Here is a 58,126-nt window from a genome sequence, read left to right on the forward strand (position 1 = left end):
ACATTATCAAACAACCAATCAAATCACAAGGATATATCCAGGTGTCATATAATCGGGTTTAATACAATACCATTTAACATCTTATACTGTTTGGGTCCAAAGTATCCGGCTGGATGCGCCACTGAAGAATTTGTTTTGTTTAAAAAGTGTGAGTGCTGCAGTAAGTGGGATTGATTCTTTTTTTTTTCTAAAAGGTGATATTGACTAATAGGGAATAATTTTTATTCTCAAAGTTGATTTAGCAGTTTTGATCTGTGAGGAAATGATTTCAAGAAAGTTGTGTACAGTTTCTACAGTGCTACAGCATGTGACAAAAGCCTGTTACACAATGTGTGTCACAGTCATGAAATGAATAGTGCATCCAAAAAAAATCGCCCCTTTTTCCAGGGTTCTTTTTTTTAGATATTAATGTAAAGCTACTTGATCATTTTCCAGAGCTCTTTCCACTTTCTAGAGCTATAGCTCTTAGACCTACATGTAGATTGCAAACCCCCCCACAAAAAATATGTTGAAGCATGAGATTTAAAAGCCGAAACCACAACAGGGCTCAATTTTAGCGGGAGCCCGGTGGCAAATGTCTCCCTAAAACCTCTGCAGTCTCTTTAGAAAGTAATTGAAATAGCCCGGCTGGCATTTTGTAGTACCAGCCACCAAAAATGCAATTTCTTACCAGCACACAAAACCATGCTTTAATCTATCTAAAAGTCTAAAACATGTACAAAATCATAACAAGCCTTCAAAATAGCGAAAATAGTGACAGTTTCAAGTTGCTCAGCTGCGTCTTTTTTCCACACACATGGTATGGAAAAAAATGAATCAGGTCAGTGTAACGGCAGATTTGGGGAGATCGGCAGATATCGTTCTAAATGGCCGATATCCGCCGGGTTTGACGCAGCATGATGTTTGCAGATTTTGTTCTATTGACTGTACATGTAATATTGATGGGGGGGGGAGATTTTTGTTCGCTTTTAATGAATTTTTATTCAGGGGCGGATCCATACAGCTTTTGACAAAGGGCTCGATGGGGGTGAGGATTAATAGAAGAAATAATGTCTCGATATTTCATCGCTTACAGCTGAATATTTTGTTTAAGAATAGCTCCAATTATCGTTTTTTTCATCATGCCATCTTTTGAGAAGCCGCTGCTGCTCTTTTTTCTTGAGAAGACCACCTTACGGGGCCGACCTTGTGATTATCTGGCGTCTCCACAAGAACTTCTTTTTCCAACGTAATGCAAACTTCTCTGATTAGTCTGAGTCTGACTCATCATCAGGTTAAAGGCAGAACTTTGAGGCTTTCCTCAAGGCTTTAGTAGATGTAGGCCGAGTATTAGACCTAGTAGAATTTGAAAGGTAGCTCTCAATGAGAGCCACCTCTTCGAACTTCATAATGAATAAATCTAGGAGGCCTAAGTTAGATGATATTACATGTAGCTAGTAGTGCTGGTGGACCTTGAAAGAATTGTAGATTCTCCTACATGTACTTTACTCTAGTCTGGATGATCTCTCTTCACCACTGGTCAAGCTCAACAATTAATCAACCAAACATTCTTATGCACACGACATTGCACACACAACCGAATTACAAAGAGTTGACACATGTTACGATGTGCACATCGGTGAGCCTTTGCACATGCACAGTCAGTGGTCACTCGTAATTTGGTTGATATACAACAGCAGCACTTCAATCACTCATAACAGTTACTTATCTCAAGCACACAACAAGCACATCAAACGGTATCTAAGAACATTTCCAGTAGCAGACAACAGATGCCCAGCATACATCCTGTTCATTCAGACTTCTCTCTAACTGGAGGGGTGTGAGAGTTCAGCTTTTAAGTTGATTTAAGATATTTTGGGGTTTTTATTTTCAGCTTAATTTCAGTTTATTTGAGCTTAAAGAGAAATTCCAGTAGTTGCAGTAAACACTGATTTCATTAGAAAGTCTGTAAAACCAGGCTTAATTGTCAGTATATAATCGAGGATGGAGATCTGGTACAGTTACATAAACTGAACTTTGTGAAATCTTGAAATCTACGCTGAAAAACGTTCACACTGAAGATCACCAACACAGATAGGCACACGTGGGACAGTGTATTATTATTGCTAGAATAAAGACCCGACGGAAGTGACCGAATCCGCGCTTATTTTGCTTATTTCTCAGCAATTACACAGTTTCTCCCAGAATCCTTTGGCACATATTTTTTATTCATACAAACAGACACTTGGGTGGTCATTATATTAGATTCTGTAAAAAGTCATTTTGAGATCGTTACCAAAACTGGAATTTATCTTTAATTTAGCTTATTTTAGTTTTCCTGTGTACGAAACCTTGGGAGCTCTTCCTGTTTCAGCTTTTTCCAACACTCTTCAGCTTTTTTTTAGATCTTTTTATTTGTGACCATTCACACCCCTGTAACTGACATTCTAGCATGGTAAAGTCGAGGGTTAATGGCAGGGATGCTTGATCGAAATATACAAACACTCTATATAGTACTGAGACTACAACTCCATGATTCGCATCAACGATCACTGCTCACTACTCGATCCAATCAAGACATTCATGCAACTTGACCAGGTCTCGTTAATTTCTTAGTTTTGGAAACTAAACAGTAGAATTATACCCCATTTAAAACATTTATTAAGATAATCAACAATGAATAACTCTGGTAAATTCCTAAATAGTAAAAGTGGCATTTCCATCAAATATTATATATACAGTATTGACATATTTAAAACTAAGTCCTAGGTTACATGGCGGATGTCTTTATACAATTACTCCAATGTTCGCCGAACATCAATAATCCTACAAGTGACAAGAAATTTCTGCTCGGTTTGTCACTCTTTTAATAAACTTCTCTTAATTTCTACAAAATAGAGTGTATGATTTAATGCTCGTTAAAAGTGTGAACTTCAGAAATATTTCTATCTAACTTCATCATCATTTCCATAACCTTTGCTGTGAGTAGGCCTGTTTTATCTTCTCTACGGTCTTCCAAACAACATTCCAAATTGGTATAAAGGTGTTATTGTGGTGGGGCCGAAACACCAAACAGTCATATACACACATACACTATACACCGGGAATTGTTTGGAAAGGAATTCCATTGCTTCGTTTATTGAGTATTTGCAAACTTCGTTCAACTCTGAGTTTTCAAAGATCCCGCGACTGACTCGGAGACAAACTTTGATTACAAGTTACAATAATCATTATCATCAGATACAATTACAGTAATTACTCTTATTTTTAATTATTACAAGAAAAGGGCCGCCCCGCGTTACGGGGGAGGGGGGGTTCCGTGTACAAAAACGTAAAAGTTATAATATGGCTGTGATTTTTGTCTCACCTGCGAAGCAAAGTGAGACTATAGGCGCCGCTTTTCCGACGGCGGCGTCAACATCAAATCTTAACCTGAGGTTAAGTTTTTGAAATGTCATCATAACTTAGAAAATATATGGACCTAGTTCATGAAACTTGAACATAAGGTTAATCAAGTATCACTGAACATCCTGCATGAGTTTCATGTCACATGACCAAGGTCAAAGGTCATTTAGGGTCAATGAACTTTGGCCGAATTGGGGATATCTGTTGAATTCCCATCATAACTTTGAAAGTTTATGGATCTGATTCATGAAACTTGGACATAATAGTAATCAAGCATCACTGAAAATTTTGTGCAAGTTTCAGGTCTCATGATTAAGGTCAAAGGTCATTTAGGGTCAATGAACTTTGGCCGAATCGGGGGTATCTGTTGAATTACCATCATAACTTTGAAAGTTTATTGGTCTAGTTCATTAAACTTGGACATTAGAGTAATCAAGTATCACTAAACATCCTGTGCGCGTTTCAGGTCACATGACCAAGGTCAAAGGTCAATGAACTTTGGCCGACTTGGGTGTATCTGTTGAATTACCATCATAACTTTGAAAGTTTATGGATCTGATTCATGAAACTTGTACATAAGAGTAATCAAGTATCACTGAACATTCTGTTCGAGTTTCAGGTCACATGATCAAGGTCAAAGGTCATGTAAGGTCAATGAACTTTGGCCATGTTGGGGTTTTTTGTTGAATAACCATCATATCTCTGTAAGTTTATTGGTCTAGTTCATAAAAAGTGGACATAAGAATAACCATGTATCACTGAACATCTTGTGCGAGTTAGAGTAGTATTCAAAGTCAGCACTGCTGCTATATTGAACCGCGTGATGCAGGTGAGACGGCCAGAGGCATTCCACTTGTTTGTATGGTCAGCCCCCCCCACCTTTGGCTCAAATTTAAAATCCGTTCCGCTGCCCTGCCAAAGAGAAGATTTGTTATTTCGTCTGTCAATGTCATACATCTATTATTTATTTAATTCCATTTCTTCATTTATTGTGTATTGTCAGTCTTTGTTCCACTCGGAGTTTTCAATGATCCTGCGCCTAATAAATGAATTCCCAAGAATGACACAAGATTTACTGACTCGGTGACAAACTAGGATTGCAAGCTATATCATTATTCATCAGTTACAATTACTGACTCACTATTATTATTTTCATCATTATTATTACAAGAGAGATGTATCATTTCGGTTGTCAATGTCGTACATGTATTATTTTTTAAATTCCATTTCTTCGCACTTTGTTGTTTAGGCAGACGTCGTTCCCCTCGGAGTTTTCAACGATCTGCGCGTAATAAATGAATTCCCGAGAATGACAATATTTTACTCACTGGGAGACAATCTTTGATTACAAGCTATATCATTATCATCAGTTATAATTACAGTAATACATACAAGACATGGACTGACTCGGTGACAAATTAGGATTGAAAGCTATATCATAACCATCTGTTACAAATATCCTCGTGTATTGGCAATTTTGTCACCAAATGTATAATTTCTGCACATTTCACATGTAAAAAGGCGTAATAATAATTCTTAAAAAAATAATGTTCGCTCGCTTAGCTCACTCGAAATTTAAAAACTGTGAAGTTGCTATTTGGGCAATTATTATTAGCCTCCCATTGAAAAACTTGTGCCTATACGTCCATGCCTACTACCACCACTTTACGAAATATGCCAGGTACGCCACTGATGTAAACCCAAAATGCACATACCATGAATGCCTGAGTAGTCGTGGTCACTATCATTTTAACTTGGAAACAAAATGAAAGTATTGACAATTGGTTGCCTCGCTCTTGTACAAAACAAATATGGCGCCCCCATGTGAAAGATGATGATGCCCCTGGTCCAAAAAAAAACACACAAAAAAGTCATACATCAATTTTAGCGCCTCCTCACCGAGTAGGATTTTCCCATCCCCCCTGCCTCAATGTGAAACAAAATTGGCAACCTCCCTGGCCCCCCTCCTGTGTAAAACAAATTTGGTGCCCTCGGTCAAACATTGAATAGGCGCCCCAAAGGTCGAATCTCGAACGTCGCAGCCCTCCCCTCTCCCCTCCGAGTTTCATGGAAATTAGCGCACCCTAAGTCTGAGGTTGATTTGGCACCCCCCATCGAATATAACTTTTTTTAATTTCAAATTATTTTTCTTTTCAAATCAAATCAAAAATTAAAGTTTTAATTTGTGTTAATTTATTTTCAAATTTATTTGTGATTATTTTTTTTATTTAACTTTAATTAGATTACTATTTTTTTAAGTAATATTTAATTATTTTTAAAATAAATTTTACTTCATTTCAAATAACTTTTTTTATTTTCATTTTAATTCAATTTAAGAATTTAACTTTCATTGTTTTTTTATTTTTTAAAATTAATTTCTAATTATATTTCAAACTAATTTCAATTTCAAATTGTTTTCATTATTTTCTTTTTAAATCAATTTGAGAATTTAAGTGTTAATTTTTTAAATTCATTTTTAATTATTTTTTATTAATTTTGATTAAAAAAATCTGAAAATCTAAAATTTCTAAATCTTTGATTCCTGTTAAAGTTAAACCCCTAAATCTTAAATTTTTCTAGATTAGAGGGGGATGTTATTGCAAGTAGACCATATAGCGTTCAGAAATAAAAAGCAGTTTAGAAAAAGAAGGGGGGAATGAGACACCGGATGAGAGATAATCATTGTTACTTTCTTGATGCATTGGTGGCTCTGAAAAGAGCCTTTGGGTGGCTAGAGCTTGAAGCTCAGTAGCCGGTTGCCGCTCCCTCTGCCTGAATCACGGCAGGTACAACCGTGCGGAGGTGGTCGATATACCTATTGCACAGCTGCTTGTTCATCCGTGTTCTCCAGAATTCCCTAATGGTCTGGCGAAGTTCCTGTACCGTTGTGGGTCTTTTCTTCTTATGAATCCATCTTTTCATCTGGTTCCATACGAGCTCGATAGGATTCAGATCAGGACTTTCTGCTGGAGTTCGCCACCAATTGATACCCAACTGCCTAAAACACTCCTGCGCCTTCTTTCATGTATGCTTGGGATCATTGTCCTGCATAAATTGATGATCTTCGGGAACTTTCTATCCAAAAAAGGCTTCAGGCTTTCGGTGACAATATTCTTCATGTAGAAGCCAGCTTTCATGATACCCTTGAACATTACAAGGGGTGTTTGGCCTCAACGAGAAATGCCTGCCCACACGTGCACTTTTGCAGGATGCTTGGGACGTGGCTTCAAATTCCTTTTCTTTCCTACCTTTCTGAAGGCAAGGACAGGATTCTGGGCTAATTGGACGGAACATTCGTCCGTGAAGATCACGTTGCTGAACTTGTCTTTCTTTCGCAAAAGCTCCCGACAGTGGTGGAGGCGCTTCTCTTTATTCGCAGCATGAATCATTTGGCTTTTCTTTGGTCTGCAGCTAACCCATCCCAGACTGCGCCGAAACCTCTTGATAGTAGACAGAGAAACCATCTTCAACCCCTTCTCCCGCAAGACCTCTGCTATATCGGGTGACGTGGTCTCGTCGTTCTTCATGTATAGCTCATTGATAATCGTACGGAAAGGGTCTAGCTTGCTCCCTCTCGGATTTTGACGCTTTGGCGTGATTTGGCCAGTCTCACAGTATGATTTTATGAACAGGGAAAGCGAATGACGGCTCACAGTGATGTCATCTTGTATAAGCGCCTTCCGAATTTCCGTTACACCCTTTCCACCAGTTGACATCTTGGTTACTCTTTCTCTTGTGGATATAGACATTCGTGTCATCATGAGATAATAACGTGACGAATTCGCGACAGACACAGAACTGGGTGAATGAAATATGTCGCGCCCCTCTTATGGACGAATTGCGGACGCAGGGGAAATTGAGACGTTGATCTTCGCGCGCGTTTCGTATTATGTGTACAAAGCATGAATTTTGTGCTTGTCATATTTTTATTATTATTAATTAGATATGATGTTGATCCTTGAATGAAAATGAAAATCTTCCACAATCTTGATTTTAGCTTAGTAAAACTAGATTAGGTACGCAAACTGAATTGTTAATTACTTACCGGCAGATCCAATTGCATAATTAGATGTACCTTTAACTTTTAAAGCAAAGACACTAAATAAGTTTTGAAGACTGTGCACTCTATCTGGCGCTTTATGGGAAGAGCGCCCGACATTGACAGAGTTTAGTAAACATGCGCTTATCGCTATTTTGTCCACTGATCTTGGGTTTTGTATAAAACACACGGGGGTGGTAGAGGGGTGAAGAATGGAGCCATTTTTACCTTTTCAAGATTAGAAATGAGTATGTATCTTATATGTTTCTTAGAAAGTGGAGGTGTAATTATCCCCATGCGCCGACCCTGTGTCCTCTTCTTCTTCCCTTGTCGTTTTCCCATAATACGTTCTATTAATTAACAATATGCCAAATAATTATGAGCGAGGAAACTTACTCAACGCTGTTAGGCGCCCTTCTCCGATCTCTCTACCAAACTTAACCCTGTTCGGTCGCTTCGCTCCCTCGCCATTTATCACACACTGTCACTTATGCCACATTCAAGATCTTGCCCTTCCAATACTTAGGGCCTACATTGATTTTACTATTTCATTGAATACTTTTTCGTGGGTGGACGCGACCTCTATACATGCACCATTGCTGATATTACTACTACTACTACTACTACTACTACTACTACTACTACTACATTACTACTACTACTACCACTACTACTACTACTATATTACTACTACTACTACTACTGCTGCTTCTCCATAGTATATAAACATGTATTCAAAATCAATTTTGTCTCGGGGGGGAAAACTATGGCGAACATGAGCAAAGGAAAGTCAGACAAACTGGGGCATGGGGAACGAATCCATTTAATGATTCCAGACGAGTAATGTAATATGACATCGGTCAAATTAATTGTTCTTCTTCAGCATACTACTACTATACTGCTAGGTATAATGGCCTTCCAATAATGTCTAGTTTTCGAAATCAAGCAAAACTTAAACATTATTTTCATCCAGTTTTTCATATATACGATTTTGAAAAAAATTTCAGTGTTATGATATAGTTGGATTTTTCTCTTTTTTTAAAAATAAACTTTGTTTGGGTGGATTGGTGATTGAAAAATTATAGATTCTGTCTTGAAAAGTGAGGGGGGGAGGCATTGTCCAGACCATACCCCTTTCCGTAAATGAGGAAGGGGGGTGGGTTTTAAATATCCCCAATTCCCCCCCCCCCCCAGGAGAATGTCGTCAGAACTAAACTGACTATACCGTATAGGACGACGCTATTATCATCATAACATGTGGGATTCCATTGTTAAAACATAATTGTCTGAATTGTCAAATCCGTAAAAATTGAAATATTGTAAAATTGAAAAAGGGTAATGTGACAACATCGACTCTATCATTTGCATAGGAAGAGTTTAGTTGAAAAAAGGGTTAGATCCACTTTTTACCATGTCGAGAAAAACCATGTTTTTTATTCTCACTTACTGCAATACTCTTATAAACGAATTTGTCATGATGTACTACCCTATCATGTCAACATGAAATTGTGTATAAAAGAAATCTACCTGTCTTCAGTTATTATGAAAGGGACCATTGAAATAATCACCGGCCGTGTGCCTCTCGCTCTTACATGTTGAATGCGGTTAGCTCATGACTACCTGCGCTCGTTACACATTTTCCCGCGACGTAGTGTCAAGTTTACCGTGAGCGGCACTGTAGTTCTCGCCATCTGAAGGACAGAGATTGACACATGCGACATCTGGCCATCGTAAATCAGCATTACAGGCTCCCCATCTGTCCTCTCGTTGATTTATGGTAGGAAATGTTCCTTCATGAACTTGAGGAATAACTCTTGAGTTATTCCAACCTGATTTGCTGACTTCTACCAATGTTCTTGGCAGTCTGTTTTCTCGCAGGTTCTTGGCCTTTTTCCCTTTGAAAACGAGGAATGGTGAAAGACAATCGCCTGCAGCATTTTTGCATGGGATTAGTGTCATCAATGCTGACCTTGGTGACTGGCCGATGGCATGATTTCCACATCACGATCTTGACTGGTCGGTGTTTGCTATTGAATCCAACTTCCTCAATGTCGAAAATCCGGCTTGGTTTTTCTTGAAGGTTGTACTTCTTGAGGATTCTCTCCAGCTCCATGTAGTAGTCCCTTACAATCTGTGGCTTTGATGACTTCGCTGAAGACATAGAGAGACCCTGTGATTCAACAAGTCGGATGGTTTGCCACCTTTCAAGAAACCCTTTGAACCAATTGACAGTCAGCTGGCGTTTGTGTTCAGGGTGATGTTTCAGCCTCTTCAGATTGTTCGCTAAATCACTAGAAAGGAAAAGGGAGTGTAAGCTGTGTAAATCATTTCATACAAAAAATAGCAAACAAAATTTATAATCATAATAATGACTTTTTCAAAATAATGAAAGGGCTAGTGTTAGAATCAAACGGGGACATCCCGATAGACCGCGGGTCCGATAGACCGCGGGTCCGATAGTCCGCGGGTCCGATAGACCGCGGGTCCGATAGTCCGCGGGTCCGATAGTCCGTGGGTCCGATAGACCGCGGGTCCGATAGTCCGCAGTGCTTGTATAATTATGATCAGATATATCAAATGTCATCGAGAGGTCCAAAGGTCAAATGATACGAGACCATGGGGATCTATCAGGTGCGGGTTCATGGGGGGCGAGGGGGAACTGCCTCACCCCCCCCCCCCCCCCCCCGATCAAAAAAAGGGGGAGAGGCCGCGGGGAAAAGGAGAGAATAAAAAGAGAGAGGAAGATGGGAAAAGAAGATAATAGAAAAGAGAGTAAGAGGGGGAAAGGAAAGAGAAAGAAAAAGGGAGAAGAACAGGGGGAAAGAAGAGAAAAAAGAGAGGAGGGGAAAAGGAAGAGAAGAAAAGAAAGCTAGGAGAAAGGAAAAGGAGGAAAAAGAAGAAGAAAAAAAAGAGGAAGGAAGAGAAGAATATTTAAATAGAGAGGAAGATGGGAATAAAAATAAGGAGAGATAGAGGAAGAGAAGAAAAGAAGAGAATGAAAAGAGAGAGAGTGGAAGGGGGAGGGAGAGAAGAAAAAAAATAAAAGAGAAAAAGGGGAAATGAAAAAAAAGAAAGAGGGATAAGTAATGGAGGAAAGAGGAAAAAAGAGGAAGAGGGAAAAGAAAGAAAGGAAAAGAATTAGAAAAAATAGGAAGAGAATAATATTAAAAAGAGAGAAAGATGGGAAGAAAGATAAGAAAAAGAGAGATGGAAATGAATGTCGAATGTCCCATTGGGGGATTTGAAATCTCATCTTTTTAGGTTGGAATATCACAAATTTTCAGTTTAATCGTTGAAATATGTATCGTCTTAATGACTAACTTTTCGACCAGTCCATAATATTTAACATTTCTGCTCGCGCTTCGCGCTCGTGGTAATTATCTAGTTACATACGCGTCCTGCTCAGGTTCACAAACATTGCCCAGAATGTTAAATTTTCAGGACAATATACATGAAATTTAATTTTTAGCTTGCATATGGCTTATGAGATTATAACACATTTATGTTGCTTATAAAGTAAATCTAGAAAATGACTGTTAGGACATGGGCGTTTGCCCCCCCCCCCCAACAAAAAAGAGAGAATCAAGGCTGAGAAAAAATAGAGAGAAAAGGAAAGGGATTAGGATGAAATATACTATTATTTTCCAAATATTATGTCAAAATCTATCACAACCTTGTATATTTGGAATAAAAGTGTCAACATATTTGCTTGCCCGCTTCGCTCACTGCCAACTTCTTATTAATTTTATGCGATACGCCATATCGAGCCCCCTCGAAATTGTTACGGCACTTGGACAAATCAACTTTGAGCGGCTGATCGGGGAAAATATGGGTGAAAAAATGGCCCCTCCCCCTATTGGCGGAAGCTGGGTCCGCCCCTGACTTAGGCTTTCAGGATAAAATACAGGAAAATTAAAAAAAAAAATCAGATCGCGCTTCGCGTTCTCATTATTTATTTAGGCCTTGTGAGATACCTCAATGTGTTTTTCAAGAATAAAATCTCAGATTTTCTTCAACGTCTACCCCCCCCACCCACATTTCATTTATTTTTTTATCTTGGTGCCCTCGGCCCTCCCTTCTGCACCCATGCTGAATAAATACGCCACTGATGAGGATAAGTAGTCGAGATTGCATATTTCCTAGAGGTTATCATTAATAATATTGAAGGGTATACTAAAACAACAGTACAGAAACTACAGCTCCCGTTCACAATATTCTAGTAGGGCCTACTCTGATGAGAAGTTAAACCAAATTGAAACCACCCAAAATCACTAGTGCTTCGCGCTCCCATCATGGGCGGAAATCCCTGGGGGGACAGGGGGGACGTGTCCCACCTACTCAAAATAGTAGGGGGGACACAATATCAAATGTCCCCCTACTATTTTGGTCTTTGATAATCATAGAAATACATCGTTCTAAATCGAAATAAAACATGTATTTTGGGACAAGATGACCTTACTTTGGCGATGATAACCTTTTCTTTTTTGTTTGTCATATTTTCCCGCCCCTTGTCCCCATAGGCGGATCCAGGGGGCCGAGCTCCCCCCCCCCTCTTGGCGGAGCAAAAAAAAAAGAAAAAAAGGAAAGAAAGAAGGAAAAAAGGAGGAAAAAGAGAGGAGAAAAGGAAGAGAAGGACGACGAAGGCATGAAATAAGATGAGGGGAAGACTTGGAAAATAAAAAGAATCTTTCGTGCAACTATATAGAACTTTCGCTCGCGCTTCGCGCTCACATTGCCTATTAGGTGATTTACATATCTTGTTCAATATGGAGTTCGAATATCAAGTTTGGAAGTCAATATACAACACATATTTCACCTCGGAAATCGAACTTTCATTATGTTGTGTAATTTACAAATTGGTTTTTAAAAAGTGCTCTGTAAAAGTGTCAATTTTATGGTTTGAATGTTAACATTTGCTGCTTGCGCTACGCGCTCGCAAATTTTGATTTATCAGGTACCTATATTTTCGTGTATTCCATAAAGTTTTCAAAATATCCCTAGCTAGAGCGCTGCACGCTCGCATTTTGATTGGCGAGTTATATAAATGTTTCAATATTGTTTATACAACAAACTACTTAAAATCCCCTTTTCATGACAGTTTATCAAAAATTATAGCTCGCGACTTGCGCTCGCATTAATGGTTAAAAATATATAAACTGATGCATCCTATTCATAATCACAAAAGTGAAATGTTTTATGCCATGATATCAGATTTCGCGCCCTCATAGGCATTAATAAATATGATATAAATTCAATAATTAAATTGTCCCTTTGTTTCATCTCACGCTTAGCAAGATGAATAGGAAGATAGTCATCATTTTCATATGATGGCATGTCGTAAGGATGTCCCGGTCCTATGTCAAAACTCAAAGTAATAATAATATCAGCTCTTTTTTAAGTGCAATCCATATCCACCTTACAATTTTTCTACAAAGTGCTAGAAATATAAAGCTGAAATTGACTCTTTTTTTCAGATCGGACTATCAAAGTTTCATGATTTTCATGATTAAAGTTGTATTTAGAATGCCTAGATTCTAGGTCTAAATATGAAACACGCTCGCGCATGTTTATTCAGATACCCAACTTGTTCTCTAATTTAAATCATTATCCAGTTTCAGATCACAATATCAAAACTTTTCTGCTCGCATTTTGTGCTCGCATTATTAAAGTAGGAAGACCCCATATTACTCATCCTTTTGATGATTTACAAAACATTAACAGAGTGGCCCACTTTTAGGTCTAAATCTCGAAATTTTTTTCTGCTCGCGCTTCGCGCTCGCATCAATCGTTAAATTACATAGCTATCCTGTTCATGATTACAAAAACTGATTGAAATTTTCCATTCTTTCTTTAAAAAAGTTCAAAAATGTTCAGCTCGCGCTTCGCGCTCGCATTTTTTGATTGTTGAAATATGTGACGCCTTCATGGCTAAGTGCAAGCAGTCCTTAACAGGTACCAGTTTAAAACGTATAATTTTTTTTGCTCGCGCTTTGCGCTCGCATTATTAATACTCATATTTTTTTAGGATTTACAAATTATGAATAGAGTGTCTCGTTCAGTAAATATTATAGGACTAAATCTAGAAATTTTCCGCTCGCGCTTCGCGCTTGCTTTGTTTACTCATATACCTATTCTGCTTCAGTTAAAAAAACTGCTTAGAATTTCCTTTCTTTGGGTGAAAATTTCAAAAAGATTCAGCTCGCGCTTCGCGCTCGCATTATTTGATTGTTAAATGCTACTTTAACATGTATCTTTTTCATCAGTTCATTTCCCCTCGCGCTTTGCGTTCGTAGTAATTATTAAGTTGCATACATGTCTTTTTCAGGATAACAAACATTGCCCAGAATCAGTTCAAATTTTAGGAAAAAATACATAAAATTTCCCCCAAATCTAGCTCGCGCTTCATATAAATGAGGATTATGATATTATGTATTAATTTATAAGAATAAAGCCAAGAAGTGAATAATGAGGACTAGCCCTTCAAAGAAACAAACAAAAATTATCTTCGAGCTGCCGATCGGGGAAAATATGGCTGAAACAAATTTCCGCCCACCCCCCCCTATTAGCGAAGGCTGGAACCGCCCCTGTGTCCTCCCTACCTTTTGGTATTTATGTATTCATGGATTTTTTTTCAAGAACACATTAAAAAGTGGTCTTTATTTTTTTTAATGTGATTATAAGATAATAATTTAAGTTAGCCTGGCCGGGAGGGAGTGGGCGCCATTTTCGAAAAGTACACATGGGCGCCAAACATCAGGTCAAATTTGCTCCCCCTCCCTCCCCTTGAAATCCTGAAATCCCAATTAGGGCAATCACCCCCTGACAACTCCTTCAAGGAAAATATTATCCCCATATTTTTTACCGTCGGGGACTGTTAACCCCCCCCCCACCCCCCGGAAAATTACCATAGATTATTATGAAAATAATAATTGTGAAAATGCCTTAACTCCGAGGCTCCGTATGGCGTCTAGAGGGCATATTTCCGGGGGGGTGTAACAGTCCCCGACGATAAAAATATGGAGATAATATTTTCCTTGAAGTAGATGTCAGGGGGCGATTGTCCTGTGGGTCATCGTTATAGAACCCCATGGACTCGTATCAATGGCCTTTTGACCTCTTGAAGACATGGATTTCACTATATTGTCCTGATCATAATTTTACACACACCGCGGACTATCGGACCCGCGGACTATCGGACCCGCGGTCTATCGGGCCCGCGGTCTAACGGACCCGCGGTCTATCGGGCCCGCGGTCTATCGGACCCGCGGTCTATCGGGCTGTAACAGAATCAAACTCAGTCTCTCTGTGAAAGTCCATAACCTCGATCAGCCATTAAATTAAGATGCGATGCGACCTCCTCTTCTGTGAAAGAAAGCACTGGACGAATTCCTGACTTGGAACATTTGTATTTCTTGTGGACTCTGTCATATGGTGTTGTCTTGGGGATACCATATGTTTTTGAGGCTGAATGAAGAGAAGCTCCTTCCACAAGAATGAGTGCAGTCTCCATATTGATCTCAAGAGTATTTTGCATCGACCATGTAAACTGGGACATATCCTTGGGAATTCCTAAATGAAAATTGAAATAAAGATATATGCAAAACATCAGAAAGGCAAATATATTCTATATTGGTAGGGAGAAGTAAGACTGGAATATAGTATCGATTTTCTTTTCCCTTTCTTAACTTCATTCTCTTTTGATTTCCTAAGACACTGCCCCTGTATTTATCAATGATCTTTCCACCCGTTCCAAATGTACATCCATTTGAAGGAATTATTTCAAATCAGTAATTCCTTCAAGTTTCAAACTGACCTTTTTTTCATTTCAATCATGCTGTTATCCATCTCTTCTTTCAATTTCTACATGTAGATCTATCTGGGATACAGTTTACTGAATTCATTTTGATTTCATCAAATAATAATGTATGAAACTAACTACGAACGACTTAAAGCAATGAACTAATTCTGAACACACTTCCTTGTTATCTTTTCGAACTTTCTTCGGAGCAAACAACTGATTCAGTCAAATGCTTCACATAGACAAAGAAGTCACACACCGTATCACTCCCTCTCTGATGGTAATGTTCCAGATCAAACTGAACGTTCTCGAGGTCTCTGAAAATAACGGTAATTTCTCTTTAAAACAAAAATATTTTCAATAAGGCATTTTTCAATAAAATAGTAACTTTTTATTTAAATGTGTAGAATTACTAATATGTTTTTTGCCTCATCTTGTGAAAATTCTGTCCTGTCTTAGTTGTGTGAAAGGATGAAGAACATTCTATGGGTAGTCCCATTCAGTACAATATTTGGAACAAACTTTGGCTACTGTAGCTGTCATATGAGGTAACCAAGTGCAATCACATAAGTGTAGGCAATCATGAGCCCACAGGAAATTAGTCTTTTATCCACACCATGATCTTCTGAAAGCCCCCTTGTAAAAGCAAAGGAGTCTGATAGATTTCCAAATTTATTTAAGTTCGATAAATCAATATTTAGAACAAACTTCGGCGACTGCAGCTGTCAGACGAGGTCAACCCAGGAAACACCTGCTTCCTTTGCCAACCTCTCAAATGCATTGTTGAAAGCAGGGACTAAAGATCTGAGACCATCCAGTTGAGGAAAGATGAAGATTGCCACCACTTGTCGTCATATATTAGAATCTTCTCTTTGATAATTTCACCTTCACGCTTTAACCTTGCACTTTCTTACTTGCATCATTGACATTTCCACGCAGAAATCTCTGGAAATCACGCACATAGACATTTTCTGTTCCCAAGTCTCCTCGTACTACACGGGGGCACCTTCCAAGCTCAGCTACCTATATAGTAACCACCGATCAGCTCTGGATTTGAAGATGTATGGTATGCATTTATCCAAATGATTTTCCTAGAATATTCATCTATACAGCCATTGAAACATATCCCATATCGTTTCAGTTTGTCATAACCGTTCACATGCCATAAATAGTTTGGTCCCTTTGAAGAGTACACCTGCCTTCTCAGCCTTCGTCTCCTCCGATCAGTACCTTCTGGGTCCAACAATTGAAGTATTATTCTTACATCTTCCTTCTTACATTTCAGTTTATTTACTGAAAATTTTATGAACATCCACCTGTAACCATGAAGGCTTCCTGATCCGCGAAGTTGCATTTGGATGAAATCTATAACTTCAGTAATATGCCTGTAATAGATATTTTCAAAATTAATTTGAAATAAGTTATTCAAATTCAATTACAATATTTGGAACAAATTTTGGCTACTGTAGCTGTCAGACGAGGTAACCCAGTGCAATCACTCAAGTGTAGGCCATCAACCACAACCTGAGATCAAGCTCTGGGAACCTGTCTGTGATGTCAGCCCAGGAGACACCTGCTTCCCTTGTCGACCTCTCAGATACATTGTTGAAAGCAAGGACTAAAGATCCGAGACCATCCAGTTGAGGAAGGATGAAGATTGCCACCACTTGTTGTGGAAATAAAGAGTATACTAGAATCTTCTCTTTGATAATTTCACCTTCACGCTTCAACCTTGCACTTTCTCACTTTTCCCAATGTTCCAGATCATCATTATATCTACAATTTCACTTCATCATCATTTTATCTAGCCCACTTGTAAAAGCAAATGCGTGTAATAGATATTTTCAAAACTAATTTGAAATAAGTTATTAGAATTTGATTACAATACTTGGAACAAATTTCGGCAACTGTAGCTGTCAGATGAGATATCCCAGTTCAAGTCAGTGTAGGAGGCTGATAGATTTCAAAATTTTCAATACGATTACAATATTTGGAACAAACTTCGGCTGCGGCAGCTGTCGTATGAGGTAACTAAGTGCAATCACTTAAGTGTAGGCCATCATGAGCTCACAAGAAATCAGTCTTCTCCACACCATGATCTTCTGAAAGCCCCCTTGTAAAAGCAAAGGAGTCTGATAGATTTCAAAATTAATTTTAAGTAACTTTATTTAAGTTCGATAAATCAATATTTAGAACAAACTTGGGCGACTGCAGCTGTCAGATGAGGTAACCCAGTGCAATCACTCAAGTGTAGGGCCATCGTGCGTCCACAACCTGAGATCATTTCTTTCTACCTCCATGCTCCATAGCTGTTCCTAACTCCTGGATTTTCATGCCAAGTATTTGTGACAAAGATGCAATGTGTTTCCTCAACCGTGTACCCTTGATGTTTTCAGGTTTCTTGAGGTTAGCTTGGTCTGCAAGGATCCACACTGCATCACATCCCCTGTAAGGAGTAGTAGCCTTATCTGACAATCTTGCAAACACATATGGTCTTCCCTTTCTCTCTTTTCTCAAGATTGTACTGGACAAGCATGTCCAAACTTTCTTTTGGATTCTTTGTGAGCAGGATGGGGACTGGTCTACCATGCTTTCCTCTAATCATTAGTAGGTCAGAATTCTATAATGCTGCTTTTTCAGTCAGAGATTTTGCAATCTCATCCTGTATTGCTCACTTAGAGCTCATTTGTTTCATGTACTCATCAATCTCTATGGAATCAACCTCTGAAGGTCTCCATTTATTGTAGAATATTACTTGTGTGAATGTCACGATTGCAAGTTCCTTGAATTTATCTTGTGTCATATTATCCTCTTATGTTTGATTTGATCCTGCATTCTTCCTTGTTAAGAAGCTTGTTGAACTTCACGCAATCCTCAGAGGAAGGATCTTAAGTGTTGACCTTAGCCTTGTCTCGTTGTCTAAGAGCAGTGGCTGTTATCTTGATGTGCCACTGGCTTTCGCAAAGTTTCGGGAAATTGTGAATTTCATTGGCCTTTTCTTGCTCATTTCTCTTCAAGTACTTGTCTCTTACGACAAATGCGAGATCTCTCAAGACTATTCCACTTTGTAGTGCATTGGAGTATGAACCATGAACTTCCTTTTCACTGTCGTACCCAGCTACACTCTGAGGGTTTGGATATTTCGGTTGCCATGCCGACAGTGTTATCGCCACTCCTTTGTATTCTAGGATACACTTGCCTGTGAAGATTTTTTCCATTGCAAATACTCCATAACCTACAGTGCAAATGGTGACAGTTGTTACAGGTATATTAAACAGATTAACAGATTATCAAGAATCATGCTAATGACCTCTCCTCCCCCATGACCCCCATGGGATATGTTATTATTAATCTACTTCCCAACGAAAAGGTACATTTGTGTGATTTTCATTAACACTGGCCCACTCACCCCCCCTGTCTTTTAGAAAATCCTTGATCGTCCACCCTTGTATCCCTCATTACGTATTCTTTCACCTTTTCCTAATTCTTGATCACATTATTTCGTCAAATGGGAAATGGGGAGATCAAAGGGGAAATACACTGAACGAGATGCTGTTTCCCAAATTGCCTTTATAAGGTGCCTGAAAAATATGCAGCAATGTAAAAAATGAAATGTTGCAAAATTTGTTTCCAATAGCAAATTTCCAATTGTTTCGAGGATGGATCGAGTGCATTCACAGTCACCTGCATGGTAAGAAATGGAGACTCTAGTTTTAAAACACAATGCATTTTGCAACATTTCACTTCTGACTTTTCTCTACGTTCAGGATAACTGCCAGAGACCTAGGAACTATATTTTCAGAGGGGGTGCTGAAATCTCTCCTCAAAGGGGAGGGGGGGACACAATTGAGTTTTCCATATTTTTTTTTCAACATCCTCTTTAAGCAGAGAGTTAAAATCTTCAGCATTAAAACTTAATCTTCTTGCATGGAGACATGGTGTCTTTTCATTGCCCTTGATGCCTCATCAATTTTTTTTTATGGCATGGGCCCACTGGGTGGCGTGCTGCTGTCGTGGGATATTCGTATACGCGAAGAAAGCATCTCTCATTTGGGCGACCCGGGTCGGATCTAGCGCCATTTTCCCCCTCCTCCCCATTACATTGCACATTATCCTCTCCTCTTCCGTGAAGAAGTGGGAGGCTAGAAGCCTCGCCACCCTTCCATTATCCTTAGCCTTAAAGGCCCTATCTCACCAACAAAGACGTCGCCGCGACAGTCTCCAACTTATCAGTCGCTGCAGTCGTGGAGACGTCTCGGAGACAAAAATGGCTTGCGCTCTCACCAAGGAGACGTCTCGATGGAACGTTTGAAAGATCATACACCTGACTTGGAGTAGGAGGAGGTATATCAGCACGCGTTCAGTCGCATGGTTTCTGAAGTGGGTCAAACAGTGAAGAAGTGTCGCGGAGACGTCTCCGCAATGTATTATAATTTTTTTTTGGTCTCCAGCAGGTCTTCGCGATGTCTCTGAGACGTCTCTGAGACATCGCGGCGACGTCTCAGCAGTCGCGGATATCATTAGTCTCCGAGACCTCGCAGCAACTGATGGAGACTTCTCGGAGACGTCGCGGAGACTAGAAAATAAATGACATCTGCCAACATAAGACTGTGTCCAAGCTTTTTCATGAGAGGTGTCTCGAAGGTTTGCTCATTCTTTATAACCTGATACGGTTTTTACACATGCAATAACTTCATCAAAATTTGATGGGTCCACCATATCATCTGAGCTCTTGAAGACGGATGCATTCTTCTGCTGACATTTACTGAACAGCCGAGCAAGTTCTCTGAGTTTCGGGGAGATGTAATTCTTTTTCTTTTGATAACCTGTTTGATCTATAACATGTTCGCCATATTTGCACTGTAGCTTGCCATTTCTGATGATTTGGGTTATATTGTCTGCTGACATTCCATTCATCACAGCTGTTCAGAGATTTCACTGGATAAGGGCAGCAGACAAACACCTTCCTTTTGATGTCTTTTATGTCTTGAAGTGCTTGCTTCATTGTTTTTTGTTCACTTTTTCTTATGTCTCCAGATATTGGCTCTCTTAAAGAAGCCCATGCATGAACTGCAAGGCAGGTATTCTGCTGGATTTTTGTTTGTATTTGATGATGGTCTTTTATACACTAACAGCTCTCCTTGTCCTTTTTTCATTACCTCACAGTTGTATGCATAATCACTCTTACGGATCTCCTCAAAGATGGCTTTTTTGCTTTCCTTGACTGCGAAAACATTGGTTGAATAAGTGCTTTCTTTACCAATGGTTAATTGCTATGGTGAGTTTCCAGATGTTTTGGTTTTTTGCTTTCCAGTCGTTTACAAAAAACAGGCCCTGAGATCTAGGCCGCTGTTGCCAGAGACCAAGATTCATAATGTTGACGCTTATCAAACCTGCTGCATCTTTGATAATTAATCACAACAACATGTATTGAGTTGATCTCTATTTTTGCAATTGTGAAGTTTACAGAGACAAATAAATAGATGAAGTGTATAATATATGTCATGTATTGATAACATACGCATTAGTTGTGCTGGCATGCCAACATCTATGGTAGGGTTGCTGGTGATTTTAGTGCTAGTCTCAAGCTAGTCTTAGGAAAAAAAAAGGTGGGTGCAAAGATCAGATGATTTGAGACCAAGAGTTAAAAACTGATCTAGAGATCGATGGTCGTAATTAAGACCAGTCTCATAAAGCCCTATAACACTGGAAAAATTATCAAATCTCAAATAATTCGTTATTTTGTACAGGTCAGAACACGACAGGCAGAGATGCCAACACTAAACATCTGTTAAATGGAAGATTGAGACCACTTTTATTTATACAAATATTAGATTCTAAATCGATGTGCATGCAGCCTACATCACCAAAGTACAAATTCCTTGCGGCCAGAGGTCATTTCTAGGTCTTAAAAGTTCTCTGGTGCTATGTTAGGCTCTTTTTTAAAAACACATCCTGATATAACGACTCTAATTGAAGCCGATGATCGAATCTGATTCATATTTATTTTCGTCAAGTGGTAGGGCCGGACAATAAAAGATAAACACATGCAGATTACCAGCAGATCCTGAATCCAATGCTATGAGCATCTTAGCCACTTTGGCTAGCTCTATAGTATTGTCTGTCAGTCTGTAGAATTCTCTGTGGACGTTTACGGAATGACCCATATGGTCTGCCAGCCAGTCTAGTGCGTTGTCCTTTCGGTTCAATATCTGGCTTACTGTGCCAGTATATTATCTCATTCTTGTTGACCTGACTAACTTGGGTTTCTCTAAGTCTGCTTGGACAGCAAGCACACGTAAGCTATCTGAAGCTTGCACAAATGTTTTGCATCCTGGGCGTGCAAAGAAGTAAGGATTACTATCACCCACAATTATGCTTTTCACACTGCATTTCCTTAACCCCATACTATCCTTAACCCCTGCCTATCCTTTACCCCATACTATCATTTTTCTCGATTCACACTGTCTTTCTTAACCCCATACTATCTTTTCTTCGATTCACACTTTCTTAACCCCATACTATTTGCTCAGCCGTACTTAACGCCTTAACCCCGGACTATTACACAGCTCATGAGCCTTAATGATTTTACCAGACAGAGCGCAATTAATGTGCAATTTCGACTTCAGTGATTGGCTAATGCTTAGCCCCGTTTCATTTCACACTGCATCTCTTAACACCGCAATTGTGGTAGCACCACAATAAGCCCGCTAACCCAGCTTTTTTGCAGGGCCAGAAAGTACCGTACTATTTACCGTGCTAGCCCACTTTGATAAAACATACTGTGAAAACAAAGTAGGCTAAGCTTAACCCAGGGAAATTGGTGGGGCTAAGACCCCCTTAGCCCCACCAATTTCCTGGGGTTAAGGAAAAAATGTGCAGTGTGAAAAGCATAAATGAAATCTCTGTGGTTCACAAGCAGATCCATTCTTTCATCACACTCTGGTGGTATTAACACTGGAACCCTCTTCCCTCTTGTGAAGATAACTGTAAGGTTCTGTGTTAAGTGCTGCTCTAAAGGGGAGAGGTTTTTCTCTTTCATTGTCAATTCCCTAATCCTCTGTGTGTATGATTTCAAAAAAAAACCCCAAAACAAGTCCACCCAAGCTAGCCTAGCAGCCCTTCGACTTGGTACTTGATGTGATTTCCTGCTCCGTGTGATTTTTGGGAGCGCGGCATGCAGCGAGAATACGGCAAGAATATGTTTATTTGGTGTGCTAGATTTTGCATATGCTTACAAATGTCTTATGGGTCATCTTTGAAGAACCCCACAGGATAAGTCAAATGAGGTCGTTTAAAGATATTTTTGTTATGGGGTCCATGATTTCTACCCCACAGGCTTTTGCTAAAACTTAGCAATTCCCCACATGACTGCTGGCGCAAGAGCACCCTCACACACATATATATATGTAAAATAATCACAAATAAAACAGTAAAATAGAAATAGTCTGCTTCAGCATATGGAATAAAATTCAGAGAATGCCATAGAAATAAAATCCTAGATTTTAAAATTAGCATAATTTTATAGCTCTCAATAATGAAAGGTAAAATCACACTCTTCTTCAGTACCCATGATGTGACAATTTTTTTCTTCCAAAATCCGTTTCTGAAACAGTCATACAAAACACGTCTGTTCATGGGCATACCGATTGTGAAACTCAACCTTCAAAGGGCCTTTCCGCCAACAGTCGAAATTTAGCAGTAAAACGTACAGCTCGAGTAAAATAGATAAATTCTGCTTCGGCATATAGAATAAAATAATCACAATTGGTTAGGTAAATGCTGTGGAAGTAAAATTGTATATTATATATAATAGTAAGTTCATATCTTCATGAGATAATATCAGTCAACATAGGTGTTTGAATTAGATTCCACCTTTCTCAAATAACATTAAGAATTTATGCAATTTGATGGATAAACATGACAAGCTCAAAGGCATAAACCCATACACCAGTACACTAAAAGCATGATGGCAGCAGTTTTCATTAAGCGACTGGCGTGCGTCTATGCGTTATGAGGCCGCGAGCGGTCGATTTTGCTATAAACTGGCCAACTTTCAATGCACCGAGAGGACGTGATTTCAAGGGCTCGCGCGGAATATCGGTGCATTTTTATTTGGTAAAAAGGGAAATTTCTACCTGGAATTATAGCTTTCCTGGATGATTTTCCAACATCTAACCTTTGTAAGTGGTCTTAGGGGGTGCTGTAAGAAAATATTTGCGATCTCATGTAAGGCTTTAAAACTCCTGATATGATATTCCTCACTTAAAAGTCTGCCTTCATGATGCCCATGAATGTCACTTATGATGTTGGAGCACGACGAGAAATGCCGGCCCACACATTGGCTGGATTACCTTGCATGAAACGATGATGACCGTTGGGAAACCACCTATCCAGGAAAGGCTCTAAAACTCCTGATACGATATTCCTCACTTTGAACAAAATCAGGGACTAAGCCTAGTGTAATCTGTTGCAAGGCAAACAGTTTCATTTTGTAAATAAAGATATATACAGCCAAACATTTCAACACATGTAACAAGACCTTTTCACTCAGTAATTTATATGAAATTGCTAAAATATACATGAAGTTCTTAGAATTTGCCTCCTAGAGAGATTCACCGATCTTACCTTCCTCCTCTACCACGTCTGTGGAAAACTCTGATTTGTTCACTTCACTTGCATCATTATCAGAACCGCACAGGCACTTTTTAAACAATTTTCAAAATGCATTGAGTAAGAAATCCTCATCTTCTGAAAATTATACACTTTGGAAACGTTTTCTGAGCATAATACCCCTTAGGCACATTCTGCATGATGAGGGGGGGGGGGGGGGGGTAATGATGCATGACAATCTGTTATTGGTTCACTGGCTGTAAAAGTTAAATGTTTTGTTTTTGGTCATGATGGGTCATGGAGTTGAGAATATTTACGGACAATACAAAAGTACAGAGGCCCTGAGTCAAGACCAGTTTGCTAGAGTTAATAAGTGATATATTTAAAGTCTATCGTGCTTATTTTGACACTATTTGTTGCTTGTCTACATCAATTGCAGGTACATGTAAATCTGATACCTCAAGACAGTGTCTTTCTGTTTGAATGTGAGGCGCAGAAATTACCACACAACCAAAATAAGCTGTATTGGCCCAAACAACAGTGGCAAATATTTGAGGATGATTGGATGTGGACTACCTTTCACCTTTCTCCAAGTCAGATGCTTTCAAATGTTTAACATCATTCAACTGATAAGGCAATCTTTGAATTTGCACAAACAATTTTTGCAGTTCGGTACATCAAATGTGCATTAAGACATCTACATGCTTGTAAAGTATCTGGACTTTTTCTCTAATAATTATTCAATCGATTTTAAATGCATGAAAAGAGGTATGATTGTACATGTCATCCCATTTTGAACGAAAAATTGATTTAAGCCATAAAATCCTGCATCTTGATATTTCTCTGGGGCACAAAGATCTCAATTCCAACACTGGGTAAAATTTGATATCTTCGTCAGATCCCACTTGCACATCATTCAAGCTTTTTGAAGTACATTTGAGAGTTTAAATACCTGCAGTGTTGAGTCTGGTAGGCGGTAATACTTCCGGTATGTTCTGATGTCATGTCCAAGAAAGCCTGCGAGAATGTCCAGCTCTTTGCCTTCCAGGTTCATTATTTGAGAGACAGTGGCTATGTGTTTCTGGAGTCTGGTAGCTTGAAGAAATTAAGGGTTTTTCTCTTCACACCTTGCTGAATGATCTCGAAGAGTGTGTTCCATGCAAATGACCAGAACCTCCTGGCGTACCAAACAGTTGTCGTGGTCTAAGCCTGCCTCTTTTCTACATTCAGTCAGAGCTTCAAGAGCTGCCTTCATTTTGGTGGTGAAGAGAACGACCACTGTGCAGGAGCATTTACCAATTATTTCAACCCTCCACAATGCTTTACACAGTGCCTTCTCAACTCTAGACAGTGCCACATCTACTACACATGTCTCCCCACTGGCGCATTTGTTGTAATCATTCAATGTCATTCTTGATACCTCGGCAGGTCGTTTTCGGTTGAAGACTATTACTTGAGACAACAGGACTTCAGCTAATTTCATCCATTCTTGCTGTATTCCAGACCCAGACTTCAATAGCTCTTTGTGCTTTGTCTTTGCCTGGTTTTGAATGTATCAAGATACCTTCACCACATCTTCTGTCAACAGGAGTAATTTGGGGTTGTTGCGTTTGGCTTCTTCAAGGGTCCTCAGAGTGTGGTGGCTCACCTCCCCCTCCCAGGGCAAACTATTCAATGTAGCAACTGCTCTGCATTTCTTTTTAACCTCTTCATCCCTAGGCATTAGAGCTTCCCCTCGAAGTATCTCAGTGCATGCCTTTAAACTGTCCAAACTTTAGAGCTAGGCTTGGAGTTGTGTAGATGTGACTGTCTGCACTGAATCCTGCAGCTTGTCTTGCAGCCTGAACAGTGCTATGGAATTTCTTTGGTCATGTAAGGTCTTCCATTCGAGTGTTTGGCTGCTCTGTGAGAATTGAATAATCCAACAATGTCTGTGCCACTTCACATATCCGCTGCCTAGTTATATACCCCTTCTGGTCTATGGTGTGATCATGTTTCAAAGTCAGCTTTTCACCATACAATTTCAATATCCTGTCGGACCTGACCACCGTAGCTATGTTGTCATCCTTCATGTTGGCTAAAATTTCATGTGCTCTCTTGGCTACTCATACCTATGAAAAAGGAGAGTAACAGAGTAATAGAGGCGATTCTCACTTTGGTCCATCCAAAAGATGGAGAATGAGAAGCGGTGATAAGTAAGCACAGTGGATTAAGCACTTTTGCTGCCACTAGCAACCAGGAATCGTTTATTACCACCCCCTCCCCAATGTTATTTAAAAAAGTATTTGTGGTAAGTGTCCTTTAAGTGCCCTCCCCCCTTTTGAATTTGCTGCGCCGCCCCAACCCCCATCGATATGCAAATTGCTGCTGAAATCCATCGACTCCAATCTCTCTCTTTCTCTACTATGACTACTACTACTCTTTTTTGGATAATTTTTGCCTCCCTTTCCATTTCCTTCTCCCACTCTCACTTTCTACACCTATTTTATCCCATTATATGCCCCTTCCCACTTTATTTCCCCTCTCAGCCCCTTTTCTGTTTCCCATTCTTTGGTACCCCCGCCCTTTGCACTCTCTTTCATACATCAATTGAATTCTATTCTTCACATTATTCATTATCTATTTAAATATCTCCAATATGCTTCAATTTTGTCCTTTATCTCATTCACAGACCTTGTATGAACTTTCATGTCACATATAATACTTCTAGAGATTTAAAAAAAACAAAAACGCCGAGATGTATTATTAGATTTAGATCCATGTGGGGAGACATAACCATACAACATGAGTCAATGAAAGAAGCATTAACGGTTCAAGATTCGGGGGTTCAAAATATTTAATACGGATATACATGTACACGTTATGAAATAAAATATCTGATAATATTACATCAAATAGGAGGATATCCCTGGAGACTTGGCCTATCTTGCACTGCATGCACTTCACAAAGTTTGGCCAAGTGGCCAGATATTAAATCCATGAATCGAGGGATATTGGCGTTGTCGCTCAGGTGGCGTCCACCTCTGGCCCAGAGAATAGGTTGGTTGGTTGTGAAGAGGTGGTTGACGTCCAGCCAGCCTACTCCCTCCTCCAGGGCTATCAAAAAAAAAATCATTGAAGATTGGTTGGTAGATGTTCAGGGCATTTAAATGCGGCGGTATGCCTACAGCTATGACCTGGACGTGGGAGAGAGAGAGGGGGGGGGGGGGGGGGGGTGAGTCATTACTTGTATACCATCTGCAAAATCTAATGAAAATATTCCCTCATCTATGAATGCAGCCTATATCAAGGGCAGTGGGGGGGGGGTCTTCAGCCCCCACTTTTATTCAAAACCATGTACAACAACCTAAAAATTACCATAGCCCCCACTTTTTTCAAAACCGTGTACAAAAACGTAAAAATTACCATATGATTGTGATTTTTTGCATGGTCAGCCCCCCCCCACTTAGAAAACCGTTCCGCGGCCCCTGTGTATAATATTCCCAAAATCAGCATCATATCAATAACAATCATATTTTACTCTCCTGCTAATCAAACTAAAAGCAAACAGCATAACAAGAACAATTATTCAGGAGTAGAATATATATCAAGAGGTATATTTTTTAGATAACAAAACGATATGGCAAATATTGTTATGTTTTCATCAACTCTTCCGCACATTATAGATTGACGTAACACTTGACCTATATTTGAACCTTCACACTTTATCACAATGAATAGAATTTCCGCAAATGTACTAATACATGTGATAATGTACTCACATGGCAGGCATACTTGCTCCGTTAAAGCAGCTGGTGGAACTGGATTTTTGCCTCTCTGAGGGCTCCCTGCCAATTTTTGGCCCTTATGTTGTTGGTGCCCACCTGGAGGACGATGAAGTGTGGTCGCTTAGGATAGATGTACTGACGTATCTCCTCCAAGTGAGCACAGGTTGCCCCTAGGGTGCAGTTTACGATGCCATTATAAAACGGCCATTTGTGTGAGTAGTTGCCCTGAACAATTGCCCTCATTTGAGAGTCTCCAAATATTACAACCAGCTGAAAAAAAGAACTAACAATAATACATGATTATGGCATCTATAAAATATATGTTATTGTTGTGATTCTGTTACATGAATAAAATATATGTGATTACACTAACCCTTCCCGTCAATGCTCTACATCGTCTCAACGTATTAATTCTTTGTATTATTATTTTTTGCATGAGAGCCTGTGGGAATCTTTTCTCATTAAGAGATTCTTGCCTAAATAATAAATCCCAAATGTCTAACCAAATCAGAAATTTATAAACTTGTGTAACCATATTGTACCTTCCTATTTTTGTCCACACCATTGGACCAAACTTCATGTGTCTTTCCGCTACTGCCCTTCTTGAACCTCTCCGCCGTTGCCCTCTGGCCTGTGCCTTTCAACATTTTTATTTCTTTATGACGTATGTCAAAGCACGCTAGGCGTGTATTACTGTTCATGTTTTTGCTTAGTAGAATTCAAAGTCTTGGTTGGTCGGAATGGACGAATGCTGATTGGTCCAAACTGTCAATTTCAGGGGCCGCAGAAGCAGGGGAGAGGGATTGGGGGCTTCAGCCCCCCCTTCTTTTTTCCAAAATGTAAAAATGACCATATGATTGTGATTCATTTCTTTCCACATAACACCTGTTTGAATTAAAAAGAAAATACTGCGACAAGATATGAAGAGTATAAATGATATAGATATAAAATCATTTCAATTCAGATGACAGCATCACACAATTATATTACATGTAAATATCCCCAATCATGTAAACAAAGACAAACTACAAGTAACTACATCATCATGGGGGTAGTTCTGTTACAATTGCAAAAACCTAGCATTGTGAAAGCTTGAAATCATAATCACACAGATGAGCACATGTTGGACAATCCATTATTGTTGCCTGGAAAATACATTTAAGTCAAATCTAACTATTATATTGCCAATTGCTCAGCAATTGCACAATTTCTTCTAGAATCATGCCACTTTTCTTTTATACATAAATACTCTTGGGTGGTCATTTGTATGAATTCACTTGAATTGTTACAACTGTATTTCTCTAGATAAAACAAGAGAGTTGAGTACAATAAGCATCGATTACTAAAAATTACATACAACAAATTTTGATGCAAAGAGATTCTGATGAACACCTGATAATCCATGATTTATAATAATTTTAGCAAACAAATATAGAAATAGAATAACCTACTACAATGCACAACATTACTGTTTGATCATGTTGATGAGTTTTATTAATAAATCCACTTTTTTATATATCAACATTGATTGATTGATTGATTTTATTTGGCAAGTCACCATAACATATATACAGTAGCATTAAAACAACAGGCTTGCACAGGATGACCCACGAAAGCTCGAAAGCTTATTTCCAGTGGGGTCCTAAATTAAGATAATAAAATGGTTCAATTATACTATTTACATATTAAAAATGAAGGAAAAAATCAGAATTTAGTATTACCAATAAATAATATATATAGACAATAAATTAGATATATACAAGAATATAACGAAGAAGAGGAAGAAAAGAAGGAGAAGGAAGAGGAGCAACAGAAGAATAATGGGGACGAGGAGTAGAAGGAGACGGAAGAAACTGATAACGAAGGAAAATAAATAAGGAGAAGAACAACAGCAAAAACGTTGACGACAATAACACGAAGAGGAGAATAGGAAGAGATAAAAGAAATAGAAATAGAAGAAAGAACATATCGAAGCTTCAATCACACTATGTAAAATACATAATAATACCTGGTAGAGAAGAGAAAAGACCTAGGTCAGTATTCAGGCTTAATCAACCGTATAACATATCATTTGCATCTTCTTTTTGACTCTCAAGTGAAAGATATTCTTTCAATTTCCTCTTAAAATGCAAAAAGTTTCCTATTTCCTTTATATAATTGGGAAGGGAATTCCAATGTTTTATAGCATTGTAATAAAAGGAGTTACCAATACTCCTTATCCTTTCTGGTAAGCAAAAGTTGAAATGGCTGTTTCTTGTATTATAGTTATGTATTTCGGTAACGAGATTAAAGTTTGATCCAATGTAATGGTTCGATCTATTGTGATAGATTTTATGCATGTGGTACAAAATAAGCTGCTTTGATCTTTTGTTGACTTCAAGAAAACCTGCTCCAGTGAGTTCGGTATAGCCAACATGGGTTCTGGGACCAGAACAGTTAATGAATCTAACAATTTTATTCTGTATAATTTTCAACTTCTTTTTATCGAGTTCGCTTATGCCACTATACCAAGCAGGGTTAGCATAGTCAAATAAACTCTGAATAAGTGCAAAACAGAGAATACGCCTTGCTTTTTGATCCATACAACTTTGATACCTGTACAAAAATTTCAAACGGGCATTCGCCTTTTTTACGATTGATTCTACTAAAGATGAAAATGAAAGGGAGCTAGTCAACTCAATGCCTAAATACTTTACAGATTCTTTCCTCTGAATTATCTTATTATTGTATGATACTTCAAATTCAAATGAAGTTTTATGATTACTTTTAGAACAAAACAGAATGCTTTCGGTTTTGCCTAAGTGTAACGATAATCTATTATCAGTCATCCAATCGACACATGTAGACAGCTGTTCGCTAAGTTTTTCCACAACAAATTTTGGGTTGGAATTTGAACAAAGTAGTACGCTATCATCTGCATACAATAATAATTTACAGCCAGCTTTTATACAAATAGACATGTCATTGATATAAGTTGAAAATAGGATTGGGCCTAAAATACTTCCCTGTGGAACTCCACACGTTATAGGCATAATTTTGGAACGAATATCGCGAATAGCCACTACTTGATGTCGATTCGACAAGTAGGATTTGAACCATGCTACAGTAGCCTGGTTAAAACCCAATATTTGTAATTTTTTCAATAAGATGCCGTGATTAACTGTATCAAATGCTTTTTGAAGATCTAGAAGTACCATCCCAACGAATTGTCCCTTAGAAATATTTGTTCTCAGATAATCAGTCAAGTGAATAAGGCATGTCTCGGTCGAATAGTCATGTCGAAAACCTGACTGATATTCGTAAATCATATCAGTTTCTTTAAAATATTTTTCGATCTGAACACATACTGCCTTTTCAAGAATTTTGGATACTATGCTTAAAACACTGATAGGTCTATAGTTTTCAACAGCAGTTTTATCTTTCTTCTTATGAATAGGAGTTACTTTTGCAATTTTCATATCCTCTGGGAGAGTGCTAGTAAAGATAGATAGATTTATCAAGAAATTTAATGGTTTGTACAAACTCTTTGCTCCTTCTTTTAGAAATTTAGCAGGTACCAAATCTAAACCAGTGCTTTTTGATACATTTAATTTACGCAACTCATTAAAAATGAATTGATCACTAACAGGTAATAATTCAAATTTATCTTGGCTTATATTTTTTTTCATAAAATTCACGAATCTTTTCACTGTCTGCACTAAAAATGTCTTTGCAAGATGGAAGTTTATCTACCAACGTAGCTGCGACATTTGTAAAATAGGAATTGAATTCATTGGAAATAGTTATCTTATCATGACATAATTCTCCATCAATTGAAACGACTAATTCTTGGTCCTTTCCATTTTTCTTTTTTAATCCCAAACTTTTTAGATTCTGCCAAAGTCTTTTAGAATCATTTTTATTTTCTTCTATTTTATTTTGTAGGTACTCTAATTTGGCCTTTTTCACCTCTCTTTGAACCATATTTCTTAATTTCTTGTATCTTTAGGAAAGCGTGTCATAATCCTGATCGCTTAGATTTTTCATTTTTCTATAAGCCACATTTCTTTCTCGAATAAGAGAAATAATATCTTTAGTCATCCAGTTTTCTGATCTCTGTTTAATTCTAATCCGTTTTTGAGGCGCTATCATATTCAACGTTGAAATAAAAGTATTTTGAAAAATTGACCAAGCCTTATTTACGTCAGTGCATTGGGTTAAAACTGACCAATCAACGGCAGACAATTTAAGATTGAAAGATTCTTCGCTATATTTTTTCAACGATCTAATATCAGTGGTTCTGTGAACACCTATAGCCAACCTAATTTTCTTTCGTGTACAGAAAGTAAAAGAATGGTCACTTATACCAAGATCAATAACACCACTTTGACTTATTTTTTGTTCGTTATTACAAATCACATGGTCCAATAAAGAAGAACATGTGTGTGTGACACGGGTTGCATCTTTGATGAGTTGGCTAAATCCATGAAGACTCAATAAGTCAGTATATTTTTTTGCCAGTGGAGATTTCTGAAATAGACAAACACTCATATCGCCTACAAGTATAATTTCATCATCTTTCTTTAATGTATCGAGAATATTTGACATCTTCTCAATAAATTGATTGCTTTTCGGAGGCCTATAAATGACGCCAGCAATAATTGGTTTTGATCTTGGTAGAAGCAAATTAATCCACAGTGATTCAGAATCACTTGTACTTAAAACATCTATGATATTGAATGCAATATCATTTCTGACATAAAAACATACACCACCCCCAGAGCCTAATAATCTATCATTGCGTATTACTTTGTATCCATCTATATTGACAGTGATGTAACTTTTCCGGAAATTGCCGGATTTCCGGTATTTTCATGAAATCTCAACTTTTCCGGTTTTCCCTCCCTCGAAAGTTGCCGGAAAACCCGGCCCCTTCGAAATTTCACGATCGGCACGTTCTAAAAAAAGACGATCGATCGCCATTGTGTTTTGTACATGTGCTTTGCTTGCCACGTGAATCGCGACATCTCGGCTACTGAGAAATTCGCTCTGATTACGTTACGGTCAGTATACAGTGTATACTGACCGTAATTACACGCTCGCTGTCTGAAATTCTGATGGTCGAGCTGTCGCGAGTTGGCTTGAATGCGGAAGTGAACCCTGGATCGCAATTTCCACACACAAACGTAAACACATGCACATGTGCCGCACATATTTTGTTTGCCAACCTCTCGTTCGGACTGTGATTTAACTCGGAATTAACAGCTTAAACATTGCTTGGATAATTTTGTTATTGAAGTGATCAGATCAGCATTACATTTTTTTACGGTGCTTAATATTTTTTGTGCAAGAATTCGCGAATTTGTTTGAATTGTAACTTGCAATTTGACAGTACTTTTAAATTCGTTCTCGCTTGAAAATGGATGGTACCGTACATCGTGTAAATCAAAAAAGGACATCGTTCGCGACGCGGGTTAATTAAACGTTGCTTGGCTTTGGAGCCTTGGTCGGACTGTTTTATATTGAAGTGATCAGATCAGGATTACGTGTAAGTTTCGTTTATGATGCTGAATATTTCATTTTTTGTGCAGAAATTCGCGAATTCCTGTGGCCCCAAATGTGCAATAATGCTCTGGCTTCGGGGGGCATCGCCCCCCGACCCCCACCGGGGCGTTGCCCCTAGACCCCACCAGGGGCCCTTAAGCGGGCCCCTGGACCCCCGGCCGTAAGGCGCGACAGCTTCGCTCGCTCCACTCGCTCCGCTTCGCATTTTCAGGTTTTTATACAAAACTCCAGTTACATCCCTGTATTGATTTCTTCATCGTTCACCGAGTCATTTAGCCATGTTTCTGTGAAAGCAATGACTGCAAGATTCTTTCTCTTAAAAAGAATTCGAAGTTCTGAAATTTTTGGTAGAATAGATCTAACATTTAGATGTACAAAGTGAAGACCTTTTACAGCAAATATGTTTTCGAAATCTTGATAAAGTAAACTTGAATCCTTCGAGTTTTTTTGTTGTAAATTTGGCTCTGGAATGTTTTCGGGTACCCAAATTTCTTTCTCACAGTTTACAATAGAATTATTGTAGTCATCAAATAAAGATTCACAGAAAGATGGTAAAAAACAGGTTGAACAAAACCATTCTTAATCTGGGCTCAAATATAGATTTGAATATATTTCCAAGCTTATTTCTTGACAGTGAATATGATACCATCTTTTACAAGTGGAACAAAGAAGGCCGCACTGATTTGATTTTACTGGTTTTTCACAGTTTCCACATGGAAACTTAAATTTTGGGCCTGGGTTTGATTCAATATCACCCGACAATAATAAGAGAAGGAAAACAAAGATTTTGGTCACTTCCATATTCATTAATTCTATGGAAGGGATCCATTTGTTTTGAAAATAATAAAAGTACAAATTGGGACATATTCTGAAGTTAATTTTTTCATAACAAGTCGTTTTGCGGGTAAAGTCGTGCATAAACACAGAACTCACCAGGTCAATCAATGTGTTATATAAATAAAAATTTCCCATTTCCATCTTTGCCATCATAGTATCATATTCTTCTATCAATCTAATAGGTATCTATGGAGATACATGTCTTTAACCATTTAGTAATGATCTCACTAACAGTAAATAGTCCTGCCACTCTCTTGTCGAAGTCCTCGATCTGGTTGTCTCACCATGCCTTCTAACATTTCCGTGTACGTTGGTCGTAGGAGTAGCTACGTCAGCATAGGACCTTCCATCAAAGAAGTTTGGACGTCGATGCTTCTGGTTTGGTAAGACACGGCGGATGTTTGCTGCGAAGATACCCTGGCCACCTTTGTTAAGGTGGACCCCATCACGACCTAGGTGCTGCTCGCCGATGTTGTCATTGATGACGAACCCCCATGAGTTTCGCCTCGCAGTATCCCTCAAGGTGGAGTTGACGAAGTCGATCCTCCTCTCTTGGTACCGCGACTCCCATCATCTGTGGATGATGCCAGATAGGATGACCTTCAGCCCCTTTCTAGCAGCAATATTTCCTACTTCCACGATCTTGTTGTGTAGATAGTTGGGGCCATCATTGGTGTTGTTTGTACCGACATGCACAATAACAGTACCTCCTCGAACGATGTCGGCACACTCGTTAGACATACATGTCAGAATGTCTTTGGACCTGGCACCCGGAACGGAACGACATCTCACTTTCATTTTGCTTGCCAGGCGATGACCATCAATGTTCTTCAACATCGAATCTCCCAACAGAAGCACGTCGTGCGCCTTACGTCTCTGGCGTTGGTTGACCCCGACCTGTCTCCACTCACTGGCGGAATCCGACGATTCTTCTCCGTTCGCTTCTCCCTCCACTCCAAGAATCTCGAATCGGTTGCTAGTTGGAATGTTGGATACAAATTCTCTTGAATTCACAGTTGGAAATTGAATGTTTAATGATGATTGTAGGATGCTCGAGTCTCCTTCGGCAGATGTTGTCTGCTGTACAAATGCATCGTGTATGTGATGAATGCTATGACAGTCTTCCACAACGATGGTGGAGGTTGAGGCGTCACAGACGTCTTTCTGTGCTTCCAGTCGCTTAAGTCTGTTGTCGATGTTTTTGACAGTGTCCAAGATTTCGAGTAGAATAGGCCTAACCGATTGATCATCACAAGTAACATTCTCTCGCTTACTAGTAACCGACTCCTCTCTTCCATTACCAGCGATTGTGGCCTTTTCTGCGTCCATTGCTCTTTTTAGTCGAGAGATGAGCGTTGCCTTCACCCCGCTTTTCTCCAGTCCTAACTTACTGAGTTCTGCTCAGAGTTCTTTAACCCTGAATTGTTCAATGTTTACTAGTGTTGCCATTATTTTGATTGTGACGAAATAAAGAGAAATAACGTTAAAAAGACGCGATATGACGTAATCAAATGTCTGTACAGAATGGCGCAATGTTGGAAATTTCACGGCGCACAGTAAGAAAAGTCTCTGCGTAGGCCTTGGGTTGAAACTGTTTCCATGGCAACTTGTTTTGTTTTTGCGCGTCTGATAACAAAATCCACTGATTTTCGTTAGAAAAAGTTGAAGATTTTTTCGAATTTCGTCAATTACTCCAAGGATAATTTGTTTAAGAATATATAACAAGCACCTTCCTAGTCAGCACGCTGTCCGCTATCCGGTGATGTAAACTTTATTGGCAGAGATATGATATTTCCCGAAATAATTGTCCAAAAGTAGGAGCAACCAAAAACACGTCTGCTTCCTCCAAATGTCAAGTCAAATGAACATATCTGTTTCATGCGGTAAATGATTGGATTAATCAGATGGGGTATAATTATAATTTCATTAATCATTACTTCCATTCATGTCTGAGTCTGAATGATGATCACAAAATACATAATAAATTGAAGTCACAAATGTCATTTATTACTCACCTAGGGTCAAAGACAGTTGATACATGAAACATGCGAAGAATCACTTGTTCATTCAATTCCCTCTCATCTTCGTCCTCTCCTGGTGTTGGTGATGCTACCCAATCCATTCTTGTTCTCCATTTCTCACGAAGGTCATCGAGGAGTGAGCCTACATTTACAGCATGATTGGGAGAAGCACTGAGTTGACTGAGTTGTTTGCTGAAGCCCTTGATGAGAGGGATGTAATCAGCGAGTGAACTGTCATCTGATGAAACCATCAGCGTGGCCTCCTTTGATGGCTGCAAGGCATCGATGACTCCATTCAGCAGGTCGAAAACTTGGGACCAATGGGAGAATACTCTTGGCCGTTGAAAGTCTTGAAATCCTATCATGATCCTATCATTTGCTAGAGATTCGGCGGCATCTCGATATTTTAAGACAGACTTAACCATATCGAGAGTCGAATTCCACCTTGTATCAACATCCTTTACCAGTGGTCTATGTGGTTGGTCAGGATAATGGAGATTGAGCAGCTCCTCGAATCTCCTCTTGACAGGATGAGAGTTTTTCACCTTGCTTACGAGAGTACGGACTGCTTTGAGACTGTCCTTTACCGCTTGCTGATCAAGACTATTCCTTGTAGTTAAGTTCAAACAATGTGCAGCACAGGGTACCCAACCCAAACTAAAGTCTCCATCCGCTGCATCAATTAAACACCTCTTAATGTTTGCCCCGTTGTCACTGACGGAGAAAAGAAGCTTCTTACGTGGGGGGAGCCACTCCGCCATTACTTCGTTCAGATGTTCCTGGATGTTGACAGCAGTTGTGGCCTCAGGAAATTCCTTCAAACTCACAAGAGCTTGACGTCTGATGAACTGTAGTGAATAAAAACAAGAGGATGATTAGAATTATGATAGCATTTAAATAAACGCGAAAATCAATTCTCAACAAAGCAAAAAATCCTAATTAGTAATTAATTTTACTTTGATAGATTAAACAATTATAATGTTAATATGACAAATTTCATGGATTTTTAAACAGGTGAATAGCAACGAATATCAATTAGTCATAAGTAGATAAGCCCTATATTGATAAGTCTTTCTAAAATATCTTCATGATAATGTAATAATTATGTATATAAAAAATTATATTCTCACCTGGTTGTTAACTTGGTTAGTCCAGTGAAATGTCACGCACATATATTCCCTGTTTTGATGCGATCTCCACATGTCAGTTGTTAAGCTGACCCCACACATGGCCGTTGCCAATTCCTCTTTGAGGCCACTAACGACATCTCGATAAAGTTCAGGGATAACAGTGTCCGAAAAAAATGTTCTAGATGGAACTTTGTACCTGGAATCCATCGTATTGCCATCATCATGCCCACGGCCCGAGTTATAGCCTTCGCATGCTCACTTTGAGGAGGATATGAGGCCCTCCGTTCTGCTGTTTCAAGAAGCGTTAATTGTCTTCCAGCTCCAGCTCCTCTTGCCACTCCTCGATTCCCTGGCCGATCTCCAGGGCATTTTTCAAGATGCCTTTTAAGTTTGTCGTACTGCGATTCTTCGGATCTCGACCGCGAGATCGCTTTTCCCCACTGTGATTACAGACTGCCAAGTTATCATTGTCGGGGTCTACTTGGAAATGGTCCCACACATCGGACTTGCGCTTTCTCGCTGCCATTTTGACAAAATGAATCTCCGTTCGGGTGAAACACTCATGTTTATATGAATAAATATATTTCATCTTGCCGACGACATTTCTATTGAAGGACTTCGGTGCCTTTGACGTTCTTCCGAATTTGACATGACGAACGACCAATTAATTAAAGTATAAACAATTAAACATCATATAGAGGGATTGTTTATAGTCATTGGCAACGCAATCAGTTCTGTGTCAACATTTCGTTTCAATCTTTTCTCATAAAAATATTAAAAGAACCCTTTAGCGGCATTCTACTACAATAAATTATCATATTCCCACTTTGAAAACAACAGTAGTTAGACCTCCCGTCTTTTGGTCGGCAAATTTAACAGAAGAAAAAAACTTTAATCAAAATTGGTGTCCTACAACATGACGAACAACCTATTACTCAAAGTTAAAGTATAAACAATGGGACAACATGTCGAATGATTGTTAATTGTTTACAATTGGACATTTTGTTGAGTCTTAAAAAATATTCTTTGAATGGAACAGCGGCTTTCTGCTGTAGTAAATTATGATATTCCCACTTTGAAAATAACAGTAGTTGACCTCTCATCTTTTGGTCGGCAAAATTACAGAAAGAAAAAGAAACTTCAATCAAAATTTGCGTCCTACAACATATTTGAGAAGACCGAAACTATAATTAATCATGTCTACCACTCAAGCAAATTTACCAATTTCTTTCAGTTAATGTAGGTTTATCTCTTGTAGACTTCAACCAAATATTTATTTTCCCTGTCACTATCAAACGAAAGTAGGCAATTGCGACACTTGGATTTACGATCCTCACCTTCTATAAGGTCACTTTACGCTCATGCTACGGTCACACCCACAAACCGACCACAGCGCGAGGTCAAAAGACCAAAGTTATTACTCTGACTTTTTCATACAACCAATGACTTGCTTGCAAACGATCAATTTGGACTGGGGTCTGTTTTGTTGGTGTGACTAGGTTTGTATTAGTTTAATAGCATTTTCAAATTTATTGATTCCACTTTTTCGATTTATCCTCTTTCCAGGGCATATCCTTCCATGAAGTATGACTCTCGTGTATGGTCTAGTTAGTTTTGAATAACATCAAAGCAAAGGCAAAAGTCCATCAAAAATTATGAAAGTTACTGATTCAGTGGGGTTTTTATTTAAGGTAGCATGTAAGCATTTTCGCCATTTTATGTCAAAACTTGTTTCAAAACGATGCAAAAAATATTTTAATATCTGCATCTTCTATGGAAGAAAAACAAAAATTTCTGAACCGTTTGAAAATTCTAATTTGTTGGATGTATTTTTTGTACGGGAAATTGCCTGCATTGTAATGAAATCACTACACGTCATATAACTTTCTTATGGTCTATGGATTTTCGCCTAATCAAAATCAATATAATTATCCGTGTTTCGATGATCGAAACTATTTATTTGTTGCAGATACCATAATATATGTTCATAGGTAAAAATCGGTTTCGGCCTAAAATTTCAGCTTCGAAACATGTCATAAAACATCGAGCAACAAGTTTCGACCGAGGGCCTGAAATTTCTCCTAAAAGTAGCAGATTCCGGCTAGGATGAAGCTTGTCCAAATAGTATTGTGTAAACAAAGTTCGTAGTTCCTGCCAAAGAAGTAAGTGTGCTTAGATATTGTTTTAAAAGGTTTTCTGAACCAATTATCTAAAATGTAAAAATGAAAGTGAAGAAAACCTTCAGGTTCACGTGGTTAAATGTTCATTTGCATAAATTTTGCATATTGTGAGGTCGCTGTATAGATAACAGAACGCGACAAGACTTGTTTGAAAAAATGGTATAAAATTCATTGTGTTATACTTGTCAATGACAAGGAGAACGGAAAGAAATAATTGAGTTGAGAAATTATTTTGATGATAATTATTTAAGAAATAGCATTAGTTTCTTTGCATAGAAAGAGGGATAGGCCTTTGTAAGCTACGTAGATTTGGGACATGAAACCAAAACTGAAGTTAGCACACTAAATTTGCATTGTTATATAAAGCAATGAGTAGCAATGTCCAGGGTTATGAAAGCTTATATATCTATGGAATATTATTGACAGAGATATTATACAAGCATTTCAGATTTATGAAATAACTGAGTGTATTATGAATCAAACTAGACCAAAGCAATTTAATGTGGTTAGTCAAAAGAATTTAAGCAAACTTTTAAAGAGTTGTTTTGAGTAGGATTTACAATTTGTCAAGTGAAATTTTTATACTTAAATTCAAGTTGAATTTATTGTATTTTCCTGGATATTTATTTTCCAGTACAAACATCAAAAGGATTACTGGTGTAGCTTTTTCTTGAATATTTGCTAGGAAAATAATGCAGATATTTCATGAAGATAATTATGATTACTACTGATAATTTTATGGTTCTTTTGCAAGTTAAGATAGAGCTGGCAAAAGTCAATAATCACACAAAGAGACATGGTTTGATGTTTCATTCAGGTTCATCATTTATTTTGATAAAGTACAATTCAAAGTGTGATTTAATATAGACAAAATATGTCTAATTTCCGGTTCAATTGTTTGTTCTTTACAGATTGAATTTTTTCTTCATAAACCATAAACCAATCCGAGATTTCTGCTTCTTAAAGTGGAAACATATTGCGAATTTGATTTTGCAAATTCTACTTATAAAAAAAAGATGACTTCACCTCATCTCATTTATTTGTATTGCGTCTCTCCTTTCCATCTCTAATAGTGACTCACTTTATTTTCCACTTTCACTGGATCTCTCGTTTTCAAAACTCTTCACTTCTCTCTAAAATCACGAAAAGTATAGCGAGCCGACACCCCAATAATAATGTCAATCACCTCAATCAGATCTTTATTCTCCGCCGCAACAATACACGAGTTACGATCTTAATCACATCGTATCGTAATTCGCAATATTAATGGTACTTCTCTTTCACTTTCTTTATTGAGCTCGTTCATTCAAAATACTTAGAATATTTTCAAATAAGAATCTTCGCCATCTAAAAAGCAACGATATTTAGATAATTAGATTTAACCAATGAACACTCATACAGTTTTGGTTTTCTTTACCATGCTTCGGCGATTCGGCCACAGAGTGAGAGATGATGAAGCCAGTAAAATGATTATAGCGCAAGCTCGCGCAACATCATTCATCGGATCTCCTTTCTTAATCATGGCCGTAAAAACCACAATGTCAACATGAAAATGAAAACAAAATCTAGTAACCGCAAAATAAGCGCATACTTCCAACATACAATTGCAAAGAAGATTAAATAAAGAAGGCGCAAATATGCCCCTACAGAAATTTCCAAGCTTGCGGGAAGCGTGCGACTAGCTTGCGCAAGCTTGCGGCATGCTAGTAACTAGCATGCGGCTAGCTTAATAAGCGTGTGATATGCGTGCAGAGTAATAGTTAAGCGATCTTTTAGCGAGCAGGGACTGTTCGCTAGCATGCACTCGCTTATTAAGCGAGCGCCCTGCTAGTCGCATGCTAGTTACTAGCAAGCGGCACGCTTAAATTTCTGCAGGGGTGATTAGAAAGGGTATATAAACTTATTAGCTGAAAGCCGTTTTTTTTTGCCGAACTTCTGAACCAAGTCTTAGTGTTCGGTTCGGAAGTGCCATGTTCGGCGAACCACCGTTCGGTTCGGCGGTTCGGCTACAGCACTAGACTAATACTAATACAATTTGATCTTGTCATTCTCAACTGATAATGTGGGTTGTGTTACTATTAATACTGATTGGTCATTGAGTGAAGGAACGATGTACATTTGAATATCCTTACCAATTCCTCCATCGTCAGGTCCGTCTGAGTCTCAGTATTGTTGTCCATGTCGACGTCTGTCTGTCTGGGTCCCTGTCTCGTCCATGTCGATCATAGTCAGTACAGTCTGGGTCCCTGCTTCCGTGGCCATCCTCTGAAATGGAAAAGAATATGAAAATTAATACAATCAATTATATTAGAATGACTGTCTGCTAAAAGCAGAGAAAGCTGGAATAGCACGAGGCCAATGTCAAATGCAGAAGGATGATATCATCACATAAATTGCTCCCCTAACTCCATATAATTTGTAAACTTTAATGAACACATCCATTAAATGAATAAATACGTTTCTGTTTCAAATTGTTCATCTACACTTACCCGTCCGTCCAGCACCTCCTGCAGTCCCTGTCTTGGTTGAAGTCTGATAAATCTGAGTCAGGAAATCTTTGTCCGAGGGCGAAGTCCGAGTTGAGGTCGTCCTAGTTGTCATAGTCCGTGTTAGGTACGGTGTATGGTCCGTCCTCGACAATTATCCTGTCTTGGTGGTTGGTCTCAGGTATCACAATGTCTAGGTCATCTGGTGTCGAGTCACTGTCGTTGGTGATGTCCAAGTCTGTTTCCGAGGTCTGAAAGAAAATATACAATAATACAGATAATGTTAATAAGAATCATAAATGCATCAATTAGCAAAGGAAGTAAACACAAAACAGTACGAATGCAATGCAAGCTTATCTAAATATTTCAAGCAGGGCCCTGAGGAAAGATTTTTTTAATAGGGGTGTTGTTCATTAAGAAATACGATCATTTGAATTTGGGTAATGATAATTTTGAGAGCCCCCCCCCCCAGAAAAAAATGAAATTCTGATTGCTCCAAAATCTTCCTATAACCTCCCACTTTTTTCCCCTGTCAACCTGATTTCAAGGGCGAGCCGCCTATGGTAAGTAACATGCGCAGGGCCATGATTTTAATTAATAGAATAAATCAATATTTTGGTTCAGATCATCCTCTCCATCCTAACGGTGATAGAATAGGACAGAACCCACCCCTTCCGCAATTGACGACATTGTACCTGAACCAAGCTTCTACGATTGTGAAGGAAGCTTCAAGTAATGCATTGGAAATGTAGGCAGAAACACAGAATTGTATCAAATAACTTTAATTACACTCTCAATGATTTTCTGGATAAAACCATTTTTACAAGGGCTATTTGTAGAGGGAAACAGGAATGGATGGACTGTTTTTATAATACTAAAATGAGTCAAGTACGCATTTTCATTTAATTTAATTCACCTTCATGTGGAAAACCAAAGAAAATATGTATTTTCTATATGGCTTTGAAATAGGAATCCACGCTACTATGAAATGAATTATTTGGTGATATTGCTATAATTAATTTGTGCTTATTGTCGTAAAATGGTGCAGAAGTTTTCACATTCCCTCTCTCTGTCTCTGTGTATGGAGGGGGGGGGATATTTCCCCTCCTCGTGGATGAAGGCATGCTCTCCCGTCGATAGTTCGACTATGAGAGGGTCACTCTTGGCTATGAATGTGATGTCATCACAGTTTTAACAAACTATGTGGAATTGTGCAATTTGCCCATGAGAATGTCACTTTCCATCTTGATATCCTTGGTTTTAAGTGTTGCTTCAGTCTCAACATCAAGTCACGCAGTGCAACACGAACTGTGCTTATACATACAAGGTCCATAATCAGAAATATTGAACTCCTTTTGACATGATCATCTTCGTACCAAGATGAGCTCTCCTTCACCGCTGTCTATGACCTGCAAGTTGATCGTCGATTAATTAAATAAACCCTATGCCCCTGTTACCTCCTTTGTTTGGTACATGTTGTGCCTTCTGAAGTCTAGTCCTTGTTTGGGGCTGCAAAAGGGATGACTATTCTAGGTGTTCCTAGTGGGAATTGTGGCCAGAAGGTGTATATGGTACTAACATGCACCCTACAAGGAAAGTGGTTCATGGGATTTTTACTAACAGGGAAGGTACACCATAAGGCTACCCCAGAAGTGCTACTTTGTAAGAACCCTCATAGAAATATATCACTAGTCTACACCCAAGGGCCTTGGAAGTCTCAACTCCTGTATAAAACTGAATAAACAGCAACCAGAAACATTGTACACATATTTACATGTATTAACTCTCCTGACACAGCATCACTGGCTTGTAGGAACAGAGAGCAGAATGTTGAATATATTTTTGAGGTGATAAAGTAAAGCACATGCATGTCATTTGAGAATATGAGAACATTCGTATAATAAAACATTAAATCAATCTTAAATGAACTAATATAATGAAATAATTTTTAACAAATCCATACCTTTCTCATCTATGTCATCCATATTCTTTCCCATTAGATTACATCCAATGCTATGAGCACCTTAGCCACTTTGGCTAGCTCTAGAGTAGTGTCTGTCAGTCTGTAGAATTGTCTGTGGACATTTTTGGTCTGCCAGCCAGTCTAGCTGGTTGTCTTTTAAGTTCAATATCTGGCTTACTGTGCCAGTATATTATCTCATTCTTGTTGACCTTACTAACTTGGGTTTCTCTAAGTCTGTTTGGACAGCAAGCACACGTAAGCTATCTGAAGCTCGCAGAGATGTTTTGTATCCTGGGCATGCAAAGAAGTAAGGATTACTATCACCCACAATGACATTTCTGTGGTTCACAAGCAGATCCATTCCTTCATCGCACTCTGGTGGTATTAAACTGAAACCCACCTCCCTCTCTTCTTCTCGTGAAGACAACTTCAAGGTTCTGTGTTAAGTGCTCCTCCAGAGAGGAAGGGTTTGCTTTCTCTCTTTCATTGTCGATTCCCTAATCCTCTGGGTGTATGATTAAAAAAAAAAGAAAAACAGGTAGGAAATAGAAAATTATCATCTATTCTTTTAAAATAAAATGTGTGCTGGCTTCAAGGGCTGACATCCACTCATCACCACCAAGGGCTCTGCCCTGGTTCCTTGCTGGGGGTCAACCCAGGACCCCATAATGACTAAAAAAAGTCTCATCCAAAGGATCATCTGCCATTTTAGAAAAGCATTTCTGACTCTCAGAATTTAGAAACTGATTCATCTCCACCATGTCCTCTGTTAAAGGTAAGAATTCTACCCCATTTCTTCTCTCATTAAGGTTTTTCAGAGCAGTGGACTCATTGCAGGATGTTGAGGTGCTGTCTATCTGGTTTTCTTTTACTGATGCTCCATTTTCATGAGTAGGAAGATGACCATGATTGATCTCAGAAAATCCCGGGAGGGGGATAACATGAGAATAGGACCCCTCTCCTCATCACCAGATTCTAGTGTGCTTTCATAATCCGGTAAGCAATCAGAATCAGAATCAGCAGGCAGCTCTGGCATCTGAAAGTCGATTCCATAGAAATATAGAAAGCAATCATCTTACTAAAATGCATATCTTGTCTTAAATCCATGTGAATAGTTACATGTAAGCATACAAATCAAATCGTGTTTAAGGTCCCTTGATATGCAAATAAATATGTAGTCTTCTAGTCACGTTTGCTGGGTCTCTGCATTGATATTTCAATGGTTTTATCTTCATGTGCATTACATATTCCAAGACTTGGTGTACATTTATTATATTAATTCCTTAAGTCCTACCATGACAAGAAATATGCTCTTGATGGGATTGTACCTGCATGTATGATGAATATATGCCTGCTAGCTTAGCTAATATCATAAATAATCAACACAAAACTTGCTCAAATTAACATCTTGTTCTTACACAAATGTTTTCTTTGCGACAATGGAAAATTATACCTAACTATATATATCTCTGTATGTATATTGATTTTGGACTAAATGTTTGATGAAAATACCCCCCAAAAATATATATATCCTTTGATGCACTCCAAATACATACAATAATGTCTGTATTAATACTGCTCATACATGCACGAGAGATTTGAAGAAAATTATTACAATAAATTTTGTAGTACACACCTCATCACTAAGGTCTAGCTCCTCACCTTCACTTTCATCCACATGCACAACACATGGGGACTTGGACATTGAATCTGCTAATTCAACAGGCTGCAATTAAATGTGAAATATTTATGATAACTACATAATAATAACAGGGCCCACTGGTAGAACAGTTTTCGAAACTGAAGTGGCTACCCTGGGTAAATATACCTATATTATTATCATTATAAAACTTTAAACACTACAAGTAGATTCATTGGCGTAAAGCAAGACCATATGTCATGTTATAACTTCTAGTTCTTTTAAAGGCCACTATTTTATTTATTCTTTTCCAAGTCCTTTTTTCTTCAGTCTGTAAGGTGGATACTGGAGTTAGATGGCTACTTTAAGGGTTTAACTTCACAGGTGTAATCTAACAAATTGATACAGAAGTCTTTCAGTTCAAGATTAGGTTGGAACTGCACAAGAGCACATGGCCCACTTCATTCCTCTTTCTTTTCCAAAATCTCATCAATTATCATAATCATTGACCAATCAGGAAATAGTGGATCCTCTGGGTGGACATACACTCTATCCACATTATATGAAACATAGAACAAATCAATGACCAATCAGCAAAGAGTGTTTTGTGTATCATCTGGGTGTATGCATGTACCCTGTATCCACAATACATAATACACAGTGCATTAATGAGTATGTTAGATTCAGAGACAGGGCAGTGCATCAATGTTTGTAAGAGAGAACATGACTGCACTGAGAGTCAATGAAGCATCTAAAACAGGCCACTATTTTATTCATTGTATTCCAAGTCCTCCACTTTTTTCTTCAGTCTTTCAATTTCCATAGCTTTTTCCTCATTCAAATATGTTCAAGTTGATGCAGGCGAATGTCTACATCCTCAGTCAGCTCTATGAGCTTTTCAGCTTTCTCATCTTTTTTATTGACTCGATATCATACTTCATAGAATTCTCAAGCTTATAACAATGGACTCTGATAATGAATGTCTTAGCCCTCACTTCTGTTGTAAAGCGGAATTGATCCATGTTCTGATAAATATTTGTATCCCTCGAACAGATTGGCCTCGACACATCCGCCACAGCAAAGATTTCTTTGTGAGCACTCTATCAGCTGCATTTCTTCTCCGATCATTGACAAATTTGGCATGAAGGAAGTGCATATCCTAGTTAGAGAGCCAATGAGTATGTTAGATTCATAGACAGGGCAGTGTATCAATGTGTGTACCAGAGAACATGACTGCACAGAGAATAAAAAACAGGCCACTATTTTATTCATTCTTTTCCAAGTCCTCTACTTTTCCGTCAGTCTTTCAATTTTCATAGCTTTTTCCTCATTCAAATGTTCAAGTTGACGCAGGCGAATGTCTACATCCTCAGTCAGCTCTGTGAGCTTCTTAGCTTTCTCATTCATCTTTTTTATTGACTCAATATCAAACTTCATAGAATTCTCAAGCTTATAACAATGGCCTCTGATAATTAATGTCTTAGCCATCACTTCTGTTGGTAAGCGGAATTGATCCATGTTCTAAAAAATAATTGTATCCCCGAACAGATTGGCCTCGACGCGTCCACCGCCGCAGAAATTTCTTTGTGAGCGCTCTATCAGCTCTGATCATCTTCAAATTTGGCATGAAGGAAGTGCATGTCCTAATTAGAGAGCCAATGAGTAATTAGATTCATAGACAGGGCAGTGTATCAATTAGTGTAACAGAGAACATGACGGCACAGAGAATAAAAAAACAGGCCAATATTTTATTCATTCTTTTCCAAGTCCTCTACTTTTTTCTTCAGTCTTTCGATTTCCATAGCTTTTTCCTCATTCAAATGTTCAAGTTGATGAAGGCGAATGTCTACATCCTCAGTCAGCTCTATGAGCTTCTCGGCCTTCTTACTCATCTTTTTTATCGACTCGATATCAAACTCCATAGAATTCTCGAGCTTATAACAATGGACTCTGATAATTAATGCCTTAGCCCTCACTTCTGTTGTTAAGCGGAATTGATCTATGTCCTGAAAAATATTTGTATCCCCTGAACAGATTGGCGTCGACACATCCGCCACAGCAGAGATTTCTCTGTTAGCGCTCTATCAGCTGCATTTCTTCTCCAAAATTTGGCATGAAAGAAGTGCATATCCTAGTTTGAGAGCCAATGATGGCGTCCCATAGCGATTGTCGGATTCCCTGAACCCTGCTACTTCTCTTGGAGCTTCAGCAACGAACTTAAAGTAAGCTGGGTCGATACAACTACGTAAATTTTTGATGCCTTTAAACACCCTCCTTGCAGACTTAATCTCTCTCATTTTCTGTGAAATGGTAGCTATGGAGATGTTGTTGATGCCCGTGGAGATGAAAAAGTTTGGATCCATATTTCATAAGTGAGTCGTTCAAGGCAATCAAGTAGATATCATTCTTTTTTGATCGGGTCATGTAGCCCTCTTGATGCTCCATCTGGGGCTGATATTCGCTGTACATGATTTGTATGCCTAACCTGCGAAGACTGATCTCGAGATTCGTTGCAAGTGCATGTGATTAACTTGGAATGGAATCTTAATCTCTGGAATTTTAGGCCGGATTTGCAGATTTGACGAACAGGAATTCAAAAAAATATGCGAAACTGAACTTTTTTGCAAATATTTTCATTATGGACAATGACATTCTTGATGCCTGTGGCTGGTACCGCTTGGCCCACTTTATTCCTCTCTCCTTTCAAAATCATCTCATCAATTAAAATAATCATTTACTAATCAGGAAATAGTGTATCCTCTGGGTGGACATACACTCTATTCACATTATATGAAACAGAACAAATCAATGACCAATCAGCAACGAGTACATAGTGTATCATCTGGGTGTATGCATGTACTCTGTATCCACATGATATAAAACACAGTGCATTAATGAGTATGTTAGATTCATAGACAGGGCAGTGTATCAATGTTTGTAACAGAGAACATGACTGCACAGAGAATCAGTGAAGCATCTTAACCAGGCCACTATTTTATTCATTCTTTTCCAAGTCCTCTACTTTTTTCATAAGTTTTTAAATTTTCATAGCGTTTTCCTCATTCAAATGTTCAAGTTGATGCAGGTGAATGTTTACATCCTCATTCAGTTTTATGAGTTCAGCTTTCTAACTCATCTTTTTTATTGACTCGAAATCAAACTTCATAGAATTCTCAAGCTTATAACAATGGCCTCTGATAATTAATGCCCTAGCCCTCACTTCTGTTGTTAAGCGGAATTGATCCATGTTCTGAAAAATAATTGTATCCCCGAACAGATTGGCCTCGACGCGTCCGCCGCCACAGAGATTTCTTTGTTAGTGCTCTATCAGCTGCATTTCTTCTCCGATCATCTTCAAATTTGGCATGAAGGAAGTGCATATCCTTGTTAGAGAGCCAATGAGTATGTTAGATTCATAGACAGGTCAGTGCATCAATGTTTGTAATAGAGAACATGACTGCACAGAGAATAAAAAAAACAGGCCACTATTTTATTCATTCTTTTCCAAGTCCTCTACTTTTTCTTCAGTCTTTCAATTTCCATACCCTTTTCCTCATTCAAATGTTCAAGTTGATGGAGGTGAATGTCTACATCCTCAGTCAGCTGTATGAGCTTTTCAGCTTTCCCACTCATCTTTTTTATTGACTCGATATCATACTTCATAGAATTCTCAAGCTTATTAACAATGGCCTCTGATAATTAATGCTTTAGCCCTCACTTCTGTTGTCAAGCAGGTGAGACGGCCAGAGGCATTCCACTTGTTTCTTCAGTCTTTCGATTTCCATAGCTTTTTCCTCAGTCAAATGTTCAAGTTGATGCAGGCGAATGCTACATCCTCAGTCAGCTCTATGAGCTTTTCAGCTTTTTCACTCATCTTTTTATTGACTTGATATCATACTTCATAGAATTCTCAAGCTTATTAACAATGGCCTCTGATAATTAATGCTTTAGCCCTCACTTCTGTTGTCAAGCAGGTGAGACGGCCAGAGGCATTCCACTTGTTTCTTCAGTCTTTCGATTTCCATAGCTTTTTCCTCAGTCAAATGTTCAAGTTGATGCAGGCGAATGCTACATCGTCAGTCAGCTCTATGAGCTTTTCAGCTTTCTCACTCATCTTTTTTATTGACTCGATATCAAACTCCATAGAATTCTCAAGCTTATTAACTATGGCCTCTGATAATTAATGATTTAGCCCTCACTTCTGTTGTCAAGTGGGTGAGACGGCCACAGGCATTCCACTTGTTTCTTCAGTCTTACGATTTCCATAGCTTTTTCCTCAGTTAAATGTTCAAGTTGATGCAGGCGAATGTCTACATCCTCAGTCAGCTCTATGAGCTTTTCAGCTTTCTCACTCATCTTTTTCTTGACTCAGTATCAAACTTCATAGAATTCTAAAGCTTATAACAATGGCCTCTGATAATTAATGCATTAGCCCTCACTTCTGTTGGTAAGCGGAATTGATCCATGTTCTGAAAAATAATTGTATTCCCCGAACAGATTGGCCTCGATGCGTCCGCCGCCGCAGAGATTTCTTTGTGAGCACTCTATCAGCTGCATTTCTTCTCTGATCATCTTCAAATTTGGCATGAAGGAAGTGCATATCCTAATTAGAGAGCCAATGAGTAATTAGATTCATAGAAAGGGCAGTGCATCAATGTTTGTAACAGAGAACATGACTGCACAGAGAATAAAAAACAGGCCACTATTTTATTCATTCTTTTCCAAGTCCTACTTTTTTCTTCAGTCTTTCGATTTCCATAGCTTTTTCCTCATTCAAATTTTCAAGTTGATGCAGGCTAATGTCTACATCCTCAGTAAGTTCTATGAGTTCAGCTTTCTAACTCATCTTTTTTATTGACTCGAAATCAAACTTCATAGAATTCTCAAGCTTATAACAGTGGCCTCTGATAATTAATGCCCTAGCCCTCACTTCTGTTGTTAAGCGAAATTGATCCATGTTCTGAAAAATAATTGTATCCCTCCGAACAGATTGGCCTCGACGCGTCCGCCGCCGCAGAGATTTCTTTGTGAGTGCTCTATCAGCTGCATTTCTTCTCCGATCATCTTCAAATTTGGCATGAAGGAAGTGCATATCCTAATTAGAGAGCCAATGAGTATGTTAGATTCATAGAAAGGGCAGTGCATCAATGTGTGTAACAGAGAACATGACTGCACAGAGAATAAAAAAACAGGCCACTATTTTATTCATTCTTTTCCAAGTCCTCTACTTTCCTTCAGTCTTTCAGTTATAGCTTTTTCCTCATTCAAATGTTCAAATTGATGGAGGCGAATGTCTATATCTTCAGTCAGCTGTATGAGCTTCTCGGCCTTCTCACTCATCTTTTTATCGACTCGATATCAAACTTCATAGAATTCTCAAGCTTGTAACAATGGCCTCTGATAATTAATGCCTTAGCCATCACTTCTGTTGTTAAGTGGAATCTATCCATGTCCTGAAAAGTAATTTAATTTGACTTTTTTTAGCATATTTCACAAACCAATTATAGAAAATATACAGTCTCAGACGACTCATGATATAACTTGGACATGGCATAATCATTCATTTAAATATAGCCTCTACATGTAGCTCAATAAATTAAAACAAAATGGGCTGTCAGAACGTTAATGAGGTATTTTAAACTGCTTGGGATGGGGCTTTAGATGTTTGAGACGGGGCTTCAGAGTGTGTGGCTCACTGACCTTTTGGAAAGAAAGGACGGGAGTCTGGACGAACTATACCAAGCACTTGTCAGTAAACAACACATTGCCGAACCCGTTGTTAGCTTGCACTAGCTGTCAACAGTGTTGGAGGCCTTCCCGGATGAAGCACAAGAAATATTGCAGGATCCCATTCTGTGTAGCTTCTGGTGTATCATATTTAATAAGGTATCTCATTTTTGGCAAAGTTATTGCTCAAAATGTTTCTGTTCTAACCATTGTATTTCTTCCTTCTTTTAGCTTATGAACTTTCAAGAGATGGTTGGCTAATCTTGCAAAGATTTTTTCCCTCACACAATGGGCAGTCTTCTCTTTTGCTTTCGATGTAGGTCTTCTGCCGCTGTATTGGAACTCTGCATAGAACATAAACAAAAATTGAAACAGTCAGGTTATTAAAAAGGAAGTGGAACCCCTCTTGTCTGTATTTTCTTTTGAAGGGAAATTTTGAGTGAAATTGTTCACATCAGAGCCATATCCTTGTTTCCCGGAGAATTGGACATCAATTTAATTTTCAAAGTAGTAAAGGACCTCTTTACAGCAAGTTTTCTGAAGCTTTTTCAACATGAAACAGTTTTATTAAATTTAATGCTTCGTTAGGGGTGGCAAGCCCCCTCGCAAAACCTATCAGTAGTAGATATAAGCTTATCAGTAGTAGATATGAACATACATTGTGTGGGGGTTGTCATAAACAACACTCGTCAAAAGAGCCTTTGTGCAAGTTCAGAGATGAACTAGAATCTAGTCTATATCTAGGTTAGATCTAATGACATGTTGGATGTTACTAGGTTGTCATTCATACACTTGTCTGTATTTTATATTGATAGGTTTCAATGTACTTGAATGATCTGTATGTAGCAAGTCTTCTTTTTCAAGAGCTACAAAAAATCTAAAATCTCTATCATTTATATCCATGCAACCGTGTAGGGGGAAAAAGATGATGCCATTGATCTATCATCTCATTCTCTCAAACACTTCAGTGTACTTTTTCCTCAGCTAGGCTACCAATGAGTCTATAATTTCTTTTTAATGGTTTTGCATGGGGGCAAGTTTGTTTGCATCAGAGCAACATCCATGTCTCCCAGAAAATTGGTTTTCCCTTGGACTTTTAACATACTGAAATGGTTTCTATGTAGCAAATTGTTTTTCCAAATAAGCAAGCGTATTTCTTTGCACTGTAAAAAAATTTGCTGTAAGTAACTTATGAGTAACCAATGTCCGGTTAAGAGGTAGTCTTTGTGACCTGCTGAACAGAATTGTCCCATGTCAATCCGCCAGAAGGCCGTCGTTTGCTCGCTATCATATCTGATGCCGTCACTACTGTGCCCTTTTCTTTGTGTGTTTCGGGTTGTTACCTTGCGTGAAACGATGAAGACCATTGGGAAACCTCTCTCCAGGAAAGGCTTTCAAACTCCTGATATGTTATTACTCACTTTGAAGTCTGCCTTCATGATGCCCATGAACGTCACTAATGGTGTTGAACCACGACGAAAAATGCCGGCCCACACATGTACTTTGGCTCGATATTTGGGACGGATTTCCATGACCGTTGGGGAAACCACCTATCAAGGAAAGGCTTTCAAACTCCTGATATGTTATTCCCCACTTTGAAATCTGCATTCATGATGCCCGTGAACGTCACTAATGGTGTTGGACCACGACAAAAATGCCCACCCACACATGTACTTTGGCTGGATGTTTGGGACGGGGCTTTAGAGTGCGTGGCTTAATGACCTTTCGGAAAGAAAGGACGGGAGTCTGGTCCAACTGTACCGAACACTTGTCAGTAAATACCACATTGCTGAACCTGTTGTTGGCTTGCACTAGCTGTCAGCAGTGTCGGAGGCCTTCCTGGATGAAGCACAAGGAATATTGCAGGATCCCATTCTGTGTAGCTGCTATTGTATCATATTTAATAAGATAACTCTTCCTGCTCTGAGCACCAGGATATGGACAAGTTAATGTTGGTGATTTGTTGTTCTTTAGTCATGCATCAACCTTTTCGGTTGTGTTTATTTTGCAGTAGGCAAAATCCAACATATATACTCAGCGAGGCTTCCAAAGAGTCTGTATTTTCTTTTTTATTGTTTTGCATGGGGGCATGTTTGTTTCCATCAGAGCTTATGAATGTAACCTAATGTAATGTCCACTGGTTCTACTAGAGCTCCCTTCTCCTTTGCATGTTGTTTTTGTTGGTATTCAGTTGTGAGGTTTGAAAATGGCTCTTTGACTGATTGCAAAATTGAATGTGTTCAATGCTTTCTTTGGAAGGACATACACTGTCATTGGCATCTTTTATAATAGGGGCTACAACTTCTTCAACTGCACATACAATGTTATGAATAATTTCACTGGTCCCTTCATGACACTTTGCAAAGTACAAGTTGGTATGGAGGAACTTTTAAAATCAGCTATAAAACTTGATGCTGCATCTTTAACTGCTGCTCCTATTTCTGTTGAGGAACTTGGGAGAACTTCACTTATGGTGTCTTCTTGGTTATTCTCAGGAAATGTACCAATCACTGCAGCTTCCTGATGAGCTAACTGTTGAGGAGAATTTGACCCTTGAAGTGCAGCAACTTCATTTAATGAATTATGACCGGAGTCCAAGTGCCTTTTATAGGCATAGCCAGAGTAATAAATTTTTGTACAATTTTCCTGTCCTCATATGATCTTTCCTTTGTTTTTGTAGTTATGTTGTGGACAGATTTTAAGTGTTTCCACAGTTTCTCATTATCTGCTAATAAATAAATAGAGCTCTTATGGATCGAGATTGGGATGCAATGAAGACACAAGTAGAAAAATTCTTGAAGCTGATGGAATATAATTGGGCAGACAGGAAGCATGGTGCAGACCCGAATGCTACAAGCACCAAAGTACCACATACTTCACACATGTCCCTGCATATGACCAGGAAGCATTCGAACATTTCACTACAAGAGATCGAAAACAAAAGATGGTCATCGTTGGTGATTGCATGTATGCACAAGAACAATGTATTGATTAGCTTTCTACTTAAGCATGGTGCAGACCCGAATGCTACAAGCACCAAAAGGGGGTAACACACCTATGCATTTTGCATCAGTGGGATACAATTACTGCTGCTTGTGGGGAGAAAGCTGTGATTGTAGAAGTTGAAAAAGCTAAGTCAGACTATGAGAATAAAATTGCAGAGAATTTGTATTTCGTGCCAGATATAAATTGGCAATTCTCTTGTCCACCACTATCAGATGTATTTGTTACTAGAGAAAATGTAGAAAAGAACCCCCTAAAACGCTACAATACCAAAAGCATGTTTTTTGTGTGGGATGGTGTTTCCACACATGTCCCTGCACATCCAGAGAAAACATTCCAACCTTTCACCTCAAGAGATCGAAAACAAAAGACGGATGCATTGGATGGTCATCGTTGAGGATTGCATGTATGCACAAGAACGATGAATTGATTAGCTTTCTACTGAAGCATGGTGCAGACCCGAATGCTACAAGCACCAAAAGGGGGTAACACACCTATGCATTTTGCATCAGTGGGATACAATTGCTGCTGCTTGTGGGGAGAAAGCTGTGATTAATTTGTTAGATACCTTAAACATTTCAAAACAAAATAGCTTTAAAAAAAGAAAAGAAAATGAAATTGGATTGGGCAGACAGGATGGAAGGAGACCAATCAAGAGAAGAAGCTAGTATGAAGGATGAGAAGACACAAAACTTTGTTGTTGGTGACTTCGTATTGCTACGCCAGACAAAGAAGACCAAGTGGACAACTGCGTGACTAACTTTTGAGGCTGCCTGACTAATATTTTAGGTTGCTGGACTAATTTTTTGGTTAGTCCAGATGGTGCCCATTTTGACTAACTAGATTAGTCCAAATAGCTGGACTAACAATCTGGACTAATTTATTGTTAGTCCTGCTCTCCTGACTAAGCGCTCTGACCAACGCACTCTCCTCACTTGCCTCTGGATGAATCACGAAGTGTAAATATCATTCTAAGTCCTGAAATCAATTAGTGCTCATTTCATATGATTTTCAGGACCTACAATGATGTTCACTCCTCTTGAAACAGCAGCATAACATACACCTGTATATATCATGTACTTGCATTCAAACATACAATCGTTTCATTATCAGTCTACATATAAACAAATAAGGCATTAGCTCATGCTTTAACAAATACATCTTCATACAAATCTGCGTCAAATTTTATTAAATAAAATAATTAATCGCAAATTATTTGGAACTTATACAGATCAAGGTTTTAAGTCTTTTGAATCAATCTAAGCATGAAAGCACAGCGGTACATGTATGTTAAAGATGAAAGTCCACTTAAATTTATGTTTTATTTTATACATGTTAACAGGGCAGTATCACTTGACACCAATGGAAATTTGCTTTTGGACATTTTGAGGAGTGTGAAGTCATTAAAATGATATCAGTTAAGCTTTAAGAATCAAAGTTTAGACACTGAGATGCTGACCGTAGCCATTTATAGCTGTAAATAATGTAACGTGTGCTAAATGTTGAGTCAAATCACTCACCATTCCTATCCTTTTGATTTGGTTCCTGGCCTTTGAAATTATGTTCCTCTTTACATGAGCATGACTTCAAATTGGTAGACTGGTCTTTACCAGTCTCTTTGTTGAAAATTAATATTTTCTAATACTTCTGGTAACTTAAACTATGACAATAATCACACCGTTGACCATTGGCTTAATTTTCAATGAAAACCACATCACAGGATTGAAAGAGGGAATATTTGAATTCTAAATGTTCGCGGAGGGTACACCACTACACTTTATAAAGTAATCACAAATTTACCTAGACTAAAGAACACATTATACTGATCTTATCATGGACACGCCGATAAAACGAGTTTTTTTTTAGAAAGAACAATGAATTCAGCAATGAATTAATGGAGTTTCATACCCTTATATGATAATGCACTTTGAGCATTGAACCATGTACATCAAGCAAAGTTCATTCAATAAATGCTAATACTTTCAAACAGAAAATACTGACCATTTTGTCTCTGATACCCTTATACTGGTACTCGTCTAAGCAAATCAACAGCTAGTCTTATAAGTCTATGAATTCTTAAACCTCAAAACTTTTAAAACTTCAAAATGCTATTATGCAAAATACAGTCATTTCTTTGACAACATGCAATGACATGTGGCTGTTTATATTCTATTGTTTATATCACAGAAACTTTGCATGTGGAAAAATCATCTATGAAATAAGCTCAGTTTCACAAAGATATATTTGACACTTTTTCAAATTATTGGTAATAATCATTCAAATATTCACATACCTAATTACAATTAAAAAGATACATTAGTATGACATTAGTATTACTTTATATTATTTGACTATTTCATTTCACTTATGTAACTATGAAATTTATGCTTACATTGTAATCTTTGTTTGTATCAGTCTCCCAACTGTTTTAACAAGGAAGTATTGTGTACAATAAACCGAAATGAATGAATGAATGACTGTAGGCTATAATGACATAGAAGCTTGCAAAGCAAATCAAGGTGGTGGAATCCCCCCCCCCCCCCTCTTCTTTCACCCACAGTTTAAGCCCACCTCAACAAAAAGTTGATTTTAATAAAAAGAGAAAAATCCAACAAGCATAACACTGAAAATTTCATCAAAATCGGATGTAAAATAAGAAAGTTATGACATTTTCAAGTTTCGCTTAATTTCACAAAACAGTTATATGCACATCCTGGCTGGTATGCAAATGAGGAGACTATCATGTCATTGTCATCCACTCACTATTTCTTTTGTATTTTATTATATGAAATATTCTAATTTTCTCCTCATTGTCAAGTGATATGATTAATTTCTCCCTGAACATGTGGAATTAGCATTAATACTAAATGGTTCAGTCAAGTTGGTCCTTATTGTCAAATCTGTAAAAAAATGAGAAATTGTATAATTCAAATAATAAAAAACAAAAGAAATAGTGAGTGATGGATATCATCGACTCACCTACTTGTGCATATCACTGTTTTGTTAAAAATAAGCAAAACTTTAAAATGTCATAACTTTATTTTACATCCGAATTTGATGAAATTTTCAGCCCTATGCTAGTTTGATTTTTCTCTATTTATTCAAATCAGCATTTTCCTGGGGTGGACTTGACCTTTAATTTGAAGATAAGAGACACTGAGTCAAATTTTCAAAAACAGTCAATGAAGATTACACTACTCAATGTGTCCTCTTCCCAGTGATACATGCTAGCAGGTTTTACATCCATATTTCATATTGTTAAGGTGACATATTGCATTAACAAAGATATTAGCTGAATTTCACAAATTTACATTTGAGCTACATATTCCAAAATATATTCAGATCATCTCCTATAGTGGTACATGTTAGCACCAAGTTTTACATCTATATCTCAAACTGTAAAAGTGACGATGTGTTTAAACAAATAAATTTCACAAATTGACCTTTGACCTACATATTCAAAAATCCATTAAAATCGTCTGCCTATGATGGTACATGTTAACTCCAAGTCAGCGTTCAGTCAATCTTGGGATATTCAGTATATTTCAAAATCTGGTCAGAAACTCTGCATAGATTACCTGATCCTCATCAAAGCGCCAAGGATACTTCAGTCGGTCATCAGTGATCCTTGGCCGAGGGACAGAATTTATGATCCATGCCCTTCTGTCTGCCAGTGTCTTCTACTTGCAGAACTCAACTCTCTTGAAGTCTGGCTGCCTTTTTTCAGTGCTCATCCAATCTATGTACCCTGCAACAGTGTCAGATTTGGAAAGAATAAAAAATTATACTTAAAAAGAAAAACAAATAGATTAAGAATCCTCATTCATTTAGTTTCTGTCAAATCCCTTTTCATCCGAGTCCTTAATAGTCATTTGCAGCAAATTTTTACTATAATAGCAAGTTTTATGCAACGACATCACATGCCAGTCTTGTTGCCAAAGACAAGAACAGAAAAGCTCCACTTGGTCACACTTTGTGACTATCTGTCACAAACA

General features: G+C 38.3%; 1 protein-coding gene and 1 pseudogene across 1 annotated transcript; both read right to left on the bottom strand.

Moving 5' to 3' along the window:
* Window positions 1-15,962: 15,962 nt before the first annotated feature.
* Window positions 15,963-27,991, bottom strand: LOC121422589 (annotated as a pseudogene).
* An 8,002-nt stretch (window positions 27,992-35,993) lies between these two features.
* LOC121422590 (zinc finger BED domain-containing protein 6-like) lies at window positions 35,994-37,340 on the bottom strand. The gene is made up of 2 exons (XM_041617740.1): window positions 37,134-37,340; window positions 35,994-36,851 (listed from the first exon to the last, which is right to left on the bottom strand). The coding sequence occupies exons 1-2, from the start codon at window positions 37,338-37,340 to the stop codon at window positions 35,994-35,996; spliced, it is 1,065 nt and encodes a 354-aa protein (XP_041473674.1).
* Window positions 37,341-58,126: the final 20,786 nt, after the last annotated feature.

The sequence above is a fragment of the Lytechinus variegatus genome, chromosome 10 (genome assembly GCF_018143015.1).
Source record: "Lytechinus variegatus isolate NC3 chromosome 10, Lvar_3.0, whole genome shotgun sequence".
Classification (NCBI taxonomy): Eukaryota; Metazoa; Echinodermata; class Echinoidea; order Temnopleuroida; family Toxopneustidae; genus Lytechinus; species Lytechinus variegatus.

Coding starts and splice junctions, on each gene's coding strand:
- LOC121422590 (XM_041617740.1), bottom strand. CDS start 37,340: ATGGATTCCAGGTACAAAGTTCCATCTAGAACATTTTTTTCGGACACT. Junction 36,852..37,133: donor CTAACCAAGTTAACAACCAG/GTGAGAATATAA, acceptor TATTCACTACAG/TTCATCAGACGTCAAGCTCT.